The sequence below is a fragment of the Sturnus vulgaris genome, chromosome 17, assembly GCF_052056855.1.
Source record: "Sturnus vulgaris isolate bStuVul1 chromosome 17, bStuVul1.hap1, whole genome shotgun sequence".
In the NCBI taxonomy this organism is placed as follows: domain Eukaryota; kingdom Metazoa; phylum Chordata; class Aves; order Passeriformes; family Sturnidae; genus Sturnus; species Sturnus vulgaris.
In genome coordinates, this window is record NC_142259.1 from 9,301,652 (window position 1) to 9,362,599 (window position 60,948).

The following is a 60,948-nucleotide window of genomic DNA, read 5'->3' on the forward strand; positions in this document are numbered from 1 at the left end:
CAAGAAAAAGGTACAGCTCAATCTTAATGTTCTGTTAACTACCTGTGTGAGCACACCCTGCGGACTCTATTTCAATTCATCAACATCCAATTACCAACATCACTTCCCTCAAAAAAAAAAAAAAATCAGAAAACCCCAACAACCAAAACCCACAAACTTGCAAAAACCCACTAAGGTTTCCTCTCTCCTCATACAAAGGGTGGCCACAAGGCTTCACTGAAGTTTACCCCTTGTTTTGATACCTATTCCTTGCACTAAATCAGCTTCTTTGCTAGACAGTTTTTCAATCCACTCTTCCAATCTCTTCTCTGACTGGGAGGATGGCTGCAGATCAGCACCAAGGGCTTGGGTTTATACTTGGGCCATCAGGCCAAGTGGTTAAAGCAGCAATATGCTGGAGACAGACCTGTCCCACATGCTGAGGGCAAGGCAGTCGCTTGGTTTTGCTCTAGACATTGGCACTCAGATTCCTACAGCTGACCATGTGCTGGAATCCCTTAGAGGGGTTGCCTGGCTTCTGGCAAAGCTCAGAAAAGGCAGAACTTGGGCACAGGTTAGAAGGAAAATGCCTGTATTTGATATGGAAGTCTATGATGTCACTGCTTTATGGCCAGAAATGCCTCTTGTTGAGGCAGTATTTGGGTGCAGAGCAGCTGCCACATGAGTTAAGCCAACAGGCAGCTGGCAGGCTCAAAAACAAGCTGTTTGTCCCAGCAAAGACAGCAGCAGGCTCTGCTGTGCTGTTGCTTAAGGACTGGGAGGCAGAAGCCACCCTGCTACAGGTAGCCACAGAGGTAAAACAACTCATTCCCCTGTCAGCAGGGAGCTGCTCCCCAGAGAAACAGGCAACAACAGAAGCCACTTTCTTTTCAGTATTAATGATTTACCAGGACAAGGTGGAGCATTACCTGTAAGGACTTCTGTTCTTTCAAAGATGCTGCTGTTGGCTGTGCTTGCCATGGAGATCTTGTTGGACAGGTTCTCTTCGACAGGTACAGCTTTGTCTGGAATGATTTCATTGTCCACCATTGTGTTTTCCTTCTCACCTTCTATCTTTCTCCCAGTATCTCCAGGGATATAGTTGTCAGGTATCTACATAACACAGACAAACCACACCCATCAGCAAGCAGCACCCAGCCTACCCACAGCTGAAACCAGGAGGGTGTGCAGGGCATAGAAAGTTTGCTCAGTGCATTTTGAGTACACTGTGCCTGCTCATGCAGGTGGATTCTACATGTTGCTTAAAATCACACTGGGGCAATACCTACCACAGGGGTATCCATGGTGGTCAGATACAAGCCATCTTCAGAGTCTGGGTAGTCTGCAGAAGGGGCAAAAAAAAAAAATTGAAAAGGCTCTCAAGTTTTTGTCTCATTACATCCTGCTTCTACAGAATTCAGACACTTCCTGCAATATTAGCAACTGCACATAAACTAGGACTCTTGTCCTCTACATTTCCCTCTTATCTATTTGTACTATTTACCGTTCAATGACATGGATTGCACAACACCACGGGATGTAATCTTGAAACCAACACCTCTCCACTGGGAGGGATCTTCAGCTGGACCCATTGGCCCTGCAGAGCAGGTGTGCCATAGTTTACAAGGTAATGCCAATGGAGGGCACTGCTCCCACCACCCATCCCTAAAGGATCCTTCACCAACCCTCCATATCTGCCCAAACATGTCAGGCACCGATTTCAGCATTTGTTCTTTTACTTTTAGAGAACAAATGTTCACATAAAGGGACACAGAGCTACAGAAACTGGTTTGGGCAGGGAGCTTTGCATGTCACAGAGAGTTCACTTGAACACCACTTAGTCCTTTACCTTGTTTGGCCTCAGCTGAGACATTAACTTTAAGCCTTTTAACACTGCCTCAACAACAGAATGTTTTTTTTAAGGTTTCTCAGCAGTTCTTGGGAGTTCAACAGGAAAAAGACCCAGCCAGCACAAGGCCTTTTCATTTGCAGCAAGACAAGCTTGGCTGGACTCCATCTGTCCTCCCTGAGTGATTCAACATCACAACACCATGACTTTCACTGTTCTCATCTGAGTGACTACAAGTCACAGTTTTCATCTCCACCTGACACTGTGGTCCCTCTGGAGCTCTGGCTGTGGTTTAGCCCATCACTCAAAGCGCTGAAAGAAATTCCACAGCAACAGCTGAGGGAGATCCACTTCCCCACTTACCTCCTGACCCAGATGTCTCATCTGTATCTAACCCATCAGTGGTTAAGTGAGGCCTGAATTCACCAATGTCTTCATCATCTGGCAAATCTCCAGAGGCAGAGTAATCAAGCCATCCAGCATCCATGGTTTCAGTTTCTCTCACCTGTAAATAGGAGTGGAGACATGTTAAATATGAGATAACTCTCCAGAAACGTTTCACAGAAGGTTCAGAGCCTAACCACATCACTTCCACCACAAAAACATTAAATGCTGAACTTCCTCTCCACTAAGAGCATTATTTTTATCAGCTGAATTTCCCTAGAATTTCTCAGAACAGAAGTGAGAGCCAGTCTGGTAGGGGAATTTCCTGAGAGCTACAGAATAAAAAGGTTCACCTCAACACACAGGGTGAGAATACCATGACAGGATCTTGGCCAGGAGTTTGTAGCAAAGCATTTGGAAAAGCAATACCTTCAGTTTAGGATAAAGAGAGTTTGGAAGGATTTGGTATTCCCAGGAAAAAAGCCTGGCACGTGTAGGTGAGTTTTTTGTATAGCACCAAAGCTTCATGCCAAAGCAGTTCCTCACTGTTTATAATAAGAACAAGGCTATTTTATCACCCAAGGGTTAAAAGCTGGTCTGTCAGTTCAGCTGAACTGCAGTGCAGTACAGGCTGAGTTCAAGAGTGCTCCCTATCAATAAAGACTTGCCTGAAGGAAGAGCTTCCCCTGCATCGTATTTTTAAAAAGCATGTAAGCAAACAAACATAAAATATCTCCAGGATCCAAAGGCTCAAGGAGTGCAGTTACAGCACAAAAGCTGGAGAGCCTCCCAGATCTCAGCTGTTTGGCCACAATGGCAATTTGCACACCAGAGCTCATTTGCACTTGGACCTTCAAGGAGCCACAAGCCCAAATCTCCTGCCCTCAAAGTTATGCAACTTGCCAGAACTATTTCTCCTCACCCCACAGCCCTCAGGCCATACCAGTGAGGGTACCACAGGTATGAGCTTTGGGGTTGCTCAACACTACTCCACAGATTTCAGATGCTTCCAGAGACATGAAATCATCACCACTGAGGGGGACTCAACCCCTTCCCCCAAGGCAAGAGGCACAATGTGGATGAACGGGTCCCTTAGCTGGGGGCTAAGCTGACAACATTCTTTTGTGCTGTCCTCACAGGACAACTGGGAAGTCCTGACAAAGGTTCTGCCTACCCAGAAAAGCATTCCACAGTTCTGCACAGGGTTTTTCTCATTGTACAAGCTTACCAGGCTGCAGCCTCACTGGGGTGAGGAGGATCAGCCACTGCTGGGGACACTTAGAGCTGGATGGCAGCACCACGGAGCCCTGAGCAGCTGGGATCAGCCCTCCTGCTCACCTGGCCAGGTGTGGCCCATCCCACAGCCCAGAGGTGATGAATTACATCCGCTATCGATCTCTAAGCAGGGCAACAATCAGCCACAAGCCATGTGTCAGCTTCCTCTGCCCACAGCCCCAGCCCCATTCCCCTGCCCACTGGCACACAGGGTTTGCCATGAACAGGCACAAGATGTTTCTCATTTTGCACCAGGACCAGTGGCACTGGATGTGCTTTTCCTTGCTTATTGAGGCATTTTTGGTTTCCCCAGCAACCCCGCTACAGGATAGTCAGAGGAACAGCCCAGAGGGCATGAAGTGCTGAGGCCAGTTCTCCTCCCAGACCTGCTCTCTCTGCTGTGCCAAGCCTGGCACTAGATGCTGGGAAGGGGGGCTGGGAGGAAAGAAATCCTCTCCCAGCCTGGAATGAAGCATTCCTGACATTACGGATCACTTGCTCCAAGGCAAATCCATTTCAAGATATGTGAAACCCAGCCAAAGCCAGCCCTGCAATGGAAACTGCTTGCCAGCATGCAGTAGTTGTTCCCAGGGCAGCTTCTGGCCATTTCATGGAGGGGCAGGAAGAACCCAATTCCTGGGGCTGGGGAGCTCGTTTGCCACAGATCCAAAGAGCCCTGCACCCGGCAGAAATTGATGTTGGCAAGTTCTGTGCTGAGCCACACCCCGGTGCCAGCTCACCCTGTACTTCACCATGAGTCACAGCCAGGAATGTCCAAGCAAGGGCAGCTCAAGAAAACCCAGGTTTAAGCCTCAAGGTGGCCGGACAGCCCACTGGCCTTATCAGATCAGCCTAGCCACGAGATGAGTGGTGGCACACAGCCACAGTGGTTAGTGCTGTGGAATACACAAGGTCTGGCTATCAAAAAAACCCTATTTAAATCAGGACAGAACAGTGTTTAACAGCAGGGTACATAACAAGGAAATTACTGACTCACAATCATAAATAAGATTATATGGGAGCGATCCCTGAACTCATTCTTCATCATCCTCTTGAGTAAGGATGGGGAAGTTCCTGGGAACCGCAAGAACCTCTCAAACAGCACAGGAAACTTTTCTTGTGGGCAGTGGCCTCACATTACAGGTTCATCAGACAGGAAAGTCAGAGGGTTGCTGGGGCACCTCCACAATTACTCTCCAGGTTTCAAGGCATGTCCTTCTAGGAAGCAGGCCCTGCCTGGGATCTGGGGCATGGGCAGCCTTGGAAGAGTTAATCCTGGAGTGCAGTGCTCACAGGGCAGATCTGGGACAGGCACATTCCTTGCATACACACCTTCGAGAGGGCACACAGGCACCTTCACAGGACTTAAAAGCAAGAGCTTTGGGCTTCCCAAGTGCCACATAAAGAGCTCCCTGGAGTATTGTTTAAAAAAAAGTACATCCCTCTCCAAAAGCACACAGTCCTCCCTGCACCTCTGCTGCTTGGTGAAGAGACACCACGAAAGGCATCTGTATTTCCTCTGGGCTTGCAGGCTCCATCCAAGAGGAAAAAATCTCTGAGATGGCCACAAGAGGATGGTCAGCCCTTGCCAAGCCATCCCTGGCCACATCCAGCTTAACACCTTTTGCAAATGCCAGCTGGAGAAGGGAACCAGCACTGCCCCGAGCCTGCTTCCCTCCACCTGCTATCCCTGTGCTGGAGCCAGGGACTGGCTGGGAGAATTGGACTGGGCAGCTGCACAGCCCCACCTCATCCTGGCAGCTGAAGTAAACTCCTACTATTAATATGCTCCTCTCTAGGAGGGGTCTGTACAGGAACCAACCTTTCCTGCAGGAGTCTAGTTCAAGGATTTCTTCCTCATGTTAAGCAGCTTTATCCCCAGTAAGCACAAAGGGAGATTAAACAGCCTGCTGGGGAGCAGAAGCTTTTTCTGCCTGCCAGTGGCTAAATAAATAAATAAATAAGAGTTTATTCCCTGCCAGACAACCAGCACGTCAGGCACGTGAACTGTGAGTGTCATTCCTGGAAAAGCTGGGCACAGAGGCCTCATGTTTTGAGACAGGCTGCACTACTGAATGAAGCCAGACACTCTTTGCTCAGTGGAAGCACATGAAAAACACCCCTGGGACCCCAGGCAGCCCTGCTGTGCTCCATCCCTAACCCATCCCACCCCATTTCGTGCTCCTGGGGTCTTCCCTTACAGCCCCAGAATACCACTCACCTCTTCTCAAAGCAAGATCAGCTATTTATTTAGGCAGCAAGCAAAGTTTCTGTGCAATGTGTGAATTTCCCCAGCCAAGTTCTGGGAAATAAACCCAGGCAACTCCCCTGCCCCAGCCCACATACCCTCACCACAGCCTTTGCAAACCCTTTCAAAAAAACCCAAATGATGTTTTGGGGCAGAGACAAAGGTTTCCAGACGTGGAACTGGCTTTTGCAGCTGTCCCTTGCCTCTGATCAAATACAGAGTTCATTAAAAGCTCCTTTGAAGGGTCACAGCCAGCAAGCTGCAAAGGGAGTCCGACCTGCAAGGACTGGGGCATTCACAGTGTACAGAGCCCTTTATCAAGTTTATAATTTTGGCATGGAGATCCAGCGCTTGCTCCTGGTCTCCCTCCCCAGCACTGTGTACATAAACCTGGGAGTAAACAGGAGCAAGGTGAAAGTCAACCTTTCCTAGACAAAAGCACATGGAGCTGGGCCAGCCTGGGAGGTGGCAGAAGAGGGCAGAGCACAGACCTGCTAACTCTGTGTAGCCTGCAGGGACAGGTAGGTGTAAGCTGCTCCCAGGGCTTCTCAGGTGCTCTGCTCTCAGGGTCAGTCATACAGATCACCTCAGTTCACTGCAGCAAGCAGCAATACACAAAATATGCTCCCCAGATCCTGTGCTGTCGCCTCACAGCACAATGCACAACTATCAGCATAAGCAGGAAGGGCTCCTGAACAACATGAGCAGCTGCAAGGATGCAGAGCTCTGTAAACCACCGAGCCCAAGAGAGGGGATTTCCATACAGTTCACTTCCACACAGCTCTTGGAGGAGCCCACAAACCAGGAAGGTTTTAAAGCTCATGCCAAGCATGTGAAAGAGCAGAGGTTAGGAATGAGCTCACCCCCCCCTGAAGCCCAAAAGCCCCCCAAAAGCAGAGGAGCCACACAGCACTGGAAACAGGGCAGCTCAATCAGTGTGAAAGAGCTGATCTCCACAGGAGGGAGGTGTGCAGTCACAACAGGCAAAGACTGCTCTATCTTCCCATCTGAATAAGCATTAAAAAACGTTATTAGAAGTGACATGAGCTTCCAGCAGAGGCAGCTCCTTCCAGACAAGTAAGGAAGGGGTCTATATTCCCCCCAAATACCCTTCACTCCCTTCCCTCACTCTGTGCTGTGTAAGGGAGAAGAAAATAAATACACAAAAGTCATTTCAGTCCTGAGAGCAAAGCAAATATCAACATTTCAATTGAAGTCATACCTAACTCCCTTAACACATCAGCCACAGTAAAATAATACTAAAATCCACTTGTGCCAGCTCCTTGTGACCATGCCTGAAGGTATCATTTTACCACCCATTCCTGGTCAGTCTGTCCCATATAACTTTCAGCACACACAGCCTGCACTGGCCTTTGTGCCAAGGGACAAAAGTTAAACAGGTCCCATCCAGGCATATGTTTGCATTTAGTTGCATGACAGGATCACCTGAGGCTTCCAGACATAGTTAAATACTACCTTTGCTCAACACTTTCCTAGCAGACCTAGAGCAGGGCCACAAACAGCCTTGCCCATTTCCTCTGGCAGCTCCTGGCCAGCACTCCCACCACCACAGCGACCCATAAAGGCAAATCCATGACACTGAGGACAAAGGGACAAAGAGTGGAGTACACACCACGGCTTGCAGGCAGCTCCAGTACCCACAGCACTGCACAGTCTGTGCCTCTTACCAAAGAGGGGGAAAGAATTTCTTTTAAATTGTTCTCAGTAACAAAAAACGGATTTTGCTTAGTAAGACAGCAGAAGCAACATGCAGGCTGGGGAACTGCTCAGCTGGTTAGAGCATCGCTTGTTGGAGGTGGGTTCAGGTAAGCCTGCCTAGCCCCTGTTGCTGCAGCTCTCCATCCCCTGGTGTGCCCACACTCACAGCCCACGTGCAGAAGGCACAGCCAGCCCTATGCCAGCCCCAGCCTGGCCCCATTCCCGTGTGATTCTTTAAGCCGTGTCACCACAAGCCGCTCTCCCGGGGGCTCATGCGGCAGCGGAGCCACAATCCCCGTGACAGCCCCACGGTAATCCCGGGCTCTGGAGAGCCACTCGCTGTCACGGCTGCAGCAGGGATGAATCCTCCCAGCCCCTGCCTGCTCCAGAGAGGCTTCCTTGCACTGACAAAGTCAAACCTCTGTTACCTTTGAGCTCACACACAGCCTGTTCCCTCCAGCCCACACTGCGCACTGGCCGCGCTGCAGGAGCAGGAGGACGGAGAGATTAAAAAGGAATGAACTCTTGTTTAACTGCTCTTGCCTGATTATCAGCCAGGAGCAAAGCCATAAAGATTGAGTTCTTTGCCAGACAGGCACATGCTGGAATATGTTTACTGCAAAGGTAGCAAAATAGCTGCTCTAAACACTCAATTCCCAGCTCCAGAGCCCGAGTGGGAAGGACATGACCCACGCTTCCCACTCCAGCTCGGGGAGATAAAGCTCAGCAGGCAATTGCAGATGGCTGTGTGTCCATCACTTGCCCTGAAGCAAATAAAGTTTGGAGGAAAACTACAGGAGGAAAAAGTAGCTCTTGTGACTCAAGAGGAAAACAACTGTGACAGACACATCTCACACCCCTGAAGGGTTCTCCTGGTCACAGGCCATGATACACACCTAGCTCATAAAGAGATTATATTGTTTTTATGGTATTTACAAACCTAATCGTAAGTATTTCATCTGCTTGACTGTCCAGCTCAGAAGCTGGAAAAATTCTGTTCAAACTTAAAAGAGGAATTCAGAGTTTTTCCTGCTCACAACTCACTCTGAGTTGCCCCTGTCTATAATAAATGTTCCTATTGCATCCTTGTCTGTGGAAGAAAAAAAAGATGTAAGTGCCACAGCAAAACATCTTTTCCATCAAGGATGACTTTTCATGCTGACACTTCAGACTTGGGATATTTCACATGTCACACCTCCCCCTCATGCCAGGAAGAGGCCTGCCCTCACTGCCCTTTCCTAGAATACAGCTACACCCCAATGCTTCCCTGAACACGCACACAAGCAGAATTTCCACTTGGCAAGAAATGTGTGACGTGCATTTTTGGGATCTTTATGCTCCCTCATGCCAGAGCGTTAGCAAAATTAAGCCAGGCAGACACCCAACTTCAAAGAGTGCCCGTCCTATCTGGCTTACCATGCAGCTAATCTCAGCCTGTTTGTACAGTCAAGATTCCCAATGCTGCGCCCTACAAATGCTCCCCTCCCACGATCCATTTTAATCTAATCAGAAGTAGTAGCCCAAAGATTTCGGCTTAGCCCAGGCAGCTGAGCTCTGCCAGCACAGTGATGCTATTTCAAGCCTTGTTCTGCTGGCAAAGGTGCCAGCAAAGAACAGGAGCAGAGGAAGTTATCGGCACAAAAGCACTCGAGACACTGGAGTGCTGCTGCTATGCTATCAGCCATACCCGTGTGAGCATTTATACAAACAAACATTTCAACAGCAGGGATTTTCCTGGCTAGCTGCAGCACCAGAGGCTGAGCTTTCAGGGCATGGGGTTTGGTGGGGGGTTTTTGGTTTGTTTCTTCACAAAGACATTGCCTACTTCTGGCTTGGCCCCAGAGAGCAGCAGACACAGCACGTGCTGTTCGGGATAATGCAGCTGTACTTCAGGAAACCTGTCACTTCCAGAAGCATTTTCCTCCCTCTGAGGGCTCTGAACTCCCAGTCAGGCACCCAGCAGCAGTTTCCCAGCCCTCCCTGAGCACGTCTGTCACAGCCAGAGCAGAGGGACCCATCTTTTGTTTGGGTCACTCCTTCCCGGCGCTGCAGAGCCCACGCTCGGCTGGACGAGCAGGTCTGTGAGTAACCAACACGCAGGACCAGCTCCTCACACTCAGCCTCAGGAAATTTGGAATTAGCGCCAAGAACAGCCTGCGCATAAACAGTCTCCTGCAAGATCCTGGCTCCAGACTATGCTCCACTGCACACTGTGGATTTGCAATAAATATTTACCTCGCTGGGGAACAAAATCTTCCAAGCAAAAGCTTCTGACATCAGTAAGGGCTGTATTTCCATTTGGAGGAGAGTAGGAGCTTCTCTGTTTTTTAAAGCAGGACATCTGCCACCCTCCTAGCACCACACCAGTCAGGATCTGTCCCTCCACCTATGGGTCTCACTCCTCTCCAGGCCAGCACAGCATCACACCTGCTGCCTTCCTTCCAGCCATACTCCTCTCAGTCACTCTGCCTTCTGCACAGAGATTTCTGGCTACTGTGCTGTGCAGGACACTTCAGTGTAAGTCCAAGCACTTTCTCAGTCATTAATGCACATTAGCACTGCTCTTTACTGCTCTAGTTTGATTGTAACAGCAGCTAAAGGGCAGGAGGCAGGGTTAGCCTCACAGAGAGGTGATGCAAGGCCATATCTCTTTGTATTCAAGTTTGACAGAGGAACCATGGTGAAGATACCCTTTTCCCCTCAGCAGGTAAGGCAGAGCAACATCAAGAGAGAAATCCTTCCCATGGAAGGCTTTGCTTTCCCTGACAGAACACAATTTGTTTAAGCAAGAGGCAGCCGTGGTTTTGGTTGACATAAGACCAGCTGCTTGGGTAACAGTGCTATGGGTCCTCCCAGTCTCCTTCCTGCCCCAAGGAGTGTCTCCCTGAGATTTTAATTAACTGCTTTGATTTTTAAGTTATCCCAATAATTTGTCTAACAACAGCCTCTTGGCATTTCATAAGTAGAGTCTCAGCTTGAAAGGATTTAAGGATAAAACTGACAAGAGTGCATACTTCCAGCAAAAATAAAGACTTTTACAAGAAGCACACTTTTCAAGTCAGCCAGCATTCAGAAATTGAGAGGGACACAGCTACATCTTGCATGCTTTCCCCTCCTACGCTGACATTTTCTCCAGATTCAGGATTAAGTATTCAACCTCCTCTTCTGAGACTTTATGCTCCTTTAGCTTGCTTTGAATGCTTTCAGTCATTTCAGAAAACACTGCTGCTTTCCTCTCCCCCATGCAACTCTTGTTTCCAACAGTTTGTGCCTGAAAACGGAGCAATCACGGAGCTGCCAGAGCAAGTTACGGCTGCTCAAGACATTTTCTGATCTCTTTACCAACACCAGCTCAGCTGCTGGCAGCAGTCACATGTCAGAGCCCGACAGCTTTTCTGCCCACCAAAGCCACAACCAGATTAAACAGGAGGCAGCAGCAAAGGCGCTCAGTGCCAAGGGCAGCACAGACTGGGTGCCAAGCAGCAGCGCCAGCTTTGACTGTCACCCCTTTTCTAGCCCCAGAAATAAAAAAAGAGATCCACCTCTGTGCTGCAGAGTCTGAGTCACTGCTTTGGGTAAGGGGCCAGGGCCGTTACTCAGAGGGTGACAGCAGTGTCCTCGGGAGCTGGCATGCCAAGCCAAGTGCCAGAAACCTGAGTCACAGCATGATTGCTGCAAGTCAGGGCGACACACAGCAGAGCTGCTCCTCTGACCAGCAGCATTTACTGCACAAACATCCAGGCTCACGCTTAAAGACAGAAAAGTAAGTCTGAACTAACCTGGCAGCACAGCCCTAACTGCTCATTAGTGCAGGATCTTTTACTGCCCCTCGGAGCAGAGGCTTATTACAAATGAAACTCTAACTAGGCTGCCCTGTCTATTCAGAGCCACCAAGCCTAGTCTCATCACAAGAGTCTCATTCTAGTGCAAATCATTTGAATCCTTAATCTCTAGCATTTGCATTCCAGCGAGTCTCAAACAAACAGCCACACATGCTTCCCAACAGCAGCCCGGAGGTCAGGCGTGTGCAGGGTTTGTCCCCCCGGTTTTGTAGTGCTTCAACTGCACCAGCTTCTCGTTTGAGGCTGCAAAAGCAGCACAGCCCGGCTGTTGTTACAGGGCATAAAGGAACAGGATGTACTGAGTAGAGGGGGAGAATGCAGCTGCAAGACCTAAGCGCAGGCTCAAGAGGATAAATGTGAACTCAAGAGCTCGGAAGTGTTTCGAAGGATGGATGCTGCATGCAGTCTGGCAGAAGTGATAGCTGGGGAGTTGTGCGCGATCACAGAGCCACGATAACTTAATCAAGTAATCTTACAAGTCGATCTAAGTAGTTTACATTGCAGACCACGGAACCACAGCTACCATGCCACCCTTACAGGCACAGATACTATCACTAATCAAAAAAAGGCTTCAAACCTAAGTCCATCAATCCATTCATTTGAGGAAAAAAAAAAAATTTGCACACAAAATACAACACAACCTAGTGGTAACTTAGAGTCAGGGGGATTCAGGCAACCAGGATATTTCCAACAGAGCATTTACCATCACCAGGAGTCAAAAGGGAAGGAAAAGTAGCTGCAGGAGCTGTGCTGAAGCCTGCATGCTGAGCAGTAAACCAGGGTGCCCCCCCCTCCATCATGAATTGGAAAATCAGGTTAGCAGCTTCCAGCTTGTGGTGGAAATGAGACACAAGCATTTTGAAAAGGCAGTATGACACTACAGGAAAATCACGGCAAGGTCACACTAGGCTCTAGCTCAGGCATTTGAGAGCAAATGGCCTCACCATGCCATTCAAACAGCTCAAGGCAATAGCACAGCCATTAACAGAGGCTTGGAAGGGAAGGAAGAGGGCAAGACACGTAAGAAAAACATTTTCCCTGTTGCTGGACTGGATACAGGCCTTTGCAGGATCTCAAAGTACTGAGACCTTGTGAGAGAACAACAGGAGGGGCAGGAAAGAGAGCAATCAGGTTGGCTAACAGCCTTTACTTCCCAGGGTGAATGAGCCTCTGGTATCACAACTCTGAAAAGTACCAAGTTCAGCCCCAATGTGCCTGTTGCGTAAGATGTTCGGGAAAGCTCTGAACCACAGGAAAGCACTCTCCAGCATGGGAGCTGGCAGCACTTGGGACAGATGAGAGCTGGGCAGCAGTGCTGTTTCCCTGACTGTGCCCCAAATGCTGCAGGGTGGCTGTTCCTGCCCATGGGAACCTCCACATCCCAGTGCTCAGCTATAGAAGGACCATGCAGCCCTGAACTCCCACCTCAGGAGTTCTGCATGCAGTTCAAGGAAGCACAAGGTGCTAAAGAAGTTGGTTTTTTTCCTACATATTACAGTAATTTCATCCCAACAGCTACAGGTTTGACTTCCAGAAGTCACGAGCTCCTTCCCCTTCAGGGCTAAGGGACATTCCTTCAGACGCTGTCATTTTGCTGCTCTGTGTTTTAGGGAGATTGAAGCAAAGTAGAGATTTGCTCTAAATGTGAACATGGCAAGTAAAGGTAAAATAAAGTAAAACGTGCAGATAGCAATGTCTTGATTTGATTGGGAGGGACAGATGAGAAACTGGGCAAAGAGCAGAAAGAACAGGCCTCGGGGATCAATGGCAGCAGGACAAGCCAAACCGGTTTTAACATTAATAATGCTGCACTACTTTCCAAACACAGCTATCATCAACAAGACACCAGCTTTGCCAATCAGGAGGCCTCCGAGCATGATTGCTTTAAACCAGCAAACAGAGCCCACAAACAGCACGAAGCCTCCCCCGCCTCTCCCTGAGCAATCCTCTGCCAGCAGCTTCTGGGCTGGATTTGTGCTCCTCTGTACTGCTGAGGACACACAAACACGATGTGGTGCTGCATGAAGACTTTTCCTGCATAGTTCAAGGCACAAAAGTAGGACAACTGCAACAAGCCTGCAGCCCACTAGCACTGCTACAGCCCTGCTGAGCTCCGGGCACCTGGCCCTTTTGCAGGCAGACAAACTGAGCAGAGCCCGAGCCTGCAGCAGAGAGAATACCCTCTGCCATGGGGGAATACCCCTTGCTTCCCTCCTGTGCTGCCAGGGGCACTTCTGGATGCTAAATGCACAGGCAAAGCTCAGCGACGCCACTCTGCCCAAGCAAGGCAGACTTCATATCCTTTGTTAACTCCACTCGTCCCACATCTTGGATGCATTGGTGACTTTCTATCCATCCCCCTCTCAAGTATCTTCTGCAGGAAGCCCATCCTTGCACAGCACAGAGGGGAGCATCCTGCCCACACATCCTTTGCTTTCCAAGGCACTCAAGCGGAGAGGGCTGGGGACCACCTGGTGACACCAGGCACCAGCTCCAGCCCCCTCGGCCCCTCGGGAAGAAGGCAATGTTCTCACACAAAGCTGCGGGGCTGTTGTAACACAACCCACCCACCCACCCACCGCCTGAGCTCCAACGTCACACTCGGGCACTTCAGTAATATTCCCCACCCTCTTACACATCCAGGATTGCTTCACACGGAGAAATCCCATTTACACCAGAAAGCTGCTCAAGGGGAAAAGAGCCAAGGCATTTTTGTTTGTACAGGCTTGGGGAAATTTTCAAGTACCGAATCACTCTCAACATCCATGCTCTTACATAAGCACAAGAAATACAATCCCCATCTTGTTAAGAAACAGCTACCTGTCTTCACCCTGCCCACACAGAAAAACCAAGAGCCACATGCTGTGCAGCTCTGCACGTTTTGGCAGTGCTATTAAAAAAAATAATATGGGAGGAGTGCCAGCAGAACTCTCCCAAATCGTGTGTCATCCTTGTCTCCTCCCCGGCAGTCTGTAACCCAAACAATTTGTTTGGATTAGGCTTTATAGTAGGCCAGTGTTACTTCTCAAGCATACACTCACTCTTAGGTAGTTTAAAAGACACGGATAAATATTCCACGTAAATTCTACATAAGGATTTACAGACCACACGTGTGCAGAATTTGTTGTCTTTGCAGAAACACGATGCTTTCAGACCAGTCCAGTCCCCAGGGACACCAAGTTGCATTTCATACCAAACATGGTCAGTGCAACTTCCAGATGCTGTCTGCCCCAAAGGTTTGCCCTACTAGTTTGGGCCAGTTCCCAAACGACCGATTCACGTGCTTAATGGCAGGGATAAACACATCAGATTAGAGTAAAGTGGATTTGGGCTGCTTGGTTTTAGAGAGTAGCTGACAATTACTACAGATGCTCTCTGTGGGAGATTCCTGCTCTACAATCAGCAACCCCCCAGCCATGTGCCCCTACTAGAAAGCAGCAGAGCTTTATCAGTTCTGATCTGCCCACCCAGCCTTCAGACCAAAACAAATCAATGTGGATGATTAAACCTACTTTGAGAACCCCTGATCTCCTGCAGTTACCTTAATGTCAGCAGCTCTTTCACACTAACAGAGGAATCTGCCCTGATTGCATTATCAGCAAGATGGTCACACACAAAAACAAACAAACAGCGGGGAAGCCAGAGTCCCCAGATCTCTGCTGCACCACGAAGAATTCACATGCACCAGCCTGACGAATTCAAAATGTTTCACCTCATTGTATGTTTAAGAGATTTTGAAACCTTCTAGGGTAACGCATCATTTTTCACTCCCAGGTGGACGCCAGGACGATTTGATAGACACAGAAAGACACCAGGTACCAGCACAACCAAACTCAGCGAAGGCTGGAATGCCTCTCCAGGTGCTGTACCGCATCGCACACATCCAACCCACCACACACGCACAAGAAAAGGAGAATTAAGAGACTTTCACGACCAGAAGTTGAAGATAAAAGCTGCAGCGGAGAGCAGGTAGCCGGGTCCCCTGCACTGCTGTAAGCGCGGCACCGTGAGCACGGCAGAGCACGGGGCAGAGCGGGATACGTGAGGAGCGGCACAGCCACGGCACCGGGGCACGGCACCACGTTGCCTTGGCATCGGCCGGAGGAAGCAGCGTCCGAGCCAAGAGAACCGGACGAACCGGGGGAAGAACGGCCCTATCGCCGTCTCCCTATGTCACCCTTCCCTTTCCCCGGAGAAGGGCAAACAGCGGGGGCACACCGCCTGGGGGGCAGAGTGGCACCGGCTCTCGGGCTGCTGGCGAGTGCGGGCGACACCCGCGGGTCACCCACCACCCTACCCTGGCACCGGGAGCCCTTCGCTGCCGGGGCAGACCCTCCCCTTTTCCCTTTCCCCGTGTCCCGGCGGGACTCACCGACTCGGCGGCGGCGGCTCGCAGGAGGAGGCCGAGCAGGAGCAGGGCGCGCAGCGGGATGCGGGGCAGTGGCATGGCTGAGCTGGGCTGTGCCGTGCCGGGACACCGGGACAAGAAGCTGTGGGTCCGGGCAGAACGGGCTCTGCCTGAGCCCCGCCGTGCCACCGCCCTTATAGGGCCGGCTCAGCCACGGGGGCGGAGCGGCGCTGCCCCCGCCCCGCCGGGAATGCCCCAAACCCGGACCGGCACCGGGGGCTGCGAACGGCCCCGCACCGGCACAGGGACTGATGGCCGGGCCACTGCGGGGGGACACGGCTCCGGAATGCGCTGTGCACGGCTGGGACACCCGCACTGCCACAGTCACTGCGTTATGGGGAGCGGGGGAAAGGGGATAAAGGAAAAGGGAGGGAAGGGGGGAGAAAAGGGTCAGGAGAAAAGGAAAGGGGGAAGAAGTGAAAGGGGGGGAAGAAGTGAAAGGGAGGGAAGGAAAAAAAAAGGGGAGGGAGAAGGGAAAGCGAAAGCGGGGGGAAAGTGAAAAGAGGGTGAAAAGGAAAAGGGAGGGAAGAGAGAAAAGGCAGGGAGAATGGGGTCAGGAGAAAAGGAAAGGAGGAAAAAGATGGGAAAAGGGAGGGAGAAATGAAAACGAAAGGGGGGAGAAGTGAAAGAGGGGGAAAAGGAAAAAAGGGAAGGGAAAGCGGGGGTAAGAAGGAGGAAAAGAGAAAGTGGGGGGAGCGGACACACAGCATCCGCTTTTGCAGCATTCCACAAGTGACAATGTCACATTTACAGCAAACCGAGCCCCTGTCCCTGCGTGTGGCCGCCGCGGTTATCCGGCGGGGTGTTGCATCACTCGGGGATGGAACACGAAACCGTTCTCTCGGTCTTCTATGTAAGCGGCGAGCGCAAAAACCCATATTGACAGAGAGGAGGGGGGAAACCCAACAACGCAGCTTAACCATTTCCTTTTCTCTTCTGACATTAATAACTTTGCTTCGCCATAAGTATTTGCTTGATGATATCTGTTTCAGCCCCTTAACCGGAGGGGCACCTGAAATACCCTAACACTACAGCTCGTGCTGCATCCACATCAATTTGCACTTGGGCTCTGGTTTGTAGAGAATAAAATATTTTCTTAACAGGGAAGCAATGCATAGCAAGGCATATGTGCCATGATCCCACCTGCCAGGTTCGGATGCCAGCTCCATTCAATCTGGTTCTCAGCCTCCTCCAGCACTACAAAGTCATCCCGAGAGAACTTGTAGCCTTCCCCCTGGCCCACCTCCAACCAAAAAGATCCCTAAAGTGAAGCAGCTTTTCCAACTGCCTGTTCCTTTGGGAATAAACAGGGTGTGAGCTGAGATCCAGACACGTCCTCAGTGTTTGCTAGGACTGTGCCTACACACAAGCACTGGCAGGAGGGATCTCCCAGCAGCACCGTGCTGAGCTGGCTGTGGAGCCTGTTGGCATAATATGAAGTGACAAGGAGCACTGTCACTTAAAAACTCAGGGCTTTAAAAAACTGTTAAGATCTGAAGACAGCACAGATGTGGGTAATGGTAGAAACCAACATGGAACAGGATGTGTGGGAGTTTGCTGACCTGCTCTGCTCAGGACAGCCATGTGTCACTAACCCTTTAGTTCCCCTCAGCATCCAAGGCCATGAGGGAGGGATCTGTGCTGGATTACTACCCTGCCTTATTACTCTCACTTCATCACACAGAGGAACTGATAAAAATCACTGCTGGTGCAGCCCAGCTCCCATAGATCTCCAGCTCTGGACACTCAGCAGAGGTGGGGAGCAGCAGATGGTGAGGAGCAAGAGCACACAGATTGAGTCAAATGTGCAAAGAATGGTCCATACCATGACCTGTGCCAGAAAGCAGACAGCCTCAGCAGCACAAGGTGGCCAGAAGTACTCCATGCCCCCAAACCCTCTAAATGTCACCTGTATTTGTGTGCATGTGGCCATGACCTCACTGCACGTCCTTCCAGGTAAAGCAACCACCACAAAGATGCTTTCAAAACCAGCTGTCTGTGTTGTGGCTCCAAATATTGCTCACTCAGCTGTTAACTTCTTCTCCAAACAAGCACAATATGCCGAGCTCCTGGTTATTATACCCTCAACACATACCCCTTCCACCAAAAAATCCCCTTGCATGGCACAGGACAGTGCTTTCCCTGCCAGGGAAGTTCTGCTGCGATAGGGTGGAGAGGAGTCAGTCTGCCTAGCCCAGGGACCACGCAAGTTGTCCATGTCACACCTGCGTGCACAGTCCTTCAGGCAAACCCATCTTGGGCTTCTGGAAACAGAAGAAAAAATTAAACTGAACGCTAATGTACTTTTCAAACTTGAGAATAAATTCCTGTAACTTTACTGATATTTTTTCAAGTGCATTGTGTAGATCCACCTCCCTTCCTCACACACACAGAAACGTTCTGTGACTGTATCTCAAGAGAATGAGAGAAAATGCAGTCATAAAAATCATAATATGGTTCTGTAAACTCATAGAACAGCTGCCTTCATTTTGCCCTTCAAGTGTTCCCTTTCAAAATGCTGACATTCTCCTCTCTGGAACAATGCAGAAAATCCGTGGGTATATGGCACTCAGAGAGACCAACAGGACAAATGGGCCCAGAGAGCAAAAATGCACAACTGAAATGTCCTTTATTGAAACTTCACCACAAGGGAGAGAAGCAGAAGCAAAATAAAATGCTTGTTGAGAAACACATTTGTTCTGGGCAATGAATTCTCACATTCAAGGTGTGTCAGTTGCATTCTCCATATAAAAATTACAGTTGGCAGAGAAATAACACAGGCTGGCCATTATTGTTCCCAACCTAGTGCTCAACGGTGAAGGATTACCTCAGCCTCATGTTGAAAATCAAAATAAACAGCTGTCAGTTACCAACACAAAACAAACATGCTGGGAGTGGAATGGAGTGTCCAAATCCAACACATTTGGAGGGTGAGGGGAATCACATTTTTACATCAAGAAATGTCAGGATAATCTTGAGAAGGCCACACACAAGGTCCTTTAGACAACTCGATCATCTATTCTGTTGCACTGATCAGGAAAAGAGATTCTCCAGCCATGCTCAGCACAGTTCCTACAGGCAAATTTTTTAAAAAGAGCTTTGAGCAAGATTCTCAAGCAAAAAGAAACCTTAAGTAGAGTTTTTTTAAAAAATCTCAACTTCCGAAGTCCATTCAGTACACTGGAAAAACACACCTGCACACCACATGGGTGGAGGAAGAGGAGTGACTCAAAACTCTCATCCCGTGGTTTGAGCCACCTAATGTTGAATTATTCTGGAAATGTGTACTCTTAGCCTTGCTGTCCCTTCAGCAAAGGTGACCTTAGCACAACTCCTACTTTCCTATCAAGAGGGAAATGAACTCCAGCAAAAGTCATTCAGGCAGCACCACCCTTTGTACACCAGCTGGTAAAATACAGATCACCTAAATAAACAGCTTCCTGTTTTAGGGCACAATTCCTGGGGAGGAAAACAATACCCTCCTAGACAGCTATTTTTAATGTAAAGAATTGATGGCTAAATAGGATATTCTTTTTCTACACTCCTGATAAAGAAGTGATCACAATAGTCTCATGTGATCTGGGTACACCCTCAAGTCATTGGCTATGTCCTGGGCATATCGTCACTTCTCCTTCCACCTGCTGCTCCTCACAACATGCAGGTGGCACACACAGAACAGTCATTGGCTAAAAAGGATGTTCTAACCAGAAGTCAGGCGAGCAACACCCACTGTGGCATCCTAGAAATCATGGTCTCTGTGTTTCAACATCCTTTTCCTCTTTAGCACATTTCCTTCACAGATGTCTCCAACTTTTTATTTAAACTAAAGAGGAAGAAAAGAGAAATTAAGAAAGCCATTTAATTCCCCAATACTGTTTGCTTTGCAGGTCCACTTTAAACCTTATTCCAGAGAGCAGAGGTGTGGGGCAAGGCACTCCGTAGGGAGAACACCCTCTTTTCCAGGAGGACACAGTTCCCTATGCTGGAGCAGCATGGAGAGGAGAGAGAGCCAAATCGGGAGCAGGAACAAACAAACATGACCATGAAAGATGCTCTCATAAAGTGGGACAGGAAACAAGTTCACAAACTGGGCTGCAGCTGAGTCACAGCACAGATGTCATAGTGCCACAGCACTTCCCTGTGTCCATATGAGGACTCTGCCCGCCCAGGGCAGGAGGGAGCCTCAATTCACACCTCAGGCTCGCTGCTGCCTTGGCTATTCGATGCCTTCAGACAGGGCAGCCACCAGGCAGGGAGGAGCCTCAAATTCCAAAGCAATTCAAGTCAACACCTTTTAAAACACCGGCTTGCATCTTGTGATACCATGGACTTTTAGATAAATCAGATATTTGGCTGTGGAAAGACAAATTATACCAGCAATGATACCAACAGTCCTACCTTACACTAGCTTGGAGTTTTAGTCCAGAAGTTTTGCTGGCAAAGGAATGTTAGTCCTGTGAGGGACTATAAAAGAAAGAGCTAAGTGAGAATTAATATCTAAGCGATGGCTTGCCTGTCTCTGAGAGCCAAACACAGCAGATTTCATGAAAGGAAACCAATTTCTACCAAGAATTACAAGAGGAAGTGTTGAGTGTCACAATTTATGCTCAGTAATGTGTTGGCAGCAGACAGCCCTGACAAGGCTGGGATTTTCCCCTGTTCTTTTCTGCACTGGCTAAGGCTGGAGCTTCTGCAAAAATAAATTCTCCAAAGGCCTAAGTGAAAACTCAGCAATAGTGGCCCACGTCCACCACGCATGTGCTTCTGCCTTGCACAATCTTTCCTAGGAGATGGTCCGGGAACAGGGAACAAATTGTGTCAAACCTGGCTCAGCACAGAAATTCACAGAATGAGGAAAGGAAAACATACAGCAAAGCTTCATAGGGAACTTCCCATAAGAGGCATGGAAAAAACGTCATGAGAGCCTGTCAGAGATCATAATCTGAGTTCCCATAGCCAAAATATTCCACACCCACGACTGATGTGAGCCTACCACCTCCCACAGAACCTGGAATCCCCTTTTTATTCCTTCTCTCTTTTCCAGGTGAAAATGGCTCTTGCGGCAACTCCCCAGTCCACCGAAATAGCCCGGGGGGTGCCTCCTCTCCTTTTTCCAGAAAAGATCTTATCTCCAAAATGCTCCATTGTCTCACACAGCCTTGGGGATTTTGCTGTTAAGTCAGTGACAATTCCTATACCTGAAGCCAAGCAAGCAGGACAGCTCACAACGAGCCCCAGCAGCCAGGAGCTGATCACAGAAGGGGCACAGTGGAGCACGAGGGTGTCTGGCACCTGGCCATTTCATGAGGCTAAATAGAAGAAATAAGCACGTACCAGAAGGAGCCTCCCAGAAGAAGCCAGCCCAGCCCTGTAACGGAAAGGTGCTGCCAGGGCATACCAGGACTCAAAACAACATCCTGGTACCCGATGGCCTAAAGCTAAAATGAGCACAGCTGGGCAGCAGCTGCCAAGAGCCTCAGCGCTTACAGGAACGGGCCTGGAAATGAAAGGAAATACCCGAGGACAATAATTTCTTGTATGTTTGGTATTTGTGTTTTTAGCAAAGGCTGCTCAGCCAAGTTATTGGACACACTGACACCAGTACAGATGGGAAGGGACAGGGGCTGGAGAAGCCTTGTCTCCCAAATCCTCTGTTGTCCCACACAGCCTTGGGAATTCCACTATTCACGCAGCCACAATTCTCACACCTGAAGCCAAGCAAACACCGCGGCTCTCTGAGGCCACCACACCGAGCCCCGCAGCCAAGAGCTGATCACAGAAGGCGTGCGGGGCAGCATGGGGTACTCTGTGTCCTTTGAGCAACTTTTGGCCAAGTGACTGAAGGCACCGAGCCAGGTCAGGGGACAGTGCTGGGGACGCCCTTGGCAGGCAGATGTGAGACAGCTGGAGCTGGACACTGGGCACAGACGGCCGGGGGGGAGGAGGTCGTAGCTGGGAATCGTGGGCAGCGGGCGGGGGTCGGGATCGGGAGGGGTCGGGATCCAGCGGGATCGGGATCGAGAGGGACCAGGATCGGGATTCAGCGAGGTCAGGATCAGGATCCAGCGAGGTCGAGATCGGGATCAGCGGGGTCAGGACCGGGATCGAGCGGGGTCGGGATCGAGCGGGACCAGGATCGGGATTCAGCGAGGTCAGGATCAGGATCCAGCGGGCTCGGGGGGCAGCACCGGGTCCTCCCCCGCGGCAGGGGGCGCTGTGGCGCGCCGGCGGCGGCACTCCCGTCGCGGGCGGCGGGCGGGCGATGGCGGCGCAGTTCCGCAGCTACGTGTGGGACCCCGCGCTGATCTTGGCGCAGATGGTGCTGCTGCAGGCGGGATACTACAGCTCGCTCGGGCTCTGGCTCGCCCTCCTCGGCACCCTGGGCAGCACCGGGCCCTCCCTCCAGCAGGTCTTCAGCGACGAGGTGAGGGCGCGCCCCGGGAAGCCGCCGTGGGCACAGGCCCCTGCAGCGGGGGGGACTTGGTGGGGCTCTCCTGGGGGACACAGACCCCGCTCCCGTGTGGGCACCCCGGTGTTAGGGACAGCCCCCCGCCCAGGGAGCACCCCGGTGTGGGCAGAGCTCCCCTTCCCCGTGCAGCAGCCCCCCAGTACACAGAGCTGCTGTCTTGTGTAGGTGCCCCACTATGGAGGTAAAGTCCTCCCTCTGAATTGTTGCTAGCCCGGGGCAGAGACAGCACTTCGGTGCCTGGGAGGTGGTAGCCCCCATGTAGAGACAGACGCCCTGTATAGGTGGTTGGTACCCCTGTGGAGAGATACCCTGTATAGGTCCTGCTGGTATAAAGACAAACCTCCTGGAAATAACCCCAGTATGGTTGGATACCCTCCACCCCTAGTTTAGGTGATTCCCCTCAGCACAGAACCAGACCTTTCCCTTTCCCGTAGGTGCCCCCAGACAGACAGACATGTCCAGCTCCTCCTGTAGATCCTGATCCATGCAGGGCTGTGCCACGGGAGATTCGGGCTGCGAATTGTGCCGCGGGTTCCTACTAATAGTCCCATGTAGATTTTAGGCTTCTCAACCCCGCCGGGGAGGCTCTCCATGATGGCTTTCATCCTCAATGCACTCACCTGGTAAGTCTGCAGCTAGCTGGAGCACCTGCATCTTGTCTTTTTCTACCATTAAGCTATAAAAGAATTCAGTGTGATGTAATGCCTCTCTCCAAACATCTCCCAAAATCCCTGTGTCTTCTTCAGCATGTCTGCTGAGGGCAGTGAAGAACTGCTGACTCTTGGCTTTCTAAAACCTGGAAGAGTCATTTCACTTCACTCCCTCAGTTTCCCAGCTGGGAATGAGATTTGCTTTTGTGGGAGATTTTACTAAAAGTTAGAATGAACCGATCTCAGCAAACACTGATCTATAAACAGTAATGTATTTTGCCACTGCACAGAGATTACTAGAGGAAATAGTCTATAAATTCCCACCTGTTCTCTGCACTAAAATCCCATTTTCCTGCTGTCAGGTAATTCAAAAGCAAAAGTAAGGTTTTGAAGGGGAGAGGTCAGAAACAACCTATTCTTAAAATATTTGAAGAAGTTTTAAAACCACTACATAATCAGCACTGACAACTGCTGATAGCTCTTGCTGCACCACCTTTTCCATTAGTCTAGTGGAGTTCATTAATCTCTTATCTTTACTTTGCAGTGCTCTGGGCTTGCTGTACTTCATCCGGCGAGGGAAGCAGTGCCTGGATTTCACCGTCACCGTTCACTTCTTCCACCTGCTGGGCTGCTGGATCTACAACTCTCGCTTCCCCTCGACGCTGACGTGGTGGCTGGTGCACATCGTGTGCACGGCGCTGATGGCGGCCATCGGGGAGTACCTGTGCATGAGAATAGAGCTCCGGGAGATCCCGCTCAACTCCGCCCCCAAATCCAACGTATAGACTGCCTCTGGCAACAACATGCTGCGTTTTGTCATTGTTCCCAGCACAATGCATCCAATGCCTCAGAATCTCATCCCTGAAGAAGCACAGCAGGTCTGTTTAGACTTTATGATTTTTTTTTTTTTTTTGGACCTCAGTGACTGCATGAGTGTGAGCATCTCCTCTGGCATCGGCTGACAACGGAGGAGGAGCAGATGTTTATTTTGTTAACACAAAGTATTAATATGACTGTATGGAGAGCGTGCCCTCTTCACTCATGAGACTGTTAAAAGCCAGGTAGCAAAACTTGGTTCGTGAGGAGCATTTGGAATTTAACGATGTGGGAGTGCCCTGAATGGGTAACAATGATCAGCTCTTCTTGCCGGAGCTGGCACGGTGAGCAGTGGGGCTGGGAGCTGCTGCTTCCAATCTGTGACTTGTTTGGGCTTTGCTTGGGAAAAGAGTCAAGGAAGCGAATGGATGGGGAGAAAGAAAATAGTTGTACTTACCAGAATCACCAGCTGAGACACTAAATAACCTGTAACGTTAGATGGGTTTGTTTGCTGTTTCCATGTTTGATACACAGAGGTGACAGCAGTTTGCTGAAGAAATCTTTTGTAATAATAAAAATATAATGTTGCTGTGAGTGTTACGGCTCTCCAGGGAAGCTAAGCACTTCAAGAAATACCACAAGTGTCTGTATCATGGCAACAGAAGTTTGCAGCCAGAGAACACTTGGCTGTGAGGTGCCCACTGTCTGGGGCGCATAAAATTTCCTACAATAAACATTTCATACCTCTGCTCTGAAAGGAAGGCATCATTGAGTGCTGTCTTGGGGAGTCATCCCACTTCAGAGGGAGTGTCAGCAGCCCAGAATCTCCACATGTCCAGCCTGATCCTGGAGCTACCCTGGGGAAACCTGCAAAAGGGTCCTGGAGCCATGATGCTGTTCCCCCTTGGATGGGCTTTCCCATCAGGCTTCAGCAGTCCAGCAACACATCTGGCCTGGTAGAGGTGATGTTAAGTAAGAGACTGCTGTTATTTTTCAAATATTTAGAGGCCCTTCAAATAAAGTTCACTAGGCAGGGACATCTCTTATTGCTGAGGGTTCAGAGCTGGGTGGTTCCTCCAGATCCAGCAGCCCAAGCAGCCCAAATCCTGCCTGGTTTCCACTGAGGGATGGCCATGCTGTGCAATCCCAAACGAGGGCAAAGCCAGGTCTAGGGACAGATTTTTCTCCTGTGCAGCATCTTGCTGCAGTAACTTCCCTTTGTATATTAATATTTGTAAGTTTTAATTTGCATAAATTGTTTGTTAATCGAATTTGTTGGAAAGTGGTGGGATGATAAACTCTCTGAAGCTGCTCTTTTGATTTTTGTTACTGGGGAGCTGAGCTGTATTTCAGTCCCTGCTCTCACACTCAGATACTGTAAATTGGGCAGGATGACATCCTGCTGCTATACATACTCAGCAGGTCTCCAGAGGAGGGTTTCTGTCTAAACAAATGTAACCACCATTTTTTATATTGGGGGATTTCATTGGAAGCCCTTCCTGACCAAAGCCCCCCTGCAAGCAGAGTTTCAAACAGCAGCAGCCTTTCAGAGAGAAGAAATTACACGAGAGTTTGGGCAGGAGCCAGCCTGTAAGGCCACCCCGAGGTCACTTCCTAGGGCTGCCCTTGCAGCAAGACCATTCCTCCTCAAAATTTCTCATTTTTTACATACAAGTATACTTGCCTTTCTCCCAGTCACCTCAGCCTGGATATAAACTGGTCTCCAGTAGGTGCCAGTATCTCCCTCAGAAAGGAGCAGCGAGTGTGCCTGTGTTGGGATTGGGACTGCCTCAGGGTAGCGTGCTGTTAGTCATGTTTTAAGACTCCTTCAGGGTCATTTTGTCCTCTGCTGCTTCTTGGTGCTATTCTTGAGAAAGAACATCCCAGTCCTGCAGGGATAAGGAAGGTTTGCAGCTTTACTTCAAGGATTAATACCACACCAAAGCTTGGTGTGAACTCCTATGTTCGGGGCTGTTCTTGAGATAAGTGGGAGCTAAAGATTAATTACAGTGAATTTGAGAGCAAGGAGACAAAGCCATGTTCTTCCAGCTGCTCCCAGAGTTTCTGTGGATCTGTATTAACAGAGCTGCCACCTTTGTTCCCTTGTGAGAACAAAGGTGCAGACTTTGGACTAAGGAACACGTAACCCATTTCTTTTGGAATACACAAGCTGTAGCCTCTTCAGCAGCTTGGCTGGGGGAGTGAAATTTGGGGACAGCTTTGTATCTGGAGAAACTCACAGTGAGGCCATGAGAAGAATCCTTGACAAATGGGGATTTAACACTGAGGCTGCAGGATATCCCAGGAGCTGCACTGCATCAGCATGAAGTATTCTGTAGGATCAGAAATCTTTCTGAAAGGCTGCTGACAGCCTAGGAGAAATGAGTCTGTGTATCACTTTTTTTTAAAAAGGACTTCTACTGAAATTGTCCTATTCATAGAGGAAGTTCTGCTAAAAATGAAATACTGATTGAGGAAACTCATCACTCCCATACTGTGAGACCTAGTTTTCTCTCACATGCTTTCAGTCAGATTTAGAAGCACCTTTGGCTTAAAAAAAAAAATAAAAATCTGCTCCCCATACCAGAACAGTGGCAGATGGTCTTTGTTTCTTAATGAATCTTTGGAGGGTTTTTGTGTGCAATAGTTGAGGGATTTGCTTCCAGGGAAGCTATGTCCCAAGACTTGCTCTTCTCAGAGACAGTGGCAGTAACAGTCAGCCATTTGCATCCATGGTTTTGCAAAAAGATTTCTTGCAGATCTAATAATTTTTCTTTCCCTTTCCCCAAAGCTGTTTCAACATAGAAAATTCTAAGAGAGGGATTGCCAAATTCAAAGAGAAGGCGAGGGTTGTCGGATTTTCGGGGGCCGTGCTTACTTCTTTTCCTAAAGGCATTAAACAGCTGTTCTAAACAAAGAACAGGTACAGGATTTGTTGTACATGATTCTCCCCTGCTTTAGTTTTCCCCAGCCACAAGAGGCAACAGGGAAGGGGGGAATAGGATCAAGCAACAAACAGTGCTGTTGGCATGGAGTAAGAAGAAAAAAAATGAAGCATCTGAGTGGTTCACTTCCAGGTTTTACCATGCTCTGATTTACCCTAAGGCTTTGTGCCCCAGAGGCTGAGTGAATACATAAGTAACAACTTGTGCACTGAAGGGCAGTCTGAACACCAGCTGTTCTGCCCTGGCTTATTTCTTGGAATTTGCCCCAATTTCTTCATTATCTCCTACTGCTGCTGCAGGGACAGAGTGTTGATAGTGAATGTAAGGGGAAAAACACGTGAATGCCAGAGGAAAGCAGCATGACTCAACACCACTCTTAGGAAAAAGATCCTTTGCTCTAGAAGCTTGCCCACTGCCTGGAATGCATCTGGTGGGATCTTAGGAGTTAGCAGGGCCCTGGTTTCCCTGCTCACACTGTGAGCACACACTCCATGGCCCTGTGCAGCCAGGCAGGGCACAGAGATCCATCAACATCCTTAAAACACAGACTGCCTTGCGCTAGCCAAGAAATGTTGTGTTTCTCCAGCGTACTCAGAAATCACTTGCAAACACCTCTCTGTTCCAAATACTCCATGCTTGTACTGAAGAAGCAAAACTGACAACACTCTGAGCCACGAAGGAGACAAGAGGAGACTGTGCTGTTGAGTAAGAGCCAAGACAAGTAACTTCTGCCATGCTGTTGGCTCTACAACAAACTTTAATACTCTGGAATTACACACTTCTACCCACAGCTGCTTACAGGTACCTTGGGGAAAGCTTTAAAGCAGAAGAGTTGCTATAAATCCCTTTTGTCCTCCTAGCTTGATATTCCCTGTCCCCACAAATATTTTTCACCTCTGTCCTTAGAAAAGGGATTTACACATAACACGGAAGTTAGGAATTCAGATGTGTGCAAGAGAAATCATGCAACTGTGATTATTGTTCAGCAGGGGTTTTACCATATCCTCGAAGATAAAAGGCCAGTACAGGGTGGTAAGGTCTCCCTTCAGCCTGTGACAGTACAGACACCATCCCCTGCACCTCATGGAGCAGTGGGAAAAATACCCATCTTGTTTTGAGTGCCCAAATCAAAACCCTCGAGAGTTGATCTGGTGGAAAGAGTCAGCAAATTCCAGTTGCCATTAGAAGAGTGCAGAAATGTCCAGCATTCATCCTTGTTCCAGAATTTATCATTTCTCCCCAAATCCTGTGCCCTGTATTTACAAGTTCCCAAATCTTCCAACAGCCAGATCTGTGCCTGTGCTTTGAGGCAGAAGAGGACAGGAGTTATTCCAAATTACAGAGAAATTTCCACACCCTGGAGATGCTGCCGAGCTCTTCCATGTCTCACAGGCGCAGGATGGGGCCAGGAGTTTCTGAGCTCCACACAGTGTATTCCTCAAAGGTTTGGAAAACAGATCTGAAAGATGCCATGCCACACACTGCCACCACTTTTGTTGGGATACTCAGAGAGCTGTAGTTTATAAGTTCATCCAAGTGACGATGAGGGGGATGCTGAGGATGGAAATGTTGGGAACACGGGTCCAGGCAAAGCTTTGGGCCATGCTGGGGCTGCAGAGGTCGAACAAACTGCCTTGAAATTTGGTTTTTCGGGACTCCCTTCTCAGCATCTCCCAGATGGCTGCTGCTTCCTTCTGGCATTCCCAGAGCACCGTCAGGGCACAGGTGTGGAATTCATCCCAATACCTGCAGCCAGGGAGACACCACACTGTCAGTCCCTTTGCACTCCCACAGCACTGGATGCCTGGCAGAGCCTTGCTGCCCTGAGCCTGTCCTCTGAGCAGCAGCAACCCTCGTGTTCTGTGCAAGCTGCCCAGATTATTCATCCCCTCCATCATCTGCCAGAGCATCTTGGCTAAAACTCCAAGCCTCAAAACACTAAAATTATTTATTCATTTCCCCCCCTCCCTTTTCTCTTGAAGTCAATAAAATCCATTATTTTCCATCAACAAATGTTTCCCTGAGTATCTCACACAGGCTGCAAACAAAGGCCCAGCACATCTCATTCATCACTTTCTCAGAGCTTTCTCCAAGCAGAGTCAAGGGCAAATGGAAGCACAAAGCACAGAGAAGGACAAGAGCTCCCACAGGCTGTCACAGCTTTTCCTGAGGTACGGGCAGGGGCAGGAGGAGTTATTCACTGTGTTCTCATTAGAATCATCTCCATTTATCTGCTGGGTATTACTTTCACAAGTAGAAGCTTTTTAGTAGAAAGAAGCTTTTGGGGAGTACCAGAGGGAAAAGACAAAACAAGCAAAGATAACCTGTGATGCTGCAGGAATAAAGCAGGAGTTGCTCTGCTGTCCTGTCCCACATAGGCTGGGGCTGGGCACCATGCCCAGCTCCCCGCAAGCTGGAAGACACGAGTCTGGAGGACAGGAGCAATTGCTCTGACACCTTCCCAGTGTCTGCCAACACACCAGGCACACATGCCACCCGCCAGGAAGGGGATGCAGCCCAGCTGGCTGAGAGGGGACACTGTGCACCCGAAAAGGACAGCATGGTGCTGTGTGAGTGCACTGTGCTGGAGATGACACTTCGTGCAGGCAAGCAAACCTGAGCACTCTGCTTACTTAGACTCAGGGCTTACGTCAGAACGCCAGCTGTGAGGGAGTTCATTAAACTGAGTCAGTGTGGCAGAATAAACGTCCTCAGATAATGAGAAAAGCTGGTGCCAACCTTGGCAACCTCCAGTACTCACTCCCAGTCTGCAGCAGGCAGCTCTGACAGGTAAGAGTTAAACTTGACCCATGTCTTCAGGCAAGACAAGCTCGGGGTAGGTGAAGGAGAATGGCAGCTCCAGCCTGGATCTACTTTCAGCTGGGATGGCAATTCCCAGCGTTTCACCCTTCACAGCCCCCATCTGCTCAGGCAGGGAGGCTGCTGGTGCACACCTTGCCTGGCCGGCTCTGGGGCAGCACTGCACAGAGCTGAGACACCACCAGCCCCACAGCAGCTCCTGGCTTCCTGCCCATCCCTTACCCACAGGGCTGGGCATCAAAGGCAAATAATTCAGAAATATTTCCTGGAAGCTGGGAAATCATCAGCCTCCTGCCAGAGAAGATCCCAGGATCTGTTCAGCGATGGTCTGTGCCTCTGAGCTGTAAGAAAAACTCAGCTCGCACATTTCACATGAGCTTCAGCAACGGAATCGCTCCTCCAGCAGCGGCATGGGCTGGGCTGACTATTAAGGCGTTTTCTAATACCAAGAAGCCTCCTTTAAAAAAAACAAACAAACCAAGCAGGGTCCATTCTGTCCAAACCAGAGTGATTCCCATTTCAACCCACCCATAGGCAGGCCCCAAAGAGGCTGTTCATCCTGATCCAGGCTGTCTCCTGGGGAAGGGGAATACAGAGCAGGTCACAGCCTGCAGGGTGGTTTCCAGCAGCTCAGAAAGCGTGACCTCAGGGCACTCAGCCCTCCACCTTGCTCTGCCAGGTTTCCACTGCCCCCAGGCACGTGGCTTTTCCTTTCCTTGCTGTCTGTATTTCCTTCTAACTCCTGTTCACTCTACACAGCTCACTCTGGAGATGCAAAGCTGCCCCCATTTATCTCTGCAAACATTTTGCATCCACCTTGCTGCTTCTGCTCGTCGGCTTTTTAAGTGGACCTTTCCCCAAACCTGCCCAACATCATCCCTCATTACCAAGCTCTTCTTCAGTTCTGTTAAAGTTAACATCCTCCCAATAGCGTCATGTCAGGGCATCTCTACAAACTCGGGCAAACCAGGGCTGGGACGAATCCAAGGATGAAGGATTTAGACAGGGAGGGAGAAAGCTTGTTTAGGGCAGCACGTGGTGGCCAGTACAGGCTGCTGCCTGCAGCGCTGGGCACTGGGGGAGAGCACTGCCTGAAACCTGGGGTCTAGGGGAGATTTTCCTGGGGTGCAGAGCGGGTCGGGTCCCTCCAACCCCGCTCTTCCTGGCTGCAGGCATGCAGGGTCTGATGGGACCAGTGCTGGGGGCTGGAGCTGCTGCCAGGAACAAACCGCTGCCATACAAACTACAGTGGGAGACAGGTAGGAGATAGATGGATGGATAGACGGACAGAGAAAAGAAGCTCACTAGGTCTATGTAAAACCGGAGTGAGATGTGGGAGCACCGTGTGTGTGCAGGCACGGGACTCAGGAGGGCAGGACACTTCAGGCAGGGGCAATGGCAAAAGCCAGGCTGGCCATGCACCGTACTCACCTGCAGACTCGGCGCAGCCCCTGCAGCTCGATGCCCTCCTCCTCCTCGTACGTGGCCATACTGTCCCCCAGCTTGAGGACGCAGTCCGAGAGGCCCCGGTAAGCGTCGGCGCAGGCGGGTCCGGCTGCCAGCAGCCCGGCCAGGTGCCCTGCCAGCACCGGGGGGCGAAGTGAGCACCGGCACGTCTGCGGACAGAGCCCACCTCCGCCCCGGGGTGCCCCGGCTCGGCGAGCAGCCCCTTCTACAGGACAGCCTCGAGTCCCCGCCGCCCCCCGACTGTGGCCGGCGTTGTCGGGGTCTGCCCAGAGCCCAGCGGACACGGGGCGACCCGACCCCAGTCATCCCGCTGCCATCCCAACACCGGCACCCGCGGCCCCGGGCGGGGGATAGTGACCGGCGGGGGGACCCGCCAGAGGAGCCGCGCGAACCCCGCCCGGACGACGGGAGAGAAGGAGGAAGGGGACACTTGATCGCATCGCCCCCTCCCCCGGGCCACCCCACACACCGCCCGGTCCCCCCGCTCCGATATCCCCTCACCCAGGGCCAGGAGCAGCACGGCCGGGCCCCGCCGCTGCCCCATCCCTCCGCCGGGCTCGGGCTGCAGCCCCGCTCCCGCTGCCGGTGCCCGCACCACCGGGGCCGGCAGCGCTCCCTTCCCTCCCGCCTCCGCGGGGAGGGCACCCGTCCCCAGTCGCCGCTAATGAGCGGCTTCGGCCGCGGCTAATTAAGGAGGGGGCTGGGCCGTGGCTAATGAGCGTCCAGGGGCACCCCCAGCCCCTCACCCCGCAGCGCCGGCATCTCGCAGCCCCTCATCTCCCCACATCGCATCTCACCGGGACTCTCTGCCAGCACCCAGCGCTGCCCGCCCTCTGCATCCACCTCCAGGCACCAGCGCCCATGGCGCCCCGGTACCAGCATCCTCACCCCAAAGTCTCCCATCCCCTGCCCACCACAGCCTCTGCTGCCCACTACGGGCGTGACACGAATCGGGGACATACGACAGTGCCCATTGCCAGCAGCAAGATTCTGGGCAGAGTGAGAATCTCTTCGCTTGGCTTGAGTCTCTTGAACAGCACAGGAGAACACAATGAAGGGTGGGAAGCAAAGCCCAGAGTGTTTGAAGGGTCAAAACCTTAAACATCAGCACCTACAACTCCAAAACCTTCTGCCCAGACCCTGGCTCCAGCAATTCCCAAGACTATATGGTCTTTGTGCCATCAATTGGGATTTTGCATGTCTGTGGCCTGATCCCAGCTCTCGCTCCAGGAATCCCTTTGGCTCCAGCAGGAAGGGGAACAGAAAGTTTCCTGCCTTCTTTGGTAGCATTGTTGTGGTGGCTGGTCGTGTCAGACCCCTGTCTTTGCTGGTGACAGCTTTGCTCTTGGGGACACTACTTTGCACCAGCCCATGAACATGACTAGTACCAGGACATCCATAAGTGGGACTCCTCTGTGCACGGGTACCCTCATCCCTGGGGCAGCTGCACCACCACACCCAGACACCTCCAGCACAAGCAACCCAGAGCAATTGGAAACCACAACTCTGCAAACACTGCATGCACCCAAATCGAATGCAAAAATAGTTGGGGTGTGAAAACCAAAGACTATTTCTTTACAAAAGATCAATAGAAACAATAACTACAACATTTATTTACAGACGAGTGCCACGTGCTGCACCTTCATCAGTCCTGGAAGAAAAGCAAGCAGCATGATCATTTCAGTCAGGCTACTGGCTGCTGCACTTTCCATTTGCCACCAGCCCGGGACATGCAGGGGAGAACCTGGCCCAGAGGTGTCACCACATGCCCACAGCTACCTGAAGGGACAAGCTATCCCCAAGGGCTCTTCCCAAGAGCCTGCACAATGCCCCAGGGCACAGGGCTGCTCCGTGGCACCAAGGGCAAAGTCTGTGCAGAATAGCTCAGTTGCCTGTAAGTAAATGGGATATGATGAAGAGGAAATTCCTCTGGGACAGGCACCCTCTACCAGCCCTGCCTGCTCCTTCTTTGGCCGAGGCTGGTGTCCTGCTGCTTGCACACGACCTCCCAGCTCTACCTGCTCCCGTGCCAGCAGCTGGCAAGCAGAGATGTCTGTATGGCGTGGGGCCCGAGGACGTGGGGACATGACACCCCCGGGGCTTGGCAGGAGCCTCCTCCAGCACCACACAGGGACTGTTAGAAGGACAGGGGTCCTTCCCTCGGGACAGGGCATGGCCAAGGAACCGGCTGGCTCCAGGCATGGAGCGGTGCTGCAAACCCCATCCAGGCTCCCCCCACCTCGCCTCGCCTGCGGAGATTCTCATTTCTCCGCAGCCACATTCCTTTGAGGGTGTTTATGGCTTTTCTGTCTCCCCGCTGTCCCAGGCTAAAATCTCCCCTTTTAAGGGAGCCACAGGACCACGGGTTGCTGGAGCTTTGCCGGCTGCAGGCTGCTCCTTTGCAAAGTATCGCCTCATTTACTGGAAAAGCAGCCTTGCCTTGCCTTGTTTTTTGTCTTGACTCCACGATTTTCTGATGGAATCAAACTGCAGCTAACTCCCAGCCCCATCCACGCACGCCTCCCAGAGAATACGATGTATTTTCACCAGCAAGTGATTCACCTGTGCCTGGAACTGGTTTGCCTTCCCATTAGCTGCCGATTCCTCCCCAGCTCCATCCTCACCCCGCAGCTCTCTGACTCACCTCCCAAACCTCTAATAAACGGGAAAAACCTGAGCAGGAAGGGCAGGAGGAGCAAGTCACCTTACATTTTCTCACAATGACAGGGGCACTTTGATGCTGCCCCCCCCCGAGGTCTTTTTGGCAGGAGCTGGACTCCGTGTCGTGGAGAGAAGAGGTGACATTCCACCCTGGGCTAGTGACCTGGGCATTTGCGGTAAGGGCGAGGGCTGTTGACACAAGACAGTGCTGTGAGCCTGCACTGGAGGCACAGGGGAGGCAGAGATGCTGCAGCAGCTGAGACAGACCCTGCAGGTTTCTAGCAATACTTATTCTTAGAGCTCCGTACCAGAAGTGGAGACTCTTCACTGACTCCGGCATCACTTCTGTCCCCTCTCACCTTCTGGCCCGGGGCAGGCACGCTTTGCTAAGAGTAAAAAAAAAAAAAAAAAAAAAAATCATTATGTAGAGCTGGCTTGCTTGCAATGGTTTAATTGGAATAAAATGTGTGCCCCGCTGAGCGGCACGGCTTGTGCTGAAGAGCCAGGATGAGTCAGGCTCGGTGCCGATGATATCAGTGCTTTTCCAACGCCCTCCCGGCAAGGCAGGATGAAGGGGCCACGACAGCGAAGGGCCTGGGAACGTGTCCATCTGCACGGGCAGCACCCACATGTGCCGTCCCCGCAGCGGGGATTCGGGATGCAGCGAACTCTGGGGACCTCGGGGTGCTCCGGAAACTCGTGTGCGCACAAACAGCCTCCACGCCTCGCAGCAGCGCCTGGTGCCAAAAGACACAGACGCGTCACATAGCAGAGACCTGAGCTAATTCCCCGGCCCTGCCTCCTCGCCCCTCCAGCGGCAGGGCCAGCCAGGGCAGGGCAGGGGGCAGCAGGGACGATGCTGACCGGCTGATGCTGCTCGGAGGCCACAGGGAGCTGTGAACAAGCCAGCGCCGGCAGGTACCCAGCAAAGATTTGGTCACTCAGCTGCTCAGAGACCATAAGCCCCCACTCGTGCTACACCAGCCTGGTCCCCCAAACCACAGCACTGGCATCCCACACTACGGGCAAACATCAGGCAGGAAGGATAGGGAGTGCTTATGGATAGGGATAAATATTTACGTGGACAAAATTCAAAATCACCGTGAAAGCTGAAGCCAGCCCCAGGGTGCAGGCTCCGGGTACCCAGCACAAAGCCAGTTTTCGGCAGCAGGAGGTCCCAGGAGATATAGGGGGGACAGCAAAGCGACAGCAGCCAAAATATAGCTGAGACACAAACAGTACACAGTTATCTTTTGTTATGCAGACAGTGAGAGGAACACACTGAGAACGGGAGAGGCGAGACACGCCACAGACACTGGAAACTCCCTGCCAGCTACAGCAAAGGGCACAGTGGATGTCCCCCATTCCAGCTTGGCAGTGACCAAGGTCCGGGCAGAGCTGGCGCTGGGCACGGCGAGGCACTGACTCACCCTGCTGAGACACAGGAAGGAGGCGGCGGCCAAGTCCTTGGCTCTGCCAAGGAGCAGCCCTGATGTGCAGGGCTGAACGGAGGAGAAAACACCCCAGAGTGGGGTCTGCTGGGGATAAGGGTCTCACAAGGCCAGGAGTGAGATGGGGAGGGCCCATCAATATATCATGCTGTCCTCTCTCCCGCGGGAATGCGTGAGCTGGGGATTTTGAGAAGATAAGCAAAGAAAAAGCAAGCATGAATGGTAACTGTTCTCACCGCCCAGGCAGAGCCCCTGCCTTTCCGATTCCCTCTGCCCACCTCCTGCCACGCGGGGCACAGCTCCTGCCGGGGCAGGGCACCTGCAGCCCACCACTGTGGGCGCTGATCTCTGCCTGGGGCTGCTCTGGTGGGGAGGGACCCTCTGCAGGGACCCTTCTTCGGGGCCAGGGACCCTGCATGGAGACACTCCATGGGTCCCGGTAGAGCAAAGTACCGGGTACCGCGCGCCGGGACCCTGCTCTCCATGGAGAACGGGGACCCTTCACGGGGACTTTCTGCTTCTCCCTGTGAACGGGAGAGCCCGTCCCCGCCGCAGAACACCCGGCGGCCCCGGCAGCGGCGGTGCGGGACCCCGCGGGGCAGCAGCGGGAGGCGCGGCCGCGGTGCGGCGGTGATGGGCGCGCCGGTACCGCCCCGTGCCGCGCCGAGCACCGCCCCGCAGAGCGGCTTGGGAGAGCGGTGGCGGCGGCGGGGGGGCCGCACTGATCCCCGTCCCCCCGGCCGGCCCGGCCCGGCCCGGTCCGGTCGCAGCAGCCGCATGTCGGGGCCCGGGGCGCAGAGCCGCAGCCGGCGGCTGCCCGGTAAGTGCCGGCCGCGGGATGGGCTCGGCGGGATGGGAGCGGGGCACCGCACCGGGCGGACGGGCAGGGCGCGGGTGCCACATCCCCTCCATGCTCCCCGCAGCGCCCACCTGATGCCCCTGGCAAAGCGGCTGTGCCCCACCTGCTGCCCTCGGAGCCTCCAGCCCCGGCCGCCCCCTCGCCCCTCGTTGCACCAACCTGCTGCCGGCCCCGCTGCCCGGCTGCCTTCGGACAGGGGCTGCCCGGGAAGCTCCGTGCCTGGGACGGGGATGCTCGGGGAGCGGGGGGATTTGAAGGACACCTGCTTGGGAAGTGGCAGAGTTCGGGAACCTGTTGGGTCACAGGCTTGTTTTGGAGTGGCACTGGCAGCCCTCAGAGCCCCGTGGCTCTCGGAAGGAGCGGATCCCCCCCGTACCCGCAGGGCTGAGGATGCTGAGCAGAGCAAACTCAGTGGCGAGCGGCGGGGCGAGCGGCAGTCGGGGGACCGGGGCTTGTAGAGGAGCAGCCTGCCAGGCACCGTGCCCGGGTCGTGCCTGCCGTGCCTCGGGCACCGCGCTGCCCCGTTCTCATGCTTCTCCTCGCGTGAAAGGAAGCAGGGCCCCGCAAATAGCAGGGTCTTATGACACAGCCTCCGCCGGGGAAGAGCTCCGGGCGGCAGGGAAGGATATTTTTAGTGCTGAGACGCAGGGGATTTGGAGATCGCTTGAAGGAGTGCAGGCTATGAAACCACGGCACACACAGGGGTTACGAGGTGCCATGTCCTCTCTCTCCATTCCCCCCCCCGCCTCTGCTTTTTCCCTTGCCAAAACCACTGCCTCCCTCGCACTCGCCTGGTGCATTTCCTCTCATCAGGACTACAGTTATTTTTTGCTGTGCTGCAACACGAGGTCAGACGTGCCGATGGAGAACTGTGCAGGGCATTAACACTCAGGCAGCCAGAGTCTGAGCATCCCATCTCTGCATGGCCTGACCCTGTGTGATTCTCTGGGGCATTCCCAGCTCTCCTCACCAGCTTCTCCCAAGGCTGAAGGAGCTGAAAGCCCTTGGGAGTTATCTTTGCTACGCAGGGGTTATGCTGGAGCAGGGTGACAGGGAAAAGCTTTGCCATCTCTGCACAGCCTCCCAGATGATGCCGAGGCAGCTGAGAAGCTGCGTTGCCCCTCACCCAACTCCTCGCAGACCTGGAGGGGGTAAGGTGCATTCTGGCAAGCTGGGGGCAGTGGGGCATATTTGGCTTCTCTGGAGGAGCAGAGCAGGGGTTTGGGCTCCAGGAAGGCTCAGGGAGGAGGGCAAAAGCCAGCTTACTCCAGCCCTTCCATTCATCAGAGACCTGACCCATGCTTGGAGCAACCTCCCACTCTGCTCACCTCCCCAGCACCTGCTGCTCCTTTCCATAGCCCATATTATTTTTTAGGACCTTCTTTAAATCCCTCGAAATCTCTGCAAGATATTGCAGAGCTGTGGCCTCAAGAAAAGGCCATTCCCATCTTCTCTTGGCCTTGTGCCTTCACTAACAATCCTTCTCCCAACCCAAACACACCCATCCTATTTACCGGCACAGAGGGGGGTGTGCCGGGATCGCGTTGGCCATGAGGGATGAAAAGCACATTCCCTCCCAGTGGAAATGCATCTGGGTCCGAGTACACCCTAAGCTGGTATTCCCAGCACTCTTCAGCCCTATCTGGCCACTGCCCCATCCAAACTGCATCCCATGGGTTGCTCCTGTCCCAACCCTGCTTTGGTGAAGGTGTGGATGGGAGAGCTGACAGAGTTTTGCCTCTAAGCCAACCCTCTCCCACGCCTTTCCCCACCACAGCGTGGCCACGAGCCCACACAACGCGAGGGGTGGTGGCTCCTCAGTGTGCAGGGCAGAGGACCATGGGGCCATCGTCCTCGCCCACAGCCCACCCTCATCTCATCCTAGCAGCAGGTGAGAAGGAAATCCCTGCCTGCCCTTCCTGTGGGGGATCCTGCCCTGTCCTGCCCGCCCAAACTCTGCAGCAGTGTTTGGCCCCAGTTCCTCTCCAAGCTGCGCTGGCGAAGGAGCCGTGAGAGCCGGAAGGATCTGAAGGCAGCGGGGCGCTCGGAGCCGCCGCAGCAGCGCTGGGCGGTTCAGCCAGCGGGGCAGAGCCTGGCTCTGAATGCTGATCAGCCTCCAGCCCCTTGGCTGAGCGGGCTGGAGTAATAACCATGACAATAGTAATAAAAGCCAGGCCACCAGCAGGTACCGACAGATCCCCCACGGTGCACAGGGGCCGTATTGTATGTGCGAATGTGTCCCGCGGTGGGAACATGCCAGCAGGATGAGACAATCCCCTCGACTGACAGCCACGGAGTGTGACCGGCCGTCACATGGGGAAGGGCCGCGGCAGGGAACGCCGCGCTCCTTTATTTCCCCGGCCAGGGTTGCCGAGGGGCAGCCACACTAGCAGGGCTGTTCGCTCGCCCTGGGCCCGGAAGAGCCCTGCGAGGGGGGAAGGCTCCATCCCCGACTCTCACCGCGGTCACGGGTCAGGCAGGGCCAAGCACAGCCCCAGCTGCTGTCTCCCGCTGCCGGCGTTCCTTACATAATGGGATCTCAGTGCTCGTGCCCAACTCCCCGACCAGAGCTCGAAAACAAGTTCATAAACAGGTCCTGCTAATTTCTCCCTCAAGAGAAACCCTGGCGCCCACAGGAATGCTGCCACCAGCAGCCGTCATCACTCTCCCCAAGCACACTTACTCCGAGTATCGGTCACGTGTCGGGGAGAGCATTAACAGCCCAGATCAGCCACATTCATGGCACTCACGACAGCACCCGAGAGCATTCTGCTTTATTTTGTATTTGCACTGCACAAGGATTTGGACACTGGTCCTTACCTCCATACTGAGGTCCCTTTGGCAAGACGTCCCACGGAGAGCTGGTCTGTCACCCTGAATCCCAGAGCCAGCACAGCCTCTGGCCTGAGCCCAGCCTCCCTACAGCTGGAGCCCGATGGGCTCTCCTCGGTGTGGTGAACTGCGGCACTTTGCCATGGATTCAGCACAGCTGGGCTGGGGAGCACAGCTCTGCCTGGGACAGCCAGCTGCTAAAGGGACACAGCTCCATAATCAGTGCCTTGACCCCCTCCCTGTCCCTGGCTCCATTCTGCTCTGCAGATAGCACAGGGAGACTGGGGGTTTTTGCTGTATCCCGGTGGGATCGGGCTGCAGCCACCTGGTGAATTGGCTTACCTGGAAGGAAAGGTTCACTGGCACCACCATCCTGGGCCCTGCACTGAGCCTCAGCACCAGAGCAGGTACCAGTGCTTTGGTCAGACATACCAAGGCAAAGACCCCTGCAGGCAGCCTGGATTGCTGCCCCAGGCATTGCAGGATCAGAGCCTCTTCCGGAGAGTGCGTGGTGAGTCGCCCTGAGTCACGGTGCATCCCCACGTGGTGCTGCCAGCACAGCCCAGCCCAGCCCGTCGGGGCAGGCACCTGCAGATGATGGGGTTTCACTGAAGGATGCCCTAGAAACGGGATGCAGAGAAGCCCTGGAAGAGCTCTCAGGAAGATGTGACATTGATCTCCATGACATCTCACCAGGCTCACCACTTTTCTCCTACGTGGCTCCTGTGCTGCTCCATGCTGCTGGCAGCCAGCTGCCCTGCTCTCTTTGCCCCTGTTCCTGCCAGACAGGGTGGGGATGCTGCTCCCTCTGTTCCTTTCTCCCCAGCCTGAAGGAGCAGAGGGTTTGGGCTGTGCTCGGGCAGAGCACAGGATGTTTGTTTGGTTTCCTTGGTTATTACACTGCCTGCTCCAACAATCACATTTTCCTTGTGCCGGTTGGGCCAAGTGCAGCAGAGAGGAAATGTGGAATGGCTGAGGTCAAACACCAGCCTGGGAACAGCTGGGGCCACCAGCCACAGCCTCTCTGTGCCACTTGGGTCCTTGCTATTTTGGGTACCCAGCCCAAAAGGAAGTTATCAAGACCAGGGATGCAGCAGCAAGCTCCTTCAACAACAGCCCAAGGGCTCCCATCACTCCCTCCCATGAGCTGGGGACACAGGAACCGGCGGTGAACTGCGCGAGGAATTACAGGAATGAAAATGTTTGTGCAGGCAGAAGCCAAGCTGGCTGTGAGCGGGGATGTGAGCGGGAGCCTGCGGGCGTGGGGGCGGCTGCATTTATAGTTACGGTGGTGGCGGGGGTGTGCACAGGCAGGGCTGTGCGCGGGCAGGGGTGACAGGGCTGCAGCTTCCTTTTATTCCTTATACATCCTTGAGCCCAGAAAGCGTGGAGCACTAAGGCCAGCTCTTGACCCTGGGGGTTCCCCGTCTCGTTGGCATTCACAGACAGCCCCCTGTTTGGTAGCAAGGAAACTGAAACTCGAGCGTGTGCAAACCGCGGCTGATCTCACACCAGCTCCCTTTGCCCTTTGATAATTCCCTTCAGCAGTTGTGAGCACAGCGTCGGAGCTCCCCATTCCTGCACCCCAGGGGAGGGATCTGAAGCTCCAGCACAACAAGTGCTGGTGACGCTGTTGTTCCCATGTGTAACATCTATCCATGGTGACTAAATCAAAGTGTGCTGGTAAAGCAGAGCAGAAGGGAACCACCAACCATCCAGCACAACCATGCAGTGTGAGCTGGGACAGGCAGAAGGGCTCAGACAGCCCTGCCTGGTCCAACTCTCCTCACCTTTTCTCCCCAGCTGACATGGAGCAGGCCCAGCGGAACCTGGATGCAGAGCAAATGCAGCAGCAGCAGCAGCTGAAACTACGGGAACGGCAGAAGTTCTTTGAGGAGGTTTTCCAGCATGATGTGGATTTCTTCTTCCCAATGTCTCACCTGCAGATAGAGCACCGGAGACGTACGTGCTGTGGGCACCAGCACAGGGCTGGGGGTGTTTCAGGGGACAATGACATAGGGGTTGGAGATTGCTGGGACATCCCCAGTCTAAACAGGACATGTATATCCTGAACCAAGATGGGTCACACTGGCTGTGTGTGGGTGTGCTGTGGATTACTCACACCCCTTAACTGAAGGCACGTGGGTACCCAGGCTGGTGCCCTGTAGAGTCTGGCTTTGGGCAGGCTGCATTTTGGAGCAGGGACAAGGACTGCAATGACACAGCAGGGGCTTTCAGAGGGATGTTTTAAGGAAATATGATTTTCCTGGGACCTCTTCCTAGCAAGTAGAATTCACTTCCTTGTGGAAAGGCTGGTGTCCCACCTCAGGGTCCTGCCTGCACAGAGCTGATGGTGCCCTTTGCTTGGCACTATCACTCACCTTTTTGCTGGCCTCTGTCTCTGCAGCCCCCTTAGGCAGCATTTCCTCCATGGAGGTGAATGTGGACATGCTGGAACAGATGGACGTGCTGGACCTGTCAGACCAGGACACTGTGGATGTGTTTCTGGGCTGTGGGACAGAGGAGAGCAGCATTGCTGGGTCTCTGCCAGGTATGTGCAGTCCCAAGCCCTCTGTGGGCCAGGCTGGAAGCCCTTCCTGCCCCCAGTGCCCACACTGACTCATTCTTCAGCCCCAGCCACCCTGTGGGCAGATCCACACCCACCCAAAGGCAGACATTGGTGCTGGGTTTCTGAAGTTGGAGGGACCTCATACTGGGCTGTTCCACATCAGTATCCACCTCCACAGCCCAGACATACATTACAGACCCCTGTAAATACCTTGTGCTGCAGAAGACAGAAGAGCCCAGGCACCTTCAGAGTCTGTGAGTCAAATTCTCCTGTCCCAAAGCTTCTCTGGAGCAGCCAGTGCCTTGTCACAACTCCCAAGGTCCCCACCATGCTGCTGAGCTCATCGTGCTGAGCAGGAAGGCTGCAGTACCTCCACCAGGGAGGGTCTGCAGGGAAAGCATGGGGTGCCAGCACATTCCTCCCCACTCTCATACTGTAGTGAGGTCAAACCAAAAGTCTCCTCGCCTGCTGCAGCCAACAGCCTCAAGCAGCATGGCTCTGAGCCGTGTTTCAGACAAGTTGGAAGAGGCTTCATTGCCAAAACTGGGAAGGAATGTGCAGCAACTGCCCTGAGCCAAGGCGGGGGTGTGAGGTGGGGAATAGCTGGAGTAGCCACATGGGGAGCAGTCAGGAATGCACAGCCCACTGAGGAATGAGTCTTGGAGGGGCTATCCATGAAGTTTAGGCAGCAATAAACCTCCAAAAGCTTTTTTCGTTCTCATACTGCTCTCTTCTCCAGGGGCAGATGCTAGCCAGTGCCCAGAGGAGATCACCCTGCAAGTGCCCAATGCAGCTGAGAGCAAGTCTCGCATTTCCTCCACATCCTCTGCCTCCACGGATCTGAACAGCCTGGACACCAGCGAGGAGGGGGCCGAGACCCCCGTGGTGCAGTCGGATGAGGAGGACCTGCAGGAGGACAGTCCCAAAGAGCAGGTGGTGAGAAGCTAGCAGCCAGCTTTGCCCTGCTCCCAGCCTCCTCCCTACGGACTTGCCAGCCCACAAGAAGGAAAGCTGCTGGTGCTCAGTAAACCCCATTCTGGACTGCTGTCCTGCCAGAGGGGAGAGATGGTTTTCCCCTCCTCTCCCTCCATGTGTTCTCCTGGCAGCCAAAGGACAAGGAAAGGGGTATTGTAAGCTCCCGAAATTAACTCTTCAGGCTTTGCTGCTAACACTCCCTGCTTCACCCACCACCCCACCCGCCCCAAAAAATGCCCAGCATCCCACAGCCCCACCCTTCCCAGAAAGCCATCCCTTAGGATCCCAGCTCCCCCTGCCCTACTGACAAAGGTTCTGACCAGACAAGCACTTAACGACGGCACAGAGAGAAATAATACTGATCTAACCAAGCAGTGGATGTGTCTGTCATTGGGAGAAAACAGCATGGGGGAAGAGGGGTCAGAGTGGATTACAGGATGGAGAGCAGTGCAAAGCCAGTGTGCTCATTGTGCCATGCAGGAGCAAATGGAACCTCCTGTGTCACAGCCCAGGGATGGTTCCTGTGCCCAGGGCAGGAACAGACAGCACAGACCGTGGCAGAGAAGGGCTCTTGGTACAGCAGGTCACAATGGTGAGCAACTCAGGCTCTGCAATTGACACATCTGGCCTGAGCAGGGCTGGGGTGCTTGTGATCTGGAACCAACAGCCATGAGAACAGTGGCGACTTCCCAGGCAAATGGGCTGAGCAGAGAACAGCAGCAGCTGCTCCCCCAGTGCTGCTCCACAGGAGTGAAGGAAGTACCACCAACATGAGGCCACTTTACAGCCCACTGTGCTTGGTCCCTGCAGGCCAGGCCAAGAGGAGCTGGGCACAAAGCTGGCCACAGGCCCCCTGCCACCATCAGTGGCTGCAGGCCAGGAAAGCACTGTCCCTGCCCCTGCATCAGGACAACTGTGGTGACCATGGGGAAAGGAGCCTGCAAGATATGCAACAAAAGCCAGGGAATGCTCCTCACTCTGTCTGCTTCCCAGAGGGTGATGAGACATTACTGCACTGTTCCTATGCCAACCAACACTTTGTGGGACCAGCTGGAGTGGCCCATATCCGAGTGCAGCATAAACGTGTTGCATGTGCTGCCTTAAGCTGGGAAATTGATCAAGAAAAGGGGCCAGACTTCATGACTTTTCAGGAAACACAGGGAGTTCCTTACTTAGGTGTATGGTAATTAACAGCTCTGGATGGATGTTTTTACCTTTAATTTGGCTGATCACTTCCAAAATGCATCCAAACCTTTATTACCTACCAGTATCCTGTTGCAAGGAGTTGCTCAGTGTAAAAAAAAAAAAAAAAAACAGACCAAAACCAACAATATTATGTAAATATATTTTTTTTTTCTGGGCATGCTGACTTTCTGGTTTTATGTGATGCCACTAATTAGCAAGAGGGGAAAAAAGAGATATAAAGCAACACTTTATTCTTTACAAATACTGAATCACATTGTCAGCTCCAAGTTATCATTGCATGAGGACCTTAGATCTGAGCAAGTAAGTGAGTAATCAACAAGGTATAGCAGCTGGTAAGTGACAACAACACGTTGTTATAATATATATGCATATTTTCTACTGGAGCAAATCATCACCACACTCAAATCAACACCAGGACAATAGGAGATGGTGTGAGCTCCATCGGGCCGTCCCCGCCGGCGCTGCCTTGCCGTGGCTGCCGTTCCCTTCCCCCGGGGCGGCCCCGGGCTGGCGGATGCTGGAAGCGAGGCGCTCCCGGATGGCTCCGCACCCGGAAAGACACGGTGCCCTTCGGAAAGGAGACGAGGAGCGAGGGAGAGCCGCCAGCCGCGGGAAGAGCTGAGAAGTGGAAGTCACCTGGGGACAGGTACAGTCCTCGCAGCGTCCTCGGGCACAGCCAAGCCCTGCAGGGAACCACCCAAGCTGAGACCGTGCCAGGGCTTCCCCCGCAGCACCAATTTCACACAGGTGGAAAGGAGCCCTCGGGGAGCCGCTTAACCCCCTCTGAAACCACCAGAGTTGGCCGCGACCATCCCTGTGGCTCCTTTCCGACGCAGAATATTCTGCGGTTCTGTGAAAGCGCTGGCGCTCGCTCCTGGGCTGAGGGCAGGGGTAGGTACAGCCAGGCTGGCGCTTCCCTCCGCGGAGGCTCCAGGCTCGCTCCGTTCAGCAGCTCCAGGTGCGAGGCCGGGACAGCCCCGCGGCCCGGGCGCACACAGCGTCTCCATAGCACCCCCGGAAGCGGCGCCATTGGCGGGGCGGGCGGAAGCGGAAGCGGCGCGGGAGGCAGGGGTGGGGCGGGCGGCGGGATGGCGGCGGCGTTGCTGCCGCTGCTGCTGCTGCTGGCGGCAGGGCCCGGGTCCGGGCGGGCAGACGCGGGGCAGGAGCGGCGGGACGCGCTGCGGGAGGAGCTGCTGCTGACCCCGCTGCCCACCGGCGATGTGGCCGCCACCTTCCAGTTCCGCACGCGCTGGGACGCGGACCTGCAGCGGGGAGCAGGTAGGGCGGGCCCGGTCGGGGCGGACCGCGCCGCTATTGGCTGGCCCGGGGGCGGACCGCGCTGCTATTGGTTGGGACGCGGCGCAGGGGCGAGGCTACCAGGGAGGGACCACGTGACGTGATGGTGTGCATCGGCGATTGCGTCACGGGTACGAGTGACGTCAGAGGCGGGGTGAGGTGAGCGGAGCGAGGCTGTGGGGACGGAGCGTTGCGGTGACATCACACGAGGGGGCTCGGGGCCGTGACGCAAGCGGGCTGTGTGTGATGGTGCAAGCAGAGGCAGTGTCAGGTGGTGATGTCATGTTTGGGCAGGCCCTGGTGTGATGTCAGGGGCAGGGATCGGGGGATGAGATGGGCAGGGACTGACGCTGCCCACAGTCTCTCACTACAGGCTCTTCCCGAAGGCGCTGGGGCGGCTGGTGGCAGCACTGGGCGTGCGGGAGCTCCACCTCGCGCTCACCCAGGGCTTCTGGCGCACCCGGTACTGGGGGCAGCCGCCCCTCCAGGCACCCGCTGGCGCTGAGCTCTGGGTCTGGTTCCAGCCCACGGTCACCGAGTACGTACCCTGCCATAGATCTGTCCCTCTGGGTCCCCTCCGTGGCCACTGCTCCCAGGAGCTGTTGCTCATCTCTCATGAGGCAGCCATGGTGTGTGAGAGGGCCTCCTGGGCTGAAAAATATCTGCTGGGAAGAAGAGCCCAGGAGTAGCTCTAACAAACCACAGAACATACCCCATCTGTTCACAGGACAGGATGTGGTGCTGAGGGCAAATCCTTGTTCACTAAAGGCTCAAGTAATTCCCTTGTGGACTCTGTGATGACAAACCCCTTGCTGCAGTAATACAGTGGGGCTGTATCTTGACCTCTCATCCATGACTCACTTCCTTTGAGTCCCATCCAATACCTGTCACCATCTCCCTTAGCACACTGCCCCTGTTCAAGCTGCAGCAGCCCTGTGGGGACTCACAGAGCTTTCTCCTCCCTGCAAGTGTCCCATTCCTCATCTGCTGGTTGGGTCAGCCTTTGGAGCTGCACCAAGGCATTGCTTTGGGTCTCAGAGCCCCTTCCCCATTCACACATCACCTCCTGCATGTTCCCTGCTCCCCTGGCCTCTCTCCTCACATACCAACTGTGCCCACTGCCATGTCCCTTGGCTGTGTGATGCCTGTGTGTCTCTGCTGTATGTCCCTGCTGTCCCTCAAATCTAATGTGTCAGAATAAAAAAAACCAAGAGAGCTGGGGAGTGCAAGCCCAGAAGTCTCTCTGCACACTCCATGCAGCTTTGGTAATCCAGTGTGGTCACCCCACTGTATTTACTGAATGTTACTGACTTAACACTTGTTGTTTCAAGGATTTGAGCTGCTGAGTAATCTTTGGTGTCTGTTCTCACACAGTGTTGACAAAGCCTGGAAAGAATTGAGTAACATCCTTTCGGGGATATTCTGTGCTTCTCTCAACTTCATTGACTCGACCAACACAGTGATTCCAACAGCATCCTTCAAACCCCTGGGTTTAGCCAATGGTGAGCCTGGCTCTGTCCTCTCACTTTTGCCTCTCACCTTAGTTCTGCCCTGTGCCACTGCCAGCATTCCAGGTGCAGGTCCTGCAACGACTCTGGGTCTGGGTGTGTACAACAGCATCTGTTAACCTCTTCATAGAAGGATTTCCTCTCCCTACAGACAAGGCTTGGATTTAAACAGAGGAAACCCACAAGTAGTACATGGCAGATGCTCCCAGGCCCTTATCTATCTCTATGAAAAGTGTTTTACAAAGCCGGGAGGACTACGGGATTTAAGGCATTCGCGAAAAATAATCTTCTAGGATATGTCATTACTCATTCTTTCCAATCACTCTGAACAGAGTGTGATCTACTTCTGGTGGAGCTCACGGCATTTCAGGCATACTGAGAGGGTGTTGGGATGTGGGGTACACTGAGGGTGGAGCAGATCTGCTGCTGTCCTCATGCGTGTAGCAGTAGCAGCCTGCTGACCTCCCTCTCCCTGCCCAGGGACTGATCACCATCTCCTGCGTTACGCTGTCCTGCCCCGGGAAGTCGTCTGCACAGAGAACCTCACCCCTTGGAAGAAGCTGCTGCCCTGTGGCTCAAAGGTAAAGACAAGTCTTGCTGCCTAATTGGGCCACTCCTGATGGACTTGGGCTTCCAGCAGCAATCTGGGAAATTCCCTCAGGGCCTTTCTCTGGTGGGAGCAGAGGACAGGGCAGGGCTGAGTTTCTCCTTTGCTCCCTGCAGGCTGGGCTCGCTGTGCTGCTGAAGGCTGAGCGTTTGTTCCACAGCAGCTACCACTCACAGGCAGTGCACATCCGCCCCATCTGCAGGGTAAGTGCTGGGCTCAGTTCCCTTCCTGAACGCCCCAAGAGAAAATCCAAAGCCACCTTGTTACATTGCAAGGTATCACACTGGTTTGCCCAGTTACTCTGTGATGGGTTTACTGTGTCTAACACAACTGTCATCCTGATTCTCTGGTAACCCCAATGGAAATCTTGCAATCCTGGTGGAGTTCCAGCTCCATCCTGGTGTTCTCCCCCTCCAGAAGGTGTGATCAGAGCTGCTTGTCTTTTTCTTGTCCAGGATGCCTCCTGCCTGGCTATGTCTTGGGAGCTCAGACAGACCCTCACTGTGGTCTTTGACTTCTTTTCCAGTGGCCAAGGAAAGAAAGGTAAGCTTGGTGTGGCCATGCTCAAGTGCTCCCAGCCTGCAGCACTTGACCTGCCACCTGACTTTGCTTCCCACAGACTGGTCCCTCTTTAAGATGTTCTCTCGCACGCTGACTGACACGTGTCCTCTGGCATCGCAGAGCAAAGTCTACGTTGACATTTCCCCTAAAAATAAGGTGAGCTCCTGGGCCAGGAATTATGCCCTGCTCCCTCAGTTCAGCCAATTTATGTGGCTCTGAAACATCCTCACCTCCATCCCCTGCATGGCCTGGCCCCTCACGGGCTAATGAAGGGAGGTGATTTCCTTGCTCTGAGCACAGCTGAGGGGATGAGCCTGGTGGTGTTAGCAAGAGCACAGAGCTGGCTGTTGCGTGGGAAAGCTCAAGGCTACTTGGAGGGACTTTGCCCAGTGCTGCCAGTTTCTTCAAGGGGCACTTTTTCCTTTCATGGTCCATTTGCTTTCCTCAGGAAAAGGAGCTACTGGAAGTGTCCCCCCCTCCAACATCAGTACACGAAGCTATTGTCCAGGGAGACAAGAAAACCTATGCTGTGTATGACCTGCTCAGCCCTTTGCTCTTCAACACTTCTCGCAGCCTCAATGTGCAGCTCAAGTGGAAGCGGCCCCAAGACAGCTGTGAGTGAGCAGAATTTCACTTCATCTGCACCACTGGCCAGGGCTCCAGGGCTGAAAATCACCCCACTCCTGTCCTTGCTCTTCCCCAGCGGAAATGCCCATTCCCATACTCCATGCCCAGCGGTATGTGGGGGGGTACGGGCTGCAGACTGGAGAGATCTGCACCCTCATCTACAACACCCACCCTTACCGAGCCTTCCCCGTGATCCTGCTGGAGACTGTGCCCTGGTACCTGCGGCTCTACGTGCACACCCTGACTATCATCACCAAAGGGAAGGAAAACAAGCCCAGTAAGTAAACCCTCCAAGCAGCACATGCCACCCGATTCCCTTGGCATGAGCAGCTCATTCCAAAGATGGTTGAATCCCTCTGTCAGGCCTCAGTGATCACTGGGAAACTGGATTGTGAAACAAAACATTTTAGGATGTTTTCCTAGCCCCAAGTTCAGTGCTCACAACAGATGAGAACCATTAAGTGTGTGTTATTTATAAGAGGCATGTGGATGATGTTTCATTATCCAACAAAGGTTTAAACCAACATTAATTAATTTTTGTACCACAGGAAGCTCAGTTTAAAACTGATGACTGGGTTTTATCTTGCATTTATACCTTTCCTTATGAATACCTGACTTTCATGGGTCAGTAGCTTTAAAGACCAGCTAAATTTAGCTTTAACACATGCTTCTTGCTATGGGTAATCTTCACTTGCCTAGAAGACCTCTCTCAGGACAGTGGAAGCAGGAGCATCCACCTCATGGGAGATGTCCAGGCAATGTGAGATTGGTCCCCCTGCTGCCATTGCCAAAATCTCTTTGGGGTTAGGTTACATCCACTACCAGCCAGCCCAGGACCGGAGACGGCCTCACCTCTTGGAAATGCTGATCCAGCTGCCAGCCAACTCTGTCACCAAGATTACAATCCAGTTTGAGAGGGCCTTATTGAAGTGGACAGAGTACCCACCTGACCCCAATCATGGCTTTTATGTCGGGTAATGACATTTCTCAGCTCTTCACCTCTCTCTGGGCTTTGCATAGCATTTACTGCCCAGGTCTCTGGAGATGTCTTTGCTGTTAGGACTGACACGGGTGTGTTCTTTGTGCCTTTAGTTCATCTGTGCTCAGTGCCCTGGTGCCCAGTGTCACTGCAATGAAGGACATGGATGTGGAGCAGAGCCCTCTCTTCACCTCGCTGTGAGTGTGCTGGTGCTGGGGAGCAGGGCTGTGCCACAACCTGCAGGCTGTGGCTGCTCTCATCCTCACTGGTCCTGTGCAGGCTCACCCTGCCTCTCCTTCCACTCTCCAGGTTTCCTTCCTCTGATGGCTCCAGCTATTTTGTGCGCCTGTACACGGAGCCGCTGCTGGTGAACCTGCCAACACCAGACTTCAGCATGCCCTACAACGTCATCTGCCTCACCTGCACCGTGGTGGCCGTGTGCTATGGCTCCTTCTACAACCTGCTCACCAGAACGTTCCATGTGGAGGAGCCAAGCCGGGGTGGGCTGGCCAAGCGGCTGGCCAACGTCATCCGAAAATTCAGGGGGGTACCCCCACTCTGAGAGGAACCAGGGCAGCCAGCACTGCCTGCAGGGCTCTGTGGGGAGACTGAGATAGCAGAGCACTGCTGTCTCTTGTCTTGCTGGAAGCAGCTTGTTCTGTGTTGCTGCCTGGATCTCTCTTTGGGATCCGATAAGCTGAGAGATCACTTCCATTGCTAAGATGGGAGATGGCTCTAAGCCCATTGACTACTGAACTGCACTGCTATGGGACAGGGAAAAGTAAAGGACTTCTGCTTGGGAGAGGTGTAACTTACATACTGGGAATGGTGCTGGAAGTAAACTTGAGTGTTTTGTACATTTGTGCTGCTCCTGGTTGGTTTTGCTTTCTCAGCTTGCAAGCAGAGTTGACTCTTAAGACTGTGATCTGCCAAACGTGTAGCACACTGCCTAGATCAACTGGGATTTGATGCAGGCAGGACCAGGCAAGGGGGTTTGATCTGCAGTGAAGAGAGGGATTCACTGCTCTAACACCTCACCTTTAACAATTGCCATGTTTCACATATATGTGTCCTGTCACACTTGGCCACATTGGAGCCAGTTTGCAAATTAATTGTTGGGTGCAGTGTATGTCTGCATCCTCACTAAAAGGAAGGGTTTATTTTCTTTAGCAGGAAAAAGCTTCTCTTGCTCACAACTTCTATTTGCAGGATTTTGAAACCCTTCACCTGCTCACCCCTCTGCCACAGCACAAGATTCTCTTCTGCAGCCACAGTGTCCCCAGAGCTTTGGGGAGCCTTGGCTCAGCAGACTCCAAGTGCTGAGTTGCAGCTAGCCCTGGGCTGGGAATGCAGGAGCACTGGCACCACTGTGCTCCTCAGTTATTCTCTCAAAACACAAATTACCACCTTGTGGTTCACATAGAGCAGCGGGAGCTCAGTGGTGGTGCTGCTTGGCCTCTGACAGTGCTGGTTTCAGGGGTATGCCCTTTCCATCTCAGATGTGGCTTTTGTGATTGGAACAGACACTGCTTACAACCAACTAAACAAAGGACAGGAAAATCACTGGAAGAAATATTCCCCAGAACCAAAGCAGAGCACAGCCAGAGGTCCTTTAAAAGCTTCTGCTTGAACAGAAAGGCCATAAAAACCCCATGGCCTGCTGTCCTGCACAGAACAATCTGTTCCCACTGCCCTGGGATTACCTTTTCCTTCCATGCCAGAAATGCTCTTAACTCTGCAGCTCGTTACAGATCCACTCCACTGGATGGCTCCATGCAGCCTGCAGAGCCTGCTGAAATATGAGTTTTGGATGATCCCTTGCTGCTCCTGCCTGTTGAAAAAGGTGCCACGGGGCTGGGAGCTCATGCTGCTTCCAGCTACAGCTCTGCCAGCCAAGCTTCAAGTGCAAAATGGAATTTCTTTAAAGAAAGCTGTAACTACAACCAAAACCCAAGTAAGCACACAGCTCCCAGGGCAGGAGTCCTAGGCATGAGGGTCCACATTACAGTTTGCATAATGATTTGGAGACCTCAAGTTGTGTCAGGTTGGATTCAGTATCAGTCCTGCAGACTGCAACCAGCAGTACTGGAGCAGCTTGGAGCAGCCCAGTTCCCCAGGTGAAGCCTGCTTGCTGCTGGTGTAGGTGGGATCCTGCAAGTCCCCTGAGTGGTCATGGAGTGCCATGGGAATCATCAGCTGGCATCTAGTAGTTATTTTTACTATGAACCATCAGAGCTGGCATCAGCCAAAGGCTTTAGGGCCATTCCTATGGAGTGCCATAAACCAGGAATTTTAAACAGCCCATAAAGAGGTCAGCCCAGGATAATGGCAGAGCAGAGGGAAACTATCCCGGGCTGGATACATGCTTGCCAAGCCATTGGCAGAGCAGGTCTTATCATAACTATCAAATGCACAGGCCAGCCAAGTGGAAAACTCTGTGGGAAATGTGGGTGGCCCTGCAACTGTGGCTGGGTGGGTTTTAAATGGTTGTGAAAATGCCAAATCTTGGTCTTTGCGTTTTGTATTTTTCTTTCCCTTGGGTTCCCTTGGGCTACTCAGACAGGACAGACAAGGAGCTCCCCGAGATGAGTCCAGGGGAGGGCTGTGAAGATGGCATCTCTCCTATGAGGAAAAGCTGAGGGAGCTGGGGCTATTTAGACTGAGGGACAGACGACTGAGAGGGGACGTTATTAATGGCTGTGAGCACCTGCAGGGAGGGTGAGGATGGAGCCAGGCTCTCCCCGGTGGTGCTGAACAGTGGGATGAGGTAACAGGAAACACTGAAGTTCCACCTGAATATGAAGAACTTTACTGTGTGGGTGACTGGAACAAGCTGAACTTTACCGTGTGGGTGACTGGAACAGGCTGTCACCGAGGTCGTTCCCTGGGGATATTCCGATGCCCCCTGGACACGATCCAGAGCACTGTGCTGGAGGGGACTCAGCAGAGCAGGGGGGCAGTTTGATGGCCTGACGTGGTCCCTGCCCAGCGCTGCTGGCCTCCTGGCTCTGTGAGGCAGCACAGCACAAGGTGTGGAAACACAATTGAATAATAAGTACAGAATATTCTGAGCTGGAAGAGACCCACGAGGATCCTCGAGTCCAACTCCTGGCCCTGCACAGGACACCCCAACAATCCCACCCTGTGCTGAGAACAGTGTCCAAATGCTTCTAGAACTCAGACGGGCTTGGGGCTGTGACCACTGCCCTGGGGAGCCTGTTACAGTGCTCAAGCACCCTCTGGGTGAAAATCCTTTTTCTAATATCCAACCAACCCTCCCCTGATGCAACTTCAGGCCGTTCCCTCGGGACCTGTCACTGCTCATGAGAGTGAAGAGATCGGAGCTGCCCCTCGTGAGGAAGCTGTAAGCAGCGCTGAGGTCTCCCCCTCAGCCTCCTCTTCTGCAGGCTGAACAGACCAAGCGTGGCCCATTACAAGAACCCATAAACACAAAATCCCTTTTTTACAAGACGCGAATCCAGCGCAGGCCGGCTCCCCGCGCGGCCCCCGCCCGTGCGCAGGCGCAGCGGCCCCGCGCAGGCGCAGCTGTGGCCGCGCGGGGCTCTCGGACCCGCCTGAGGAGCGGCCGCTCCCCGCGCCCCCGCTCCCGCAGCGGAGCAGCAGCGCCGGCAGCGCTCCCGGGGACAGCCGGCCGGCCGCGTGGGGCCTGCGGGGCGTCCCCCGCCTCCCGGCCGGCCTCTCCCTCCCTCCTCAGGGCGGCCCCGGGATGGCGGCGTGAGGCGGCGGCACCGCGCGGTGAGTACGGGCCGGGGAGCGGCACGGGGCCCAGCTGGTGGAGCGGGGGAACCCTGCGAGCCTCGGGGGTCTGGAGGCGGGGGAAAGGGGGAAGGTTTCCCCGCCGCGGAGGAGCCCTGCGTGGGCCGCGATGGAAAAGGCTTCGGCCGGCCCTGAGCTCGGTGCCAGCATGGAAATAACAGCATGGTGTGTGCCCTCCCCTCCCTTCCTTCTGCGCTCGGCAACGAACCTCTCGTAGCTCTCGTTAGCGCCTTCTGAAAGGAAACCCGGGCTCGTTTCTCCCCAGGGCAGCGCAGTCTTTGACAAGGTTTTGTGCAGGCAGCTGGACTGGGATGGGCCTTGCGGGTCCCTTCCAGCCCGGGATATTCTGTGATAGTCTGTGAATACAGCGCTCTTGTACCCGGCCACGCACCCTCCTCGAGCCCCCATACGTGCTTTGAGCCAGCTACAAAGGGAGTTTGCGAGCTGTTCTGTCACACGAATATTGCTCATGATATCCCAAACATGCGAGTGTAAGAGGAAAAACAAGCTCTTAAAGGTGGGCCACAACATGCTGAACTCTCCCGTATTTCTCTGGTACTGAAACACTTCAATGGACCTTGCAAGTACTGTCATAGTGCAGTTAACCTTTGTCTTTCCAAGCTATAGGTCATAACTCCTCGTAGCTGCCCAAAGAGCATTTCTGCCTTTCCTAATGCAGATGCGGAAATCTGAGATGCAGTAAACTCACCCTTATCAGGCTGTATTTGTACCTCTGAAACATGCTGAAGGCACAAAAGGTGGAGAAGAGGTCCAAATTAAAACTGCTTTTCTCAGGGAATTTGGAATGGGCCTGGAAGTTGTGATCTTTAGCAGCTGAACAAAGGCAGAAGGTGGGAATGAGGACCTTTGAAAATTAATGAATTAGTACGAATGAAAGTAGTAATACTTCAGATGACAACTGTGACTGCTGACATCTCTTCCCACCACAGAGATGGCTGACTTAAGCTTCTGTTCCTCTGATTCCTGACGATTTCCAGGCCCATTCCAAGTTCTCTGAAAAAAATAATTAGTTTTAGTTTGGATCTCTTCTCTGCCTTCCTGCTCATGGGTGGAGGAGGATTCACCCTGTTGCTGTGAGGGCATTGCAGTCCACATGGCATGGATGCTGCCTCTGGACAAAAACTAATCCATCCTCCATCAAAAATGAAGCTCAGAGGGCAGCTTTGCCTGGAAGTGATGAAAAGAGTAGCTCAACAGAGAGCCTTCACTTTTCACCAAGTGAGTTGCTTTGGCTTGTGTCTAGCTTGAGAAAGCAGAACACTAACCCCAAGGTTTGGTTTGTAAAGGATTTGTTGCTCTTTTTGGAAACTGTTGTGATTACATTGCACCATTTTTGAGTCTACATCAAGTGTCCAAGGCATGATCCAAGCCTAGGGTAAGGCCTTTGCCAAAAATGATAGACTCACTCTTTCCAGCTGAGTCATACCAGCATATAAAGCTCTTAAAAAATTGAAATAATAGTGGCAAGGCTAAAAAAAAACCCTAGAGAAGTTAATCCCTGCTGCAAATAGGTATTAAAGTTTGAGCTGTTATGTTTCTTGGGTTTACGACAGAGGGTTGGCATCTGGGAAGCTGGTGTGCTGTTGCTTTTATTAGCTGAACTCTTCCAACTTGTTACTTGATAGTTCTTCACCTCTCTTTTTGTCCCAGTGCTTTAGATGATGTGTATTTTTCAGCAGCTGCTTTGGGTGCTGTGTGATATTTGAGTTGGTTTTGAACACACGCTGGCAGTGTGAAGCACTGCCCACACACAGCAGTTAGTAGTTGTGACAGGGTTTTTGATTAAAACAATTTTAAGCAGACAGGTGAACATTGTAGGTGAGAAACACATCCCTGAGGCTTGCTCTTCAGTTTATGTGCATTGGATAACTTGAGAGACTTTTATCTAACCAGTGTGGCTTTTCATCACATGCAGAGACTTCAGCTTTTGGGAAAGGGGGAGGGTGATACCAGCACGCCCCAATAAAAACGTTACTCAGTGTTTTATTGCAGACCTTTCAGCTCTCAGCCTGGGAGACTCTTTCTGTAGCATCTGCTGGGGGAGTTCTGTGTGGACAGCACTGGCTTCAAGGCTGCCTTTGTAAGGTCTGAACAAGCCTATTCTTGAAGTGCTTAGGGAAAGCTAGCTGATTATTCTCCCCTTCCAGGGTAAATGGACTGTTAAAGAATTCAAATGTTCTTGGGAGAGGTACAGACCTGATATTGACATGTTGATGTGTCAAACCTATGGTGTAGGAACACCTCTCAGGGTGTTAATTGCTGAATTAGTTTGTAGAATATGAAGGAACTGCTTGCTAGCTCCTCAGATGGATTTATTCCAAAACGTGACTGATCCATTGCAAAGCAGTGCACTGTGCTACTCACTCTAGACCTGTCAAAATTGAAATTTTGTTCCTGCTTGGGAAAGGTCTGCTGCTGCCTTTGCACTGGAATTCCAAAATCCTCAGCACAAACATACACCAGTAGGACCTGAATATTTTTGGGAGGGAAGATGACAGCAAAGAGGGCTGGGAATGCAATGGAAGCCAGCTAATAAGCATGTGGAAAAGTATTGGTGCTTGCTTACTAAGGAGGTGTGCAGGGAACCTCCCCTGGCTGCTCCTCTGCCTGCAGGAACTGGAACTGGCAGGGGGAGGCTCTGGCAGCACGTGGAGATCAGACTGGGCCACAGTGGGAGCATCATCAGCTCTGCTGCCGAGGGGTCTGAAGTGGCTCCAAGAGCTGTGGAGAGGCGGAAGGAGGAAGTGGAAAGGAGCCATCAGGTAAACATGAGTGGCCACCAAATTAGGTGACATGAGGAGCAGCACAGGAGCAGGTTTGGGGATAGCGGGACACTGGGCTGGCTGAGGCAAGAGGTGAGTCAGACAGGGGAGAACAAGAGCAACTGGTTGAGGGAAAGCAGGATGCAGTTGTGAAACCAGTCCTGTTGGGTGACAGGTTATTATTTGCTCTGGAACATGGTAATCTTTGGCTTGGATTGTGAGGATGGGACAAAGACAACAAGGTAGGAATCCTAATTTGCAAGCTTTACCTTGCTTGAGAAACCAGGCAAAACCAAATATTGATGTGGCTTCCAGAAGGATCTGCATATCCTGGGCACGAAGGAGAATGTTCCCTGCTCAATGAAGAGCTGATAGCAGGAGGTACTGTTTCTCTTTGATCAATAGAGTGTAAAGAAAACTCAGTCTCAATGCCAGCTGTACAGAGAATCTCTAGTGAAGAGCACATATCTTAATAGTGGGAAGTCCTTGAGGGAGATAGAGCTGTAGCAGCCTCCAGTAGTAAGTACTCCAGTAGTGAGTACTTTGTGTAGGATCAGCTGTGGGATACAGCAAAGGATTCTCAGCCTTTAACTGGTTGGTAGCAAAGGGACACGTGAGAATTCAAGCAGACTGACTACAGATACAAAGAGCAGCTGTTTGAGTGGCTGCATTTGGCAGAAATCCAGGAGGTTTGCAGGTTGAAGCGCATTGGCATTGAAACTTCATAGTAAAAATAACTGCTATTAAATGGTTCTTTATTCTGCAGTGGTTGCATTGGTTGCTACAAGCGACTGGTTCTTGCAGGAAATATTAATATTTAAAAATGAGTAACTTGTTCTGAGATGGCTTTGTGTTTGGAGGAAGTGCTCAAGTAAAGCTTAGATGCTTAAAATCAACTCAGTGTTTAGAGTTATTGGTAAGAACATTGTAGGCCATGAGGAGTCCAGGCCATGAAGTACGAAGTATTGCTACAACACAAATATTATAATTATTTTCTAATTGTAGTCAGTTGTACATTTTGGGACTAAAAGCTCAATAGTGATACATGACCCTATTAAAGCTGAGAGATTTGTGACCTTAGTTCTGAAAAATTCTAGTTGGTTCAGCCTTGTGCTACTTAACAAACACATTCTTTACCCATTTCTTTACTCTAGAGACAGAAAACCCAAAGCAAAGTAGGCACTTTAAACTAAAGTTTTGAGAACAGGTGACACAAATTGCCACAGAAATCAAGCTGATGCAGCTTAAGGCTGGATCTAGCAAAGACATGACATGGTGTTTAGGCAGTGATTTTTAATGTTCAATGTTTGGAGCCCTTGTGAGGAAAAAATTGCAGGAAATTTAAAGAAGGGAACATTTCAGGAGAATTAAGGCAGCTGCAGATCATTGATTTAGTACAACTTTGCTGCATTGTGAACTGAAAAGTTGGGTGATGGGGTTTAATTACCTTCCTGTTCAAATATCTGTTGCTAGATCTTTTTCTCTCCATTCTTCCCCTTGGACCAAAAGTTCTCCAGTACTTCTGTGGTATTGTTTACTCCAGAAACATCTGAGCAATTCACAAAGGCAAGCAGACAGCATGCTTTGTTATTAAATGAGTATTAGCTAATTTCAGTTTATAGATGGGGGAAAAGGCTTGGGACTAGACTTGCCCTTAAAGATGCAAGTGATGCCTAAAACAGGACTAAAATTGGGACCTTTATGCCTGTGACTGGCTTTATCTGTATTACAGCATAAAATAACTTTTTCCTTACTCTTTGGCTACTGAGCTGCTGCTTAGTTTTACTAATTGAACTCCAGCTGCCCTCTCTGCTGGAGAGCACTCCCTTGCAGGAACACCAGCACAATGTACTTTTCTTGCATAATGTCTGTGCTGGTGGAGATGTTGGCCTGCATTTTTCTACTAACATTAAAGTAAAATGGATTGTGCTGCTCAGGGTGGCAGCATTTCCTGCTGCTGCCAGCAGAACCCATTGGTACCTGTGAGACAAGTCTGACCTCAGTGTTCTTTTGGAAGAGAACCTCGTGTGGTTTTCTCTTGGCTTTTCTCTCCAATCCCTCCTCATTCTCTCTCCCTTTGCCAGGAAATCCCTTCTCCTGCCAACAGGAGCCAGTGGAATGTGCTGTTTGTTTACATTCTCACTCTTTCATCCTACTAACCTTCCCACCCCCAGCTCTAATCCTAACAGGCTGGCTGAGCCCTTCATCCTTCTGAGGGAGCACTGCTCCATTGAGTAATTGCAGATACAAGGCTTGCTGCAAGGAACTGTCCCCACCAGACTCTTCTTAGTGGGGGTGAGGCATTTATTGTTTTTAAAGCCATTTAAAATTCTTGAAGGTGTTTGTAGTGCTTCAAAGGAAGAAACACACTTGGTGTCATTGAGGTGGTTGCTGAAGGTAGGAGCAGGTCTTCTGGACTTGCAGTGTGCTGCCATCCCTGCCTAGGAAAGCCCTTAAAGCTCAGCTTCCAGAGGGTTTTATAATAATCCAAGTGAGGAAATCCTGTGTTTACAGCACTTATGGAAATTGCCATTTTGAGCCTGTCTCCCCCTTTGTTCTATTCACATACTTTGTCTTATCTGACTTTAGCTGTTTGGCAAGTATTATAAACCCTTAAGCAGGGACTGTCCTTCCCTTTGTTTTACAGCCTGGACACTGCCAGGGCTTTCCTGTGTAGCTTGATGTGTGGCTGGTCTGGTGCTGTCCTGCTGGAAGACTTTATTGTTTGTGTGCAGAACAATTCCTTACACTAATGCTTCCTTAACACTGCTCTGTAACACCAAATAATGATTACCCTTCAATTTATATTATCACTCAAGCCTTTGGACTGTCTTGGATCAATGTGTGCAAGGAAAGCTATGGCAGCTTGTTTCCCATTTCCACCTCTCTCTTTCTGTTCCTGCACTATGCTGAAAGGGTCTCACTTGTTAGCCTGGATAAAGACCTGAGGAGCAGAGCACACAGGATACACTTCTATACCAGCACTAGCTGATCCTGTCCCCACCTGAGTGGTTCAGAAAACAGGAAGCTTTCCACAAGCTCCAAGACACACCAGAATTTAATACTGGGAGTTCAACCATCAGCATATGATGCTTGGGAGTAAATGAAGCTTTAAAAGAATGTCTCTTGATTTTTTCCCTGCATTTCTCTGACAGTCTGATATTTTCCCTTCCCTACAGAGCAGCCTGCCCTCCGGAGGAGTTGCTGGAGCACATCTGACTGCTACTGCCAGTGAGGCCCCAGCCAGCCACAATGTACTGCCTTCAGTGGTTGCTACCTGTGCTTCTCATACCCAAGCCCCTCAACCCAGCATTGTGGTTCAGTCACTCAATGTTCATGGGATTCTACCTGCTCAGTTTTCTCCTGGAACGGAAACCTTGCACAATTTGTGCCTTGGTCTTCCTAGCAGCTCTATTCCTCATCTGCTACAGCTGCTGGGGGAACTGCTTCTTGTATCACTGCACAGGATCCCAGTTGCCAGAATCAGCTCACGATCCCAACATAGTGGGCACCTAGAAAATCATAATCTTCCAATCTACTGAGGGCTATTGTTTTGCTTTAAAAAGGGGGTGGGGCTGGGGAGGAGGGGGGTATTGGGTATGGGTCTGGAGTAAGGACAACCTGTTTCCTGTAACTGTGCGTGGACTGGAGTGGCAATTCTTCCCACTCTGCCTGTGAAATTCGACTCGTTTACTGTGTGAACTCTGGCACCACCACCTGCTTTTTTAGAAGCAGAAGTCTTTTTTTTTCTTTCCCGTATCACCGGGAGCAGACACCAGCCCTCTCAACTGAGAACTGCTGGAAGCCTGAGCCGCTGGCCCCTGCCCAGCTGGGAGTGCTGGAGTCGTGTGTCACTTGTCTGCATTAGGCCATGGTGGTCTAATTCAGGGCTCTTGGCCCACTGATCCTGCTTGAATAGCTACAAGATTCTCTCAGTCTGTCTTTGTGGGGGGCCAGCCTCCCACCTTGCTGATCAAGGGCGAGTGCAACAGCTCACAAATGGACTTGGCCAAAAGCTGCTGCAGCCAGAGGCAGGTGAGTCATCTCCTCCTGCCCAGACAGCCAAAGAGATGTGTGCACTGCTGAAGTGCTTTCTGAACTCTATGCTCCAAGATCCCGGCCTGAAAGCCTCAGTTATGCTGCTGCTTTTATAAAGCCTGACAGGCAGTAGAGACTGTCTCTTCCCTCCTCCTCTATGTCCTGGGTTTACCAAGGTATTGACTGTTGGGAGAAAGAACCAGCATGCTGCAAGACACAGGGTTTTGGAAGCCACTGTGAACTTCACCCTACAAAACTCATGCTAGCCCAGAAGGCTGGATATGGGCAGGGCAGGAGAGGATGCATGAGTTGGAGGCATGGCTTGAAGCAGTAAATGCTTCATCCATTTTTAGAGATAATGGTTTTGGGCCAGAGGTGACACAAAGTGCTGGTGCTACTGACTAGAGAAGGCTGGAAAAATACCTGGTGTCTCCAGCTTCCCTGGCAGAAGGATGTCAAGAATCCAAGGTGTTGGTGGGTCAGGCCTGAAGTCTGGGGCAGAGGTTGGTTTGTGAGAAGCCTTAGAGGTTGACACAAAACGCTTACCTCTAAACTTTGAAGGTTTCCTCTCCTTTGCCATCTGTTTGTCTTTCCTTCTGTCTTCTGGTGGAGAGCAGCAGAAGTGGCTGTTGCTGTCCTGAGGCAGTTCAGGCTATGAGGTTGTGAAACTTCCAGAGTATTGTTTGTTCATTGCACAGCTGTTCAAAATGTTTAATAAAGCTTTATAAACTTTGGTCTATGGCCTCCTGCCCAGCATGATGCATTGGCTGCTGATTGTGGATGCCTTAGCCCAGCAATCACGTGTCTCTGCATTGTTCTGTTCCCAGCACTGCAACCCCAAACAGTCTCCAGCAAGAGGCAGAGCTTGTTTGCCTTGTAGCTCCCGGTACTGACTCTTCTTGACTGTTTAAGCTGACCGTGGGCTGACTGGGAGCCAGACTGGCAATTCCTAAACAGCCTCATCTCACAACAGAAGCACCTCCTGTGTTGTGTATATCTCTGCACTTACGTGACAGATTCCCCTTTTTCTTGCTGCTTATGAAATTAAACCTCTGAGCTGTCCTGGAAGCTGCTAATCCCCAGTGCCGACAGTAAAAGTGTCTGCTGGGTGCCCACGTGGTGTAAGCCCATTCCATGATACCACATCACCTCAGCCTGTCCCTCTGCTCAGGGCGGCCCAGCTGCCACCAGCCTTCCAGGGGGACGCGTGGTGCTGTGAGCCTTTCCTCAGCCTTGGCCATGGCCCCGGCCCCGTGTAGAACAGAGTGAGACAGACTATAGGATCCGAGAGTGCCCAGCAGCACCTGAGAGTGTTCAAGGAGAGGTTAAAGGGTGTGGGAGCTGTGTC

At 52.2% G+C, this 60,948-nt stretch overlaps 6 protein-coding genes across 13 annotated transcripts in view; 4 read left to right on the forward strand and 2 right to left on the reverse strand.

The window, feature by feature from the left end:
- Positions 1-15,825, reverse strand: part of SDC4 (syndecan 4) — a 17,119-nt gene extending 1,294 nt beyond the window's left edge. Inside the window, exons 1-4 of one of the 2 annotated variants that reach the window (XM_014884022.2) lie at positions 15,669-15,825; positions 2,192-2,333; positions 1,269-1,321; positions 909-1,092 (exon numbers count right to left, since the gene is read on the reverse strand). In XM_014884022.2, the coding sequence (XP_014739508.1) occupies positions 909-1,092; positions 1,269-1,321; positions 2,192-2,333; positions 15,669-15,743 (454 nt within the window). In that variant the 5' untranslated portion in view covers positions 15,744-15,825. Of the gene's footprint in view, positions 1-908; positions 1,093-1,268; positions 1,322-2,191; positions 2,430-15,668 lie in introns of those variants that run through there. The other variant, XM_014884021.2, reaches the window with a different exon arrangement.
- Positions 15,826-21,926: 6,101 nt separating this feature from the next.
- Positions 21,927-24,396, forward strand: SYS1 (SYS1 golgi trafficking protein). Of its 2 annotated transcripts, XM_014884023.2 has the most exons (3): positions 21,927-22,128; positions 22,729-22,796; positions 23,368-24,396. In XM_014884023.2, exons 1-3 carry the CDS (start codon positions 21,967-21,969, stop codon positions 23,606-23,608), a joined length of 471 nt encoding a protein of 156 aa, XP_014739509.1. In that variant the 5' UTR covers positions 21,927-21,966; the 3' UTR covers positions 23,609-24,396. The 2 variants fall into 2 exon arrangements, with proteins under 2 accessions (XP_014739509.1, XP_088031166.1); XM_088175040.1 differs by lacking the exon at positions 22,729-22,796 and having other exon boundaries at positions 21,928-22,128.
- A 2,884-nt stretch (positions 24,397-27,280) lies between these two features.
- On the reverse strand, positions 27,281-39,211 carry LOC106857746 (neuritin-like). 2 transcript variants are annotated; one of them, XM_088175041.1, is made up of 4 exons: positions 39,017-39,211; positions 33,841-33,918; positions 30,836-30,983; positions 27,281-28,330 (listed from the first exon to the last, which is right to left on the reverse strand). In XM_088175041.1, the coding sequence occupies exons 1-4, from the start codon at positions 39,209-39,211 to the stop codon at positions 28,299-28,301; spliced, it is 453 nt and encodes a 150-aa protein (XP_088031167.1). In that variant the 3' UTR covers positions 27,281-28,298. The 2 variants fall into 2 exon arrangements, with proteins under 2 accessions (XP_088031167.1, XP_088031168.1); XM_088175042.1 differs by lacking the exon at positions 39,017-39,211 and adding an exon at positions 34,963-35,099.
- Positions 35,065-42,589, forward strand: DBNDD2 (dysbindin domain containing 2). Of its 3 annotated transcripts, none has more exons than XM_014884048.2 (4): positions 35,065-35,205; positions 40,478-40,636; positions 41,082-41,225; positions 41,983-42,589. In XM_014884048.2, exons 1-4 carry the CDS (start codon positions 35,199-35,201, stop codon positions 42,189-42,191), a joined length of 519 nt encoding a protein of 172 aa, XP_014739534.1. In that variant the 5' UTR covers positions 35,065-35,198; the 3' UTR covers positions 42,192-42,589. The 3 variants fall into 3 exon arrangements, with proteins under 3 accessions (XP_014739534.1, XP_014739532.2, XP_088031165.1); XM_014884046.2 differs by lacking the exon at positions 35,065-35,205 and adding an exon at positions 35,655-35,803; XM_088175039.1 differs by lacking the exon at positions 35,065-35,205 and adding an exon at positions 39,736-39,875.
- Positions 42,590-44,482: 1,893 nt separating this feature from the next.
- PIGT (phosphatidylinositol glycan anchor biosynthesis class T) lies at positions 44,483-49,861 on the forward strand. Of its 2 annotated transcripts, none has more exons than XM_014884044.2 (12): positions 44,483-44,702; positions 45,081-45,258; positions 46,095-46,222; positions 46,709-46,809; positions 46,952-47,038; positions 47,291-47,378; positions 47,455-47,552; positions 47,845-48,010; positions 48,100-48,300; positions 48,832-48,997; positions 49,116-49,199; positions 49,312-49,861. In XM_014884044.2, the coding sequence occupies exons 1-12, from the start codon at positions 44,513-44,515 to the stop codon at positions 49,562-49,564; spliced, it is 1,740 nt and encodes a 579-aa protein (XP_014739530.1). In that variant the 5' UTR covers positions 44,483-44,512; the 3' UTR covers positions 49,565-49,861. The 2 variants fall into 2 exon arrangements, with proteins under 2 accessions (XP_014739530.1, XP_088031164.1); XM_088175038.1 differs by lacking the exon at positions 44,483-44,702 and adding an exon at positions 44,952-44,991.
- A 2,699-nt stretch (positions 49,862-52,560) lies between these two features.
- On the forward strand, positions 52,561-60,337 carry BLCAP (BLCAP apoptosis inducing factor). 2 transcript variants are annotated; one of them, XM_088175043.1, is made up of 2 exons: positions 52,561-52,758; positions 58,742-60,337. In XM_088175043.1, exon 2 carries the CDS (start codon positions 58,815-58,817, stop codon positions 59,076-59,078), a length of 264 nt encoding a protein of 87 aa, XP_088031169.1. In that variant the 5' UTR covers positions 52,561-52,758; positions 58,742-58,814; the 3' UTR covers positions 59,079-60,337. The 2 variants fall into 2 exon arrangements, with proteins under 2 accessions (XP_088031169.1, XP_088031170.1); XM_088175044.1 differs by lacking the exon at positions 52,561-52,758 and adding an exon at positions 53,118-55,562.
- The last annotated feature ends 611 nt before the right edge of the window (positions 60,338-60,948 follow it).

Coding starts and splice junctions, on each gene's coding strand:
- SYS1 (XM_088175040.1), top strand. CDS start 21,967: ATGGCGGCGCAGTTCCGCAGCTACGTGTGGGACCCCGCGCTGATCTTG. Junction 22,129..23,367: donor AGCAGGTCTTCAGCGACGAG/GTGAGGGCGCGC, acceptor TTTACTTTGCAG/TGCTCTGGGCTTGCTGTACT.
- LOC106857746 (XM_088175041.1), bottom strand. CDS start 39,211: ATGCACCGTGACTCAGGGCGACTCACCACGCACTCTCCGGAAGAGGCT. Junction 30,984..33,840: donor GTGAAGAGTCTCCACTTCTG/GTACGGAGCTCT, acceptor CGGTGCTGGCAG/GGCACCTGGCCGGGCTGCTG. Junction 28,331..30,835: donor GGGCTGCGCCGAGTCTGCAG/GTGAGTACGGTG, acceptor CCCTGGCTGCAG/GTATTGGGATGAATTCCACA.
- BLCAP (XM_088175043.1), top strand. CDS start 58,815: ATGTACTGCCTTCAGTGGTTGCTACCTGTGCTTCTCATACCCAAGCCC.
- DBNDD2 (XM_014884046.2), top strand. CDS start 35,761: ATGTCGGGGCCCGGGGCGCAGAGCCGCAGCCGGCGGCTGCCCG. Junction 35,804..40,477: donor CCGCAGCCGGCGGCTGCCCG/GTAAGTGCCGGC, acceptor TTTTCTCCCCAG/CTGACATGGAGCAGGCCCAG. Junction 41,226..41,982: donor CATTGCTGGGTCTCTGCCAG/GTATGTGCAGTC, acceptor TCTCTTCTCCAG/GGGCAGATGCTAGCCAGTGC.
- PIGT (XM_014884044.2), top strand. CDS start 44,513: ATGGCGGCGGCGTTGCTGCCGCTGCTGCTGCTGCTGGCGGCAGGGCCC. Junction 48,011..48,099: donor GAAGCGGCCCCAAGACAGCT/GTGAGTGAGCAG, acceptor GCTCTTCCCCAG/CGGAAATGCCCATTCCCATA. Junction 48,998..49,115: donor AATCATGGCTTTTATGTCGG/GTAATGACATTT, acceptor TTGTGCCTTTAG/TTCATCTGTGCTCAGTGCCC.